Raw genomic sequence first — 72,089 nt, 5'->3', positions numbered from 1 at the left:
GCCTTGTACACACGGTCGGATTTTCCAACAGGAAAAATCCGATCAGATTATGTTGTTGGAAAATCCGAGCGTGTGTGGGCTCTAGCGGGATCTTTCTGTCAGAATTTCTGACGGAAAAAAATTTGAGAGCAGAACCTAAAATTCTCCGACAACAAAATCCGATTGGAATTTTCCTGATCGTGTCTTTAGAATTCCGATGTACAAAGTGCCACGCATGCTCAGAATAAATTTGGGGATGAAAGCTATTGGCTACTGGCCTCTACGTAGTCCTGTCGTACGTATGTACATCACCTCGTCGGATTTTCAACTTTGTCCAACCGTGTGTATGCAAGACAAGTTTGGCACAAAATGCGTCTGAAAAAAATCAGATGGATTTTGTTGTCAGAATGTCCGACCATGTGTACAAGGCATTAGTCCGTAGGGTTGAATATTGAGTTGGCCCACCCTTTGCAGCTATAAGAGCTTCAACTCTTCTGGGAAGGCTGTCCACAAGGTTTAGGAGTGTGTCTATGGGAATGTTTGACCATTCTTCCAGAAGCCCATTTGTGAGGTCAAGCACTGATGTTGGATGAGAAGGCCTGTCTCCACTCTAATGTGAAGGCCAGTCAAGTTCCTCTCCCTCAAATTCGCTCATCCATCTCTTTATGGACCTTGCCTTGTGCACTGGTCCAAATCATTTGGTGGAAGGGGGGATTATGATGTGGGGCAGTGTTAATTTTGTTGACTAAAATGACTAAAACATTTTAGTCGACAAAATGAATACTATTTTAGTTGACTAAAATACGACTAAAACGAGAACAACTGAGATGACTAAAATACGGCTAATGCCGGGTACACATGATCAGACTTTCTAGCAGACTTAGTCCGGTGGACAATCCGCCAGACTTTGCAGTGGAAATCCACCAAACTATCCGAACGAGCAGACTTGCACACACACGAACAGACTTTCCGGTGGACTTTTGGCGGAGGTCCGACGGACTTTCCAAATGAATGGACTTGCCCACACACGGACTAAAATCCGTTCATTTTGAACGTGACTTCAGGTACGACGGGACTAGAGAAGGAAGTCAATCTCGCCGCTTTCATCTGCGAGATTGACACCTTGTGAGCACCGTTGCCTGGTGTGGATTTTAAGGGTAACTCCCTACGCCGAAAAAACGGCGTGGGGGTCCCCCCAAAGTCCATACCATACCCTTATCCGAGCACGCAGCCCGGACAGTGAGGAAAGGGGGTGGGGACGAGAGAGTGCCCCCCTTCCTGAACCGTACCAGGCTGCATGCCCTCAACATGGGGGGGTGGGTGCTTTGGGGAAGGGGGGCACCCTGCGGCCCTCCACCCCAAAGCACCTTGTCCCCATGTTGATGAGGACAAGGGCCTCTTCCCAACAACCCTGGCCATTGGTTGTCAGGGTCTGCGGGCAGGGGGCTTATCTGAATCCGAGAGCCCCCTTTAATAAGGGGGCTCCCAGATCCTGGCCCCCCACCCTATGTGAATGAGTACATCGTACCCCTACCCATTCACCTGGGGGAAGAAGTGTCAATAAAAAAAAACACACTACACAGGTTTTTAAAGTAGTTTATTAGGCAGCTCCAGGGGTCTTTTTCCGACTTCGGGGGTTTGCCGGAAAGTCAGATCGCGTGTACGTGGCATAAAACTAAAATGCCATTTTAGTCAAAAGACTAATGCCCCATACACACGGTCGGACATTCCGACCACAAGTCCATCTGATTTTTTCTGATGGATTTTGGCTGAAACTTGTGTTGCATACACACGCTCGCACAAAGTTGTCAGAAAATCCAATCGTTCAGAACGAGGTGACGTCAAACACATATGTGGGGACTATAAATGGGCCAGTAGCCACTAGCTTTCGTAGTTTATTTTGAGTATGCGTGTCACTTGGTCCGTCGGAATTGTCTACACACGATCGGAATTTATGCGATCACATTTTGTTGGCGGAAAATTTTATATCCTGCTCTCAAACTTTGTGCGTCAGAAAATCCGACGGAAAAAGTCTGATGGAGCCACCACGCGGTCAAATTTTTTTGTTTTTGCAGAGACAAGCTGTCAAAACTTAGCGCTGATGTCAGGGTGGGTGGGACCGAACAGCTAGCCTATGAAACACTAGCCAACGGGATAGGGGCTGGGCGGGCTGCTCTGTGTATGTGGCTCCCCCCTTTCTTAAGCAGCCCAATCATTGTCTGATGTTTGATAGCTGATAGAAAGGGTGTGGATCCACATACATGGAGTGGCCCACTCAGCCAATATCCCATTGGCTTGTGATTTACTTTTGTACAACCACTGTCCCCATACATCAATCAAAATTCGGCCATTCCAGCAGGGAATTTAGATCTAAGTATTTTTTTATTCCTACTCCTACTACCAGGGATGGGACAAGGGGTGGGCAGGAGGGACAGATGCCCTGGGCACCATAGGCATCGCCAGGGGATGACTTTCGAGGCTGTAGCCCGGAATCTGGAGCCCATAGCCCTGAGTCTCTTACCGCAAGGTCACGGCTGCAGCGGGCGGGCTACATTAAAGGTGGAGGAGAGAGACGAGCAGGGCGGACAAGCAGAGATGACATCACCGCTCCACGTCACCACTCTTCCGCCCTCACAGCCGAGCCACTTCAATGTGAGAGCGACGTGCGACAGGGAGCAGAGAAATTACATCATCTCTCACTGCTGCCACACATCATCGCTCTTCCACCCTCACAGTGCGGGCCTCTTCAATGTCGGAGGTGCAGCAATGAGTGGAGAGATTATATCATCTCTCACCGCCCGCCACACATCATCGCTCTTCCACCCTCACAGCGCAGACCTCTTCAGTGTCAGAGGTGCGACGGGGAGCGGAGAGATTACATCATCTGTCACTGCCTGCCCAGCATCTCCACTCTCTTGCCCTCACTAAAAGGACCAGTGCGGCCAGCCTGCCACCAGTGCAGCGACAATACACATTTGGTGGCACTGGCTGGCATGGCAAGTGACAAGCCACATCAGTTGGCAAGTGACAACCCACATCTAGTGGCAGGTGACGTGGTAAGTGACAATCTGCTAATGGTGGCAGGCAGGGCCGGGACAAGGGGTAAGGGGCACCCTGACCCTAACCCTAAGGGAAAGGGGGGCGTCTTTGCCCTGGGCGCTGGATGACCTTGTCCCAGCACTGGTGGCAGGTGATGTGGCAAGTGACAGTCTGCAAATGGTGGCAGGTGACGTGGCAAGTGACAATCTACGAATGGTGGCAGTTGACGTGGCAATCTGCAAATGGTGGCAGGTGATGTGGCAAGTGACAATCCACATCTGGTGGCAAGTTAAAAAGCTGCATCTGGTGACGGTGGCAAGTGACATGCTGCATCTGGTGGCAGGAGACATGCCCAGGGCTCCCACTGATTCTGCATTATGGTAAGTTGAACCACCTCATTATATATTAGAATGTAACAATAGAAATAATAGACATTGATCACCCTGACACCATATCAACCATGGTGCCATAATAATTGAAACGCCAACACCAGAAAAAATTGCTTACCACTGGTGTCCCCCTCCCCTCGGCCTGCAAAAAGGTTGGCGACCCCTGCTGTGGGCTCTAGCCCCAGATCTTTTGCAGACCTAGCAACGCCCCTGCTGGGCGCAATGTGTTTTTGCAGGGATGGGGGCATCCTGTGCCAGCTGCTTCTGTTACAAGGTAGTAGTGACAGCGACATCACTGCTAGCCCTAAGGGAGGGGGGCGCAGTTTGGCATCTTTGCCCTGGGCGCTGGATGACCTTGTCCCGGCACTGCACCCCTACTACTATTAAATGATTAATAGTCATATTAATGACACACATTTTCATTGAAGCTGGATTATCACTGAAGACTCTACTTTGCTTAGGAGAGAAAAAAGAAAAATGAAATTTACAAATTGACGGAAGAAAGACGTTGGAAAATGAACTGGAGGAGATATATAACATAAACAGTACCCTCTTCAGCTGGGCAGCCTAATAAAAATGTGTGAAGGTGGGGCATGGAACCATAAATTACCCCTTTCTCTGCAACAATACGCTGCTTTTCAATCAGCTATGTGAAGTTTTGCACAAATGCTAGAGAAGTGTCACAGTGTGGTTACTAATGATGAAGGAAAGACCGCGCTCATAATAAAGGCTCATTTGCTATGCCTGGCACGTACTAAAAGATCCAAAAAAAAAAAAAAAGATATATTTTCTGAAAGCAGGGCCTGTTGATAAAATTGATGGTAGTTGCGGGTTTTTATGTTTTAACCACTTCAGCCCCTCTGAAGATTTTCCCCCTTAATAACTAGGGCCATTTTTTGCGATACGGCACTACGTAGCTTTAACAAAAAATTGCGCGGTCGTGCAACGCTGTACCCAAACAAACATTTTTTCCCCACAAATAGAGCTTTCATTTGGTGGTATTTGATCACCTCTGCGGTTTTTATTTTTTGTGGTATAAACAAAAAACCTGCCAATTTTGAAAAAAAAAAACACAATATTTTTTACTTTTTGCTATAATAAATATCCCCCAAAAAAGTAAAAAAAAAAATGAATTTCTTCATCAGTCTAGGCCAATATGTATTCTGCTACATATTTTTGGTAAAAAATAAAAATAAAAATCGCAATAATCGTATATTGATTGGTATGCGCAAAAGTGTTATAGCGTCTACAAAATAGGGAATAGTTTTTTGGCATTTTTATTTAAAAAAAAAATTTGAGACCAGTGCTATAAAAATGCGCTGATTACTGTATAAATTAGACTAGCAGGGAAGAGGTTAACACTAGGGGGCGATCAAGAGATTAAGTGTGTTCCCTGGGATGTGTTTCTAACTGTGGGGGGAGGAGACTGACTGGGAGTACAGAGAGATCGCTGTTCCTGATCACTAGGAACAGACGATCACTTTGTACTTCCCTGTCAGAACGGGGATTTGTCTGTTTACATTGACAGATCCCCGTTCTGGCTCTCTGTGGAGCGACTGCGGGTGGCCGGCAGACAATGCGGCTGCCGACCACACGCATCAGCTCCCCCCACAGTGCAGCGCATGCCTGCTATAGCTGTCAAGGGGACTGACGTACAACTATAGCAATTTGCGAGAACAAGTTCATCTGCCGCAGTATAATGACGGCGGCTGGTCAGCAAGTGGTTAATCTATGACATTTGTGCAACTGCTTATCAAACCTATATTTTTTGTAAAAAAAATAATTTTAGTGCACACAGACACAATTTAATTGCCAGTTTTTGGACAAAATAAAAATGAGGCTATGTCAAGTAAATAGATACCAAATACACTATATTGTTAAAAGTATTGGGATGCCTGCCTTTACACACACATGAAATTTAATGGCATCCCAGTCTTAGTCCGTAGAGTTCAATATTGAGTTGGCTCACCCTTTGCAGCTAGAACAGCTTCAACTCTTCTGGGAAGGCTGTCCACAAGGTTTAGGAGTGTGTCTATGGGAGTGTTTGTGTCAGGAACCATGAAACAGACAGAGACAGAAGTACAATCAAATCACACTTGTTTATTAATAAAAATAAAAAGTTAAATAGGAAAAAGCGTAGTCAAGCAAGCCAGAGTCCAGTAGCCAGATCGGGTAGTCATAGGGTTGCCACCTTTTCTTCAAGCCAAACCCGAACACTTTCACGGCGCACTGCAATTTTTTTGTAGTACACACTATAGGATTGTAAAATACCTGGGACACCTTTTGGGTTACCCAAAGAGAGTAGTAATGAAGTGTGCTACAGTGAACAGTGGTTGTGGCCAAATTGCATTAACAGTGGTGGGGGACTTAAGGCCTCTTTCACACTAACGTCCCGTTCAGGCCCGCCTGTCAGTTTTTCAGGCGGACCTGAACGGGTGCTCCATAGAGCTCTATGGAGCGTCGGATGTCAGCGGTGACATGTCCGCTGACATCCGACCTGCTCCGATCCGAAAAAGTGTAACGGAGGAAAAAGCTATTTTTTCATCCGTCTGCGGATCGGATCGGGTGACGACGGGCACTGCGGTCCGTCGTCATCCGATCTCCCATAGGGGAGAGCGGCGCTGTGACAGGTCCGTCCCTGCGCAGTGTGCAGAGACGGAGCTGTCATCTCCCTGCTCAGCGGGGATCGGCGGAGTGATCCCCGCTGAGCAAACGGACATCCACGGGGCGGATCAGAACTGATCCGCCGCGTGTGAAAGGACCCTAAAGGGTCATGGTTAAATAAAACAAAAGCATTTGTGTACCCATAAAATATGATTTGATTAATAAAAGAAATGTCAGTTAAAATATGAATAGTGGACAGTGTAAGTAGAACAGTGGAAGTCTCAGCAGAGCAAAGGATGCTGTGAGTAGGGCAGAGATTGTTGTCAGTAGAGCAGTTGACGGTGTGAGTAGGGAAGAGATTGGTGTCAGTAGGGCAGTGGATGGTGTCAGTAGGGCAGTGGACAGTGTCAGTAGGGCAGAGGACGGTGTCAGTAGGGCAGAGGACGGTGTCAGTAGGGCAGAGGACGGTGTCAGTAGGGCAGAGGACGGTGTCAGTAGGGCAGTGGACGGTGTCAGTAGGGCAGTGGACGGTGTCAGTAGGGCAGTGGACGGTGTCAGTAGAGCAGTGGGTGGTGTCAGTAGAGCAGTAACTGCTGCAATTGGTGCTGGCGGCTGGGTGGGAGAGAGAGAGAGTGCAGTGTGACCCGGCTGCAGGACATTAGCCCCACTAGAGTGGGGGAAGAAAGGGGGGGTTTGAATGCTGTCTGGGGGTAGCTGACAGAGGAGAGGGTGGCTTAAAGAGAAGGGGAGGTTGCTGACAGAAAGAGGGTCTGACAGAAGGGGAGGGTTGCTGACAGAGGAGGGGGGCTGACAGAGGAGGGGGGTTGCTGACAGAGAGGGGGGCTGACAAGGGGGTTGCTGAAAGAGAGGGGGCCTGATAGAGGGGGGGTTGCTGACAGAGGGAGGTGGATTACAGAGAAGGGTGGGCTGACAGAGGGGGGTGGCTTATAGATAGAGTTGCCACATTTTCTTCAAGCCAAACCCAAACAGTTTAGCGGTGCAACGCATGGCACCCCAACCTCGGTGTGCGATTTTGCAGAGATGGTCACCCGACACATCATAGTAAAATCACGTAAATAGAATTGTGGGATGCCTGTCACCCAAAAGAAGTTTTGCTTTGTGATTGGGGTGCCATTATGCCCATTCCCTTCGATTACAAATGTAGCGCCGGGCTCCTGAAGAGCACGCGCTATGTTTTTGTAAATTTAAAATGTTCCTAAGACCATAGTTGGGTTTTAGGGTTAATTGCAGTAAATTGTGGTCTCAGTATCAGTTTGGCTGGACTGTACTATGTTCTGCCTGGCCATGGGTGTGGGTGTCACCTTTGGCAGGCATTGGAACGCAGTCTGGTTGGACTCATTGGGTACCAATCTCTCTCTCTCGGAGCCAATCAGTGGGTGCGTTGTCTCACTGTGTATTCCAGGAGAGGGTACTTAAGGTGCTGAGGTCACGTGATTCTGGGTTCCGGTCCATAAGTCTGTTCTGACTCCCTGGTCCTGGTCCTCCTGACCAGCCCCCAGAGGCCCTCATGGCCTGGAGTGTGGATCCATCCGTTTCCGAGTCTCGGGCTCGGGAGTCACAGTAACTGGAAGGAGGGTTCCAAGGTGGTCCGGTGCCGTCTTGGGTTTGGAGAGGCCCAGCAACTGAAAACGCAACCAGGGGAGGACTCTTCAGAAGAGGGCCATGCACAAGGCTGGCTGCTCGGTAACAGCCTGGAAGCTAAGCTGGAAAGGACACCAAGTGAATCCACATTCTTACGGTATCGCCAGACCGGCTACAAGATACTGGTACCGTATGAGAGTTCCTAATTTCATCCTTCAGTTACAACTAAGTTTGTGAGACTCTCTCTCATTCTAACGTTCTACAACCAAGTCTGTGGCAGAGACTTTGCTTCACCCGAATCATCTGTCGGTTGCTAAATTCACAAAAAAAGGATTTATCCGATTGCTGTAATATCCATTTGCGAATGGCTATTCCCTGGATTATCTAGAGAGTCATTTCAAGTGTCAGCAGTTCCAAGAGTACCTGAGCTTTATTATCCATCCCCTCTATTCCCTACTGTTAGAGACTGTGTTCTGTTAAACATTTTGCAAATAAAAATTCCTAAAGGGATTCAAGTGTTGGTCTCTACAGTTTATGGGCCATCTACCTTGGGAAACACCTAGACGTATACGAGGTGGAGAAGGTAACGGTAAGCCCAGAAAATCCAGCCGCTTGTTCGGGGGTCAGTGCTACACAAATCTTCTTCCCCTACCAGCACACATCCTCCTTCCTCCAATACCCCCATGGCAGCCGACAGGGGGTATCCCGGGGCCCCAGCACACAGAGAGACCCAGACAGCAGGCGGTTCGGAGCGGCGGGCGTGGGGAGCAATTACAGAGCAATCAAAACATATGGGAGAGAGCGGGCGACAGACAGCTGCTGGTGCGGAAGGTTTTAATAAAATAAATGCTTAAAAACAAACAATCCACTCACTCTCCATGTCAGAGCTGTATATGTCAGTCTGGGAAGTTGGATGTCCCATTCTCCCCTCCGATCCACGCTGCTCTTATCACTGAATCGCTGGAGGAAGCCAAGGATACAGAGCTGCGGGGAGACTGCAGTGAGCTGTCAGCCTGGGATGCTGTGACCAATCAGAGCATTCCAGAGGCTTAACCACGCCTCCATCATCAGAGGCTGACAGTTCACATGAGTTTCCCGTGGCTCTCTGTTTCCTCCAGCGATTCAGTGATAAGAGCAGCGTGGATCGGAGGGGAAAATGGGACATCCAACTTCACAGACTGACATATACAGCTCTGACATGGAGAGTGAGTGGATTGCTTTTAAGCATTTATTTTATTAAAAACGTCTGCACCAGCAGCTGCCTGTCGTCTCTCTCTCCCTTATGTTTTGACCCTTCTGTGTTTGCCACCCCCTCCTGTGTATTTGCACCCCCCTCCTCTGTAATTGCCCCCTCTCTGTAATTTCCCCTCCCCTCTCCTCTGTATTTGCACCCCCTTCCTCTGTAATTGTCCCTCCCTTCTCTGTAATTGTCCCCCCCCCTTCTCTGTAATTGCCCCCCTCCTCTGTATTTGCACCCCTCCTCTGTATTTGCCCCCTTCCTCTTTATTTGCCCCCCTCCTCTGTATTTGCACCCCCTCCTCTGTAATTTCCCCCCTTGAAGGTCCTCCACCCCTAACTCGCTCATCCATGTCTTTATGGATCTTGCTTTGTGCACTGGTGCACAGTCATGTGGGAACAGCAAGGGGCCATCCCCAAACTGTTCCCACAAAGTTGGGAGCATGAAAGTGTCCAAAATGTTTTGGTATGCTGATGCCTTGAGATTTCCCTTCATTGGAACTAACAAACCAAGCCCAACCCCTAAAAACAACCCCACATCATAATCCCCCCTCCACCAAATGATTTGCACCATAGTGATTTACTATCTGCTGCTAGAGAAACTGAAACTTTAGGACTTGACCTTACAGCCATATAGTTGTGGTATTGCAGCCTGCAGGGTCAACTGGAACTGTTCTCATGTGCATTGTACAACTGGGCCCCAATGCTAGCCGGCTAAAGAATTAGGACTAAAGTCGGTCCCTTTACAGCTGCTACAAAGAGACCTTCACCTATTGCTTATGTCAAGAGGTAGTTCTCAGGAGACATTGCACCATATCCTAGCCATTCTCCTAACGGACTAGTTATAGTATTATTTTTCACATTGTAGTTAATGTTTATAGGCACAGTTTTTGGCTGACTTTGCCGATTCATTAGTTAATCCCAGTCCAGTAAAGTTTCCACTTATTGTCACTGTGTCACCTGTATAAGAAATGGAGGAAGTGGTTATGACCATAACTGGAGAGCATTTACAGTAATAAAAGCATTATCCCAAGGCCTAAACCTTCCCCACATCACTAAAACTGTGTCTTTGTTTTTCTCTGTCTGTCTGGATAAGAAGTTTGGAGAAACATGTGTCCCTCTTTCCAAAATGGTTTATTTTGTAACAGAAGGGACCAAATTGGTATCCTCTGTCATAAAGCTTCTTCCTGCCTGTCAGCGTTAATGTACACTGAGCCACGCATGCGCAGCTCAGTGCAGTGTACAATTACAGCCCAACTCTGTGCTGTGATCACTTGACTCCTGTGCTTGTGGTTGGAGGGGATGGCAGGGTGCTATTGCACCCAGACCTGGGACATGGGGTGGGCAGGAGGGACAGCTGTCCTGGGCACTGTGGTATCTTATCAGTTGGGGGGTGCCACAAGGAGATTGAGGGGGAGGCAATTTGTGTTGAGAAGGGGAGTTTGGGGGGGGATAGCAGGGCGTAAGAGTAGTTCTAGAAATTTGGAGGGTGTGTTAGGAGTGGTGTTTTAGGGGGATTTGTGTTGGGAGGGGAATGAGGAAGAGGATTTGTGTTAGGAGGGGGGTTGTACTAGAAGAGGTGGTGGTAGAGGGGAAAGGAGAATTGTTCTAGGAGGGGACATTATTTTGGGGGATTTGTGATAATAGGGATGCATGGGGGGTATTTATGCTAGGGGAAATTTGGGGGGTGAGACTTGTACTAGTAGGAGGATGGGGGGGGGGGGGTTGTGCTGGAAGTGGGGGGGATTTGTACTAGGAGGAGGTTGGGGGGAGGGGGGGTTGTGCTGGAAGTGGGGGGGGTGTACTAGGAGAGGAAATTTAGCAATTTGAAGAGCAGAGGGTATATGCTAGGAGGGGTGATTTATTTAGGGGGACATTTGTGTGAATGAAAGAGCCCCTGTTCCCGAGTATTCAAGCGCAATAGTGAACGCATCGCTCCTGTGCGCAAGATCATGTACCAGATGGCAGATCACTGTTCTGTGAGAAGAGGAGGTAGTGATCCTGTGTTTCTGCTAAGCAGGAACACGGATCTCTGCCTTCCCACAGTAAATACAACCCCCCCCCCCCCCACAGGAACACAGGAAGCACTCTCTAGGCACACAGTTAACTTTGATCACCCCTGCCAGTGTCATTAGTACAGTAACAGTGCATATTTTAAGCACTGATCACTGTATTAGTGTCACTGGTCCCTCAAAAATGCTTTTTGTCCGCCGCAATGTTGCAGTCCCGCTGGGCCCTGGTGTTCCACCATCGGGCTCGGAGAAAAGAGCCATGTCCGGAGGTCGGGGGGTGGGGCCCTCCAAGGTTTCCTGCATCGGGGCCCTGAAGGTTCTAGTTATGCCACTGTTCCCAAGCTTTAAACATCCCAAGGAGCACTGTGCAAGCGATCATTTTGAAATGGAAGGAGTATCAGACCACTGCAAATCTACCAAGACCTGGCCGTCCCTCTAAACTTTCAGCTCAGACAAGGAGAAGACTGATCAGAGATGCAGCCAAGAGGCCCATGATCACTCTGGATGAACTGCAGAGAACTACAGCTGAGGTGGGAGAGTCTGTCCATAGGACAACAATCATTCGTACACTGCACAAATTTGGCCTTTGTGGAAGAGTGGCAAGAAGAAAGCCATTTCTCAAAGATATCCATAAAAAGTCTCGTCTAAAGTTTGCCACAAGCCACCTGGGAGACACACCAAACATGTGGAAGAAGGTGCTCTGGTCAGATGAAACCAAAATCCAACTTTTTGCCCACAATGCAAAACGATATGTTTGGCGTAAAAGCCACACAGCTCATCACCCTCAACACACCATCCCCACTGTCAAACATGGTGGTGGCAGCATCATGGTTTGGGCCTGCTTTTCTTCAGCAGGGACAGGGAAGATGGTTAAAATTGAGGGGAAGATGGATGCAATTGTGTCCCACTTGTTGGTGATTCTTCACAAAAAATAAAAATTTTATATCTTTATGTTTGAAGCCTGAAATGTGGCAAAATGTTGAAAAGTTCAAGGGGGCCGAATACTTTCGCAAGGCACTGTATGTGTGTGTGTATATATATATATATATATATATATATATATATATATATATATATATATATAATTTATTTATTTCTTTTGCTAGAAAATTATTCCCCAAACATTATATATTTACCAGATGAAAATGACATATATTGCAAGATTACCCCCGAACAATTATATATATATATATATATATATATATATATATATATATATATATATATATATATATATAAAATTGTTCGGGGGTAATCTTGCAATATATGTCATTTTCATCTGGTAAATATATAATGTTTGGGGAATAATTTTCTAGTAAAAAAAATACAGATTTCTTACTTGTAAATAACAAATGTCAGAAAAAGGCTGTGGATGAAATGACATTGGCCAGGGAAAGCCTGACATTACCCATAGACAATACAGTCCTTCTATTAAATCAACATCATTGTTTAAGGATCATCCAGTGTCTGGACGACTTTGAAGTCTAGAGGACTCCTTATCTTGAAATGTGATCATGGATGCAAACCAGTGTCAGTATGAACTGCTCTTATATACAAAACGTAAATTGCTATATAAAAGAAAGTGTGTTTATTAGTTAACAATAGTACAGATAACCTACAATGCAATCACAGAGCTGATAAAGCATTTGCCTATCACTTTCTTCTATCAGCTATTGAAGGTCTGTTTACAGCTCATATCAAAGTGCAATATACTCTATAATCAGGCTTTATATGATTTGGTCATGCACATTTAAAGCGGAACTTGGACATAAAATAATAAAATAAAAATATGGCTTGGATTAGACTATTAATTATAAATACTTTATTTGCCAAATTAGATTAAAAAAAACGAATTTAGCTATGGTTTCCCACACATTGCTTGCTATCTTTTAAACTGATATTGGTCATCTTGCAATACATGTCTATACCTCCCAACTTTTTGAGATGGGAATGAGGGACACCTATCAGCAAAAGTATTCAGGCACAGGACACACCCCTGGCCATGCCCCCTTAAAGGAGAATTCCATAAAAAACAAGATTAGTTAAATCCACAATTGCTTTTTTTTTTTTTACTACTACTATTCCTTTATATTGGCTCTTGGAATTGAACAATGCAGCAATTTAGAAATCAGATGAAAGGTTTAGCACTGGAAAACACTTTTTCATAGATAAAAAGTGCATTTTATACCTAGATATATCTATCTATATGGATCAGACCAAAATGAGGGACAAATGTGGTGGAATGAAGAACAGAGGGACATTGCTCCAAATCAGGGACAGTTCCTCGAAATCAGGGACAGTCCCTTGAAACCAGGGACAGTTGGGAGCTATGCATGTCCACAGCTGTCCCTGATTAGGAGCAATGTCCCTCTGTCCCTCTTTCCCCCTCATTTGTCCCTCATTTTTGTCTGATCTCTACAGTTGTATATAAAGTTCACTTTTTATCTTTCAAAAAGTGTTTTCCAGTGCTAAACTTTTCATGCAATTTCTAAATTGCTGCAATTGTAGATTTTAAAAGCCAATATAAAGGAATATTAGTGGTTAAAAAAAAGCATTTGTTGGTTTAATTAACCTTTTTTTGGGTTAATTCTCCTTTAATGGGGTGTGGCGGGGGGTGTGTCCTATGCCTGCATACGTTTGCTAGTAGGTGTCCCTCAAAATGTTGGGAGGTATGCATCTCATATTCATCTACCATTTTCTTTCCCGAATGTAGAGATGGCCCATAGATGACACAATCTAGTGTATATTATTTCGATTTAGTTGTCCATTTATTACTTAGTTGTGCTATGCTAGCTATGCTATCATCATCAACAGCTTTTCATTATATCCTATAACTACTTCAGCTGGCTTTCTCTTCTAATTCTGGCAATACAAATAGTAGTAAATGAACAATTAGCTTGCTTACACCTGCATTAGCCCTCCGAAGAGCGATCCATGGTGGATCTCTTTTCAGAAGGCGTTTGATGGGCATTGAGGAGTTGTTTTAACAACTAAAAGCTCTGTGCACCATGCCCCAGCCATTGCACGGTACAAAATGTCTATGCTACCTGGCTGCAGTGCATTTCTAAAATTGGCGCATGCGCGACTTTGGTGTGATTTGAGCCCATTCACAATGAATGGCATAGCTCCCAACTGTCCCTGATTTGGAGCAATGTCTCTCTGTCCTTCATTCCTCCTCATTTGTCCCTCATTTTGGTCTGATCTATATAGATGTATATAAAATGCACTGTTTATCTATTAATAAGTGTTTCCCAGTGCTAAACCTTTCATCTGATTTCTAAATTGCTGTATTTGTAAATGCCAAAAGCCCATATAAAGAAATAGTAGTGGTAAAAAAAAGCATTTTGTGGGTTTACCCAATCTTGTTTTTTTGTACAATTCTCCTTTAAGGGGGCGTGGCAGGGGGTGTGTCCTATGCCTGCATATTTTTGCTGATAGGTGTCCCTCCCTTCCCATCTCAAAAATGTGAGAGGTATGTGAATGAGCTCAAATCACACTGCACTGGTTAGGGTTGCCACCTGTGTGGGATTCACCCGAGCAGTCCGGGTTTTGAATCATGTGTCCAGGTTTCAGACACATTATTCAGACAAGAAAATAGCTAAGGACAGGGCTTGACAGGAGGGTGAGGGGGCACTATGTGCACCACATTACAGACATACCCCACTTTTAAATACACAATGGGGTTTATTTACTAAAGATGGAAAGTGCAAAATCAGGCTCACTTCTGCATAGAAGCCAATGAGCTTGCAGGTTTTATTACCAAAGCTTAATTGAACAAGCCAAGGTTAGAAGCTCAGTGGTTTCTATGCAGAAGTGAACCTGATTTTGCACTTTCCAGCTTTAGTACATAAACCCCATTGTGTACTTAAAAGTGGTGTATGCCTGTACTATTCTGTTAGGAGTGCCGAAAGGTGTTTTAGGTCAGTTCCAATCTGCGCCGCTAAAATGTTCGGGTTTGGCTTGAAGAAAAAGTGGCAACCCTAAATATGGTGTGCATTTCTGTGCTATTCATATGCGATTCATAGGGATTGATTTACTAAAGGCAAATAGGCGGTGCACTATGCAAGTGCAGTTGCACTCTGCAAGGGAATTTGCACCAGAGTTTAGTAAATGAGATGAAGATTCACTTTGCAAAGAATACCCAATCACATGCAAGGGGAAAAAAAAACAACAACAAAGAAAACAGCATTTTTGCTTGCACATGATTGGATGATGGAGACCAGAGCTTCCCCTCATTTACTAAGCTCTGGAGGAAATGCCCTTGTAGAGTTCGGCTGCACTTGAAAAGAGTATAGTCTATTTGCCTTAAGTAAATCAACCCCATAGTGTGAGCCAGGGCTAAACGTTCTTAACTGCCCTGTGCGTAGTGACCTGCGTTTTTCCGCACTGCACTTCAACCACATCACAACTCTATGCGGTTGTCCCCATTTTTGCACACTACACTGGATGGCACCGTATGCCACTGCACAGTGGTGGTGACATAAATGAAGTGTCACTTCACTATGCGACACTTCAAATAAAGTTGGAGAAAAAAAAACAAGTTGTGCAATGCACTGAAACACGCATTCCATGGCCGCCTCCCTTTGCCAGAGCCAACACAACACTAGCCTGCATGGTAGCGTGCTGCGATTTACCATGCAGGCTAGAGTGTTCCTAGCCTGGATCTCCCTAGACAGAGTTAGAGACAGCAAACTGACAGAAGTTTTAACCCCTGGCCACTCTATCCAAAACGAGGGGCAGTTTGTGTGCGGGTTACCTGTACTTTCCAATAGGCTTCTATTACATTGGGCGCTTTGGTGCGTTTTCTGAGAGCGCACCAAAGATGCAGCATGCAGGACTTAAAGTGTACCAAAAATGCTCTAATAGATGTCTATGTGAAGCCACAGCTAACCTGTGCGAGGTCAGCACTGATGTGGATGAGAAGGCTTGGCTCACAGTCTCCATTCTAATTCATCCCAAAGGTGTTCTATCGGGTTGTGCAGGCCAGTCAAGTTCCTTCACCCCAAACTCGCGCATCCATGTCTTTATGGACCTTGCTTTGTGCACTGGTCCAAATCATTTAGTGTAGGGGGGATTATGGTGTGGGGTTTGCTTTACAGGGGTTGGGCTTGGCCCCTTAGTTCCACTGAAGGGAACTCTTTGCTCCCAACTTTGTGGGAATGTCTTTGGAGATGACCCCTTCCTGTTCTAACATGACTGCACACCAGTGCACAAAGCAAAGTCCATAAAGATATGGATGAGAAAGTTTGGGGTGGAGGAAATTGACTGGCCTGCGCAGAGTCCTGACCTCAACCAGATAGAACACCTTTGGGAGGAATTAGAGTGGAGACTGCGAGCCAGACCTTCTCGTCCAACATCAGTGCCCGACAAATGCACTTCCGGTAGAATGGTCAAACATTCCCATAGACACACTCCTAAACCTTGTGGACCGCCTTCCCAAAAGAGTTGAAGCTGTTATAGCTGCAAAGGGTGGGCCAACTCAATATTGAACCCTACAGACTAAGACTGGGATGCCATTAAAGTGATTGTAAACCCTTTTTTGTTGACTTCTACCTATAGGTAAGCTTAGAATAAGGCTTACCTATAGGTGCGGAAATATCTCCTAAACGTGCGCCGTTTAGGAGATATTTAAGAGCTATTTCACTTGTAGTGCGCCAATGTCATCCCCGACGCATGTTCTGTGAAGAAATCAACCACCGTGCCATTTCTCCACCCCAGCGCGTGTCGTCAGACAGACCAAGAATGGGATGCCATTAAAATTCATGTGCGTGTAAAGGCAGGTGTCCCAATACTTTTGGTAATATAGTGTATGTGCGCTTTATCTGCTTTGGATCACTTCTCAGAGGGCATTTGGCAGATGTTGAAGAGGCTATGTGAACCAAGCTTCATTTTACGACAGTTTTATTTCTAGCTGGTAAATGTATAATTGCCACATTACTCCTACCCCCCCACACACAAAATTGTTATTTGTTCATAAAATATCATTTTCTATGCAAGACCAGCATTAGTTACTGTAAAAGGATTTTTTATTTGTCACATTTCCAAATGCACTTTAAAAAAAAAAAAGAAAAAAAGTTTTATAAAGTTCTTTTCTTTTCTAACACGCCTAATTAAATTACATTTATCTTCATCTTCTGAATAGAGTTTGGATAATCCCTAGACCGGAGGGTTAACTGCAAACAGAGCGACTTATCTTAACATAACATAATCAGGGGAAGTTTCTCCTATAGTTCAGCGGGTTTCCCCCCTCCCTCTCCACCTGAGATTCAATCGACTCTTTTGTCTAAACGTTAGCAGGAAAAGAAAAATGCTGTGTTTGTTTAGTGTAAAAAGTAATTTCGAGGGCAGCTAAAAGAAAAAAAAGGGGGGATCTTTCCAGCAGACCAATGAGAAATGTCTCTCGTTGCTTGGCATGAGTAGAAGAAGCCGGTGAAATTCCATCAGGCTTTCTGGCACCACCCAGTTAGTGAAGAATAAAAGGAGGCTGGAAGATAGAGAACAGTTACACTCCTGTGATCTGCATCTCTCAGTTCTGCTCCAGCCACAGCTATTGCTACCATGTCCCAGAGCATTCGCCAGACCACCTACAGCAGCTCCTACCGGGGTGTGGGTAGTGGCCTCGGTGGTGGGAGGGTGTCCTTCAAGTCTCCAAGTGTCCACGGTGGCTATGGGGGGCAAGGTGTTTCCGTGTCTTCTGCCCGCTTGGTCTCCTCTGGATACGGTGGTGGTCTAGGCAGTGGTTTTGGTGGTAGCTATGGCTCTGGTGGTGGGTATGGAGGCAGCTACAGTGTCAGCGTGTCCGGGGATGGCTTGCTGTCTGGCAGTGAGAAGGAGACCATGCAGAACCTGAACGACCGCCTGGCCTCTTACCTGGACAAGGTGCGTTCTTTGGAAACGGCCAACTCAGAACTAGAGGTGAAGATCCGGGAGTGGTACGAGAAGCAAGGACCCAGCCCAACCAGAGACTACAGCCACTACTTCAAGGTCATCGAGGACCTCAGAGATAAGGTGAGCTGATGCCTGTCTTTTCCTTTTTATCATGACATATGGGGGTCGAATTGCTAAAATTGGGGAGTGCAAAATCTGGAGCAGCTCTGCATAGAAACCCATCAGCTTCCAGGTTTTCCTTTGTCAAAGCTTAACTGAATAAGCTGAACTTAGAAGCTGATTGGCTACCATGAACAGCTGCACCAAATCGTCGGCTCGGTTTTAGTACCTCCATGGCGGTTGATTTACTAAAACCGGAAAGTGCAAAATCTGGTGCAGCTCTGTATAGAAACCAATCAGCTTCCAGATTTTTTTTTTTGTCAAAGCTTAATTAAACAAGCTGATGTTAGAAGCTACAATGCAGAGTTGCACCAGATTCTGAATACTCCAGCTGTAGTAAATGTACCCCTTGGGGTTGGATTTACTAAAACTGGAGAGTGCAAAATCTGGTGCAGCTCTGCATAGAAACCAATCAGCTTGCAGTTATCTTTGTCAAAGCTTAATGGAACAAACTGAAGGTAGAAGCTGATTGGCTCCCATGCATCAGATTTTACACCCTCCAGTTTTAGTAAATCAACTCCCATTGTATACATTAAGCATAAAAATGATCTAATGAGCTTATTTTTTACGTGAGAGGTTAAACACTCGCCTAGTGACAAAAGTAATTTTGCAAACAGCCTTTTCTACATATGTGATGGTTTTTAGGTATAGTAAAGAACAGCTCACTTACTAATGGTTGTTAATTCACCTAATCCTAACTTTCTACATCTCTACTGGGACTTCTGTTCTTGCATCTACTACTCTCCCACATTCACTATGTTCCATCTATTGTATAATTGCTCTTGTAGCTAACCTATTCCATAAAGTTAATTATTACCATGAACAGATGTGCCTAGGAGCTTAATATGTAAACGGATGTAATATGCTGAATTATACATTATTAAACATATGATAACAGTCCAATAAAAAATAGATAAGTTAAGTGAGTAACAGAAGGCGTTGGGGAACTACGTGCGCCAGAATTTACTACCAGTTGCAGGTTGCATACTGACACTTAACTTTTTTCAGAACTGATGGCACGGTTCTAAATATCTGTAGGGACGCTTAATTAAGTTGACTCAGGCTGGCCATACATTATACAATCTTCTTATTCTATTTCCGTAGAGTAGGGACTGCCTGATTACATACAAATTAAATGTGTTTAGGTTTTCTTTTGTTGAATCGAATGGAAATTGTACAAGAAATTTATATAACGAATGGCTAGCCTAAGGACTACGCAGTCTTTATTAAATTATAAACGGATATAGTAAAAAAAAAAAAAAAAGGCTAAGAATAAAACAAATGCTTCTTTCCATAGTAGAGTCTTACATGCAGCTTATAACTGCTCAGTACCAGAAAGGTTAAGGAAGGGACAAGCAAACTAGAAAAACAGGTTTATAAGCCAACAAAGAAGCAGCAGGTCATATTTTTCTACGATGATCTTCCTGAACCGTATAGAACCATCAGGGATAGCGCCCAACTTTCTCGTTATGGGAAAGAGGGATACATTTTTATACAAAAGCTTACAGACAAAAGGGCACATCCCCACCACCACGCCTTTAGTTCCACGGACCAGGAAGACTTTACACACAAGGATGATTGTCTAAAACCAGAGTTTTTTTTTTTTTTTAACCACTTCTTTTCATTTACACTAGTGGTTAAAAATCAAGCAATCTAATAATTTTGAGGTTAAATGAAAATGTTTAGTGCAATTATAAGATAACTAAAGAAGGACAGAAGAAGAGGAAAGAGGGGTGTGGTTTCAAAAGAGCTATGCCAAAAACAGTATTGACTTATATTAGGTTGAGGTTGTATTACCTTTGCTGGGAGTCTTTCCAATTTACCAATATTTTTCCAAAATTTTTGAAATTAGACTCTCTTGGGGATTATGCATTGTAAAAAAAATGACTCTTGATGGGTTTTAAAAAGTGCCTCCCGGAATTGAAATTTTTGAAAGTGGTCAACAGGGGCTTTATTGCCCACATTGTTGGGTGTTGTGGTTTTTAGACTGTTTAAGCCAGGATATTAAGCCTCGTTGAGTGCCTATCTACATTTACCCATATTTGTATGCACTGAGACCTATTTGTCTAGAAATTGTATGGGTTTCCAATGACTTTCACAGCCGGTTTAAATATTGAACAATAACTATTAATGTATATGGTGCATTTATGGTGTCTTTACTTCTACTGTTGTTTTCGTATCTATCTACTTATCTATCTATCTACCCATCTATCTATCTACCCATCTATCTACCCATCTAGATAGATAGATAGATAGATAGATAGATAGATAGATAGATAGATAGATAGATAGATAGATAGATAGATAGATAGATATGCTTGAAATCACCATCATTTCTTATAGTATATAAGTACATACTGTAGACCAGAACAAGTAGGCTAATATGCCTAATGACTTAGTATGGTCACCCTCAGAGCTTTTTTTTTTTTCTCAGAGATTAGGTGCAGGTACTCTTCTCACCCTGACCTACCTCTCAGCACCATCCCTTGTTTTTGCCTCCTATCCACCTCCTAGTACCACTCCTTTTAATTAGTGGAGTTGTTTTTTGTATGGAATTGGTTAATGAAAATAAACACCCCACTCCAGGAACAACTAATTTCCCCCCCAGCAACAACAAATCCTTCCAAGCAACAACAGACCCTACCCCAGGAACAAAATACACCCCCAGCAACAATAGATCTGCCCCAGCAACAAAAGACCCCTGGTGGCAACAACAGAACCCCCAGCAGCCAGCATCCATTGACCCCTCCTCACAAAAGTGGATCCCTCCCAGAGCAAAATAGATCCCTCTGCAACGGTGGATCCCTCCAGCAACACTATAACCCCCATCTACAATAGATCCCCAGCAGTCTGCATCAATAGACCCTCCAAAATGCCCCATCCCCCTTTACCAGTATATACATTCTGTGCTGGAGGTGACGCAACTGCATTCCTTCACGTTCCCACTGAAAAAAAGCCCCGGTCACCCTAACAGATTTCATCGTTATCAACAGTTGGACCTATTAAAAACAAAGTACCTGCTGATGTAATTGAACAGGGTATGGGGGCAGATAACAAATGAAAGGATTATTTTGCCTAATATTTCAGATACATATGGAGTCTGGTGGCCCGAGTCCTCTTTGACCTCTTTTAAGACTTGGAGACTCCAGCATTGAAATAATTCCATACTTCGTTTCGTCCTACCATGCACTCCCACACCTGGTAGAAGAAGACTGTTCACCTCTCTTTCCACCTCTCCCATTCTCCATAACTTAAATTAAACAGTCTCAAAGGAGAAATTGGATCCTATTCATAGCTGACACAGCAGGTGACCCGAGCTAGGCACTCAAGCGCAACGATCTTGCCAGTAAAGTCACTGAGACCTGGCAGACTAATTCCTATTATTCGTAATTAGGAAAGCTAGTATCGTAGATGTCTCTAACAATCTTTACTGACAACCACTTACTTGTTATATAAACACAGTTCGTTTTTTCTTCCTGCTATGCTCCTTGACTGTTGGGTGTGTCATAGCCTGAAACTACCACAATTTGTTACTGTGTCATTTATTATGTTCCGTCATATGTCAAGGTCTTTTTTTACTGTTAAATTGTACTGAGGACAGGTGAGGTAGGGTTTTTATCAGCAGAAAAATTAAATGCTAAATGTAATCCTACAGGCTTCTCTAAATGTGACCTTTTATTGCATTTCAGATCCTTGCTGCTACCATTGACAACTCCAGGGTTGTCCTGCAGGTGGACAATGCCAGGCTGGCAGCTGATGACTTCAGAACTAAGTAAGTAGGGCAGACTTTAGTGCTCTAGCACTTTGATATTTGATGAATCTTTACGTTTTCTTGGCAGCTCATGGATTTATGCTGTTTTAGGTTTAAAAAGGCTTAAAGTATGTTATTGTTTGGTTAAAAGAATGTAGGACAGCGCCAACCGGAATGGAAGAGGCTTTCTTCTCGCCTATTCCACCACCCATTCCTCCAATCTTTTCTCTCCTGCAAAGCAATGGCCACTATACTTTCAGGTGTGTTTTAATGGCCAGCCCTCCCACTGCAGGCTATGGTTTCTTCCACCACCTGTTACATCATTACAGGACATAGTAGTGACGTAGGGTTCAGAAGAACAGACCACAGCGCATGTCAGGGGATTCAGGAATCTGGCACTCCTAGAAGTGTTGAATGCAAAGTTTCTTCATTTGGCATTGAAAAAGTGTTTCTTTTAGACCAAATTAAAATGGCAGGTGAAGCCATCCCTGAAGGGAGAAGACAGTGATTATCGCAAGTGAATCCGACAGGCTGGCTGTACCTAAGTTGATCAAACAATCAACTTGGTATATGCAGCCTTCCCACACATGGTTCGAATCTCAGCCGGGTCCTGCTGAATCAGCCGAGATTCAAACTGTCTATGGCCAGCCTTGGCTACACAAGCTGAAGAAAAAATTGATTGGTTAAACCCACAAGTGCTTTTTTTATCACCACTGCTTTTAAGTTATACTAGTTGTACTGGCTTATTAGAGGTTCTTCTGTGTTTTTTTGTAAATACTGTAACATTTACCAGTCCAGGGATCCAACGCTGGCCTCACCGGGGCTGGTTCCTTGCAGGTCTTTGGGGATCTGGCAGGACTATGTTAATTGTGATAAGCCTGCTGTGACTCTTTAGAGCTTCTCAGCCGGCTCCGCACTGTGCTGCACCCTGTGAATGGTTCCAAAGCCTCCTGGGACCTGTAATTACCAGGAGGTTGGAGAACTTCCAATGGGATCACCTAGGCAATTCCAATGAAGGTTTCAAAGAAAGTCCAAAAAGTCCAAAAAGTGTTAGAGGAGGGGGAGGAGAAGCATAAGTGGAACTTTCTTTTAGGGTGAAGTTGTACTTTAAAATAACAAGTGCAACAAAATAGATGTTAGATAAAAAGTCTATTGAAATATAACACTTTTTGGTAAATAATAAATAAAAAGTTGTCTATAAATCAGACAAAAAAAAAAACTATTTTTTTGAGGAGCAATGAGGAAGGAAAGTATTCTTTATTTCCAAAGAGGGATCCCTTCAAATTAGGGATTCTTGGAAGCTATATCAGTACCACTGAATTATAGTGGGCATTTAAGAAAACTAAATTTGGCCATACACTGAGCAAATTTTGGCCGGCCTCTAGTGAACTGGCCACAATTTGATGCGCAGTGGGCTTATCGTCACCACTCTGTCCAACAACATGCTTTAGTTGAAAATCAAAGAAGTGGCAAATTGACAGCTGGACAACGACTGCATCGGACCACGGGAGATTTGGCCATGTGCACAGTTAAGCATGCATAGAGGAACCTGTTTGATTTCTTTAATTCAGCCTGCATGCTGAACTAAAGAAATCTATGGGTGAATCGTCAGCTTAAAGAGGGAATAGGAGATAAGTACAGACCCACCAGTTGTAAGCTTAGTGTTTTCGGGGGGTAAGGAGGGAGGTTGAGCGGATTTTGCATGTATGTAAATATGCAATTTAAAGTGGAACCTTGGTCACAGGGGAGGACTGAGCTGGGGGGCAAAAGAAATTAGATATGTTGGTTTGGAAGTCTTGATAATTCATCATTCAGATATTGATAACAGAGGGAGCTGCAGTCAGTGACATATGCAAAATATTATACAGCTAGCTACTCCCCCTTCAGACCTGCAGCCACAGCATCCTTCAGCACCAATTATTTTTATTTCTCTGAGATGTCCTTAAGGCCCTGTTCACACCTAATCATAGTGAAATCTGAGCAGAATCCTGTGATTGTGCCCACAATTCCAGAGTCCCAGGAAAACGCTGGATGCGTCTGTGATGCCATTATTTCTTAATGGAACCCCAAATTTTGCAGCTATTTATTGCATAAAAACGCCACGCTAAATGTGCCTGGCTCTGTGCCAAAATTTGGTACATGAGCTTCTTTGGCGCGTTTTTGAAGTGGAGGGGCGGCCCATTGAAATGAATTATGCCGGTACAAAAATAAGCCACAAAAATATGCAAAAAAAGCTAAAACAAAACACGTGGCACATCAGGTGTCGCTGCAGTACACTTAGGTGTGAACGGAGCCTAAAGCCCCATACACACTATCAGTTTTTCTGCTGAGTTTTTCCTTCAGATTTACCAAAACCATATAATATGAGGTCAAACCTTAGGGGATTCCATTTGTATGCAATCAGGCAAACCCTTGTACTACATGGTTTTGGTAAACCTGATGGAAAAACTCAGCAGAAAAACTGATAGTGTGTATGGGGCATAAGGAACACTTACTTTGGACAATGACCATCAATGGACACTTTGCATGGTACACATTCTTTAGCCCACAGAAACTTGTCCCTACTATGAACTGGTTGTTTGTATTTGCCTCCCAGGCCAAAGATTCCATGTTCAGCCATGCTAGTCAAATTTGAAAAATCTTGCACTATGTAGGATGCACAAAAGGTCAGCAACATGTGGGGTTAGCCTATCAGACATGGAAAAAAAATCACCAGGAAATTAGAAGGCTTGAGATAACAGATTTGAGTGGACTGACTCATATCACTGGACAATACTGGAATCAAACAACCTCAATAAAGTTAATGAGTAAGCAGTTACATAGCAACTAGACACAATAATGATAAAACATGTCCTTTGGCTTTAGGTGACCTTAACGTACCTACATTGCTGTTGCACAGGCTCCTGGGCTTAGGTGCCTAACCATATAGTTATATCTCTGAATGAAACTGTGCAGTTCCTGAGTATATTATATCCCAAAGACAACATGGCCAGTTCTACTTAATTCATGTCTGATCTCTTAAAGGGTGTATGAACAATAATCACGTCCTAGCTGGCCAACCAAGCAGCAGGCATTGTGTGCTCCAGAGATTTTGGCTGATGTCCTGGTGAGCTGATATGTTCCCTCCGGCCACACCTGAGTACAAGCAAATGAATCAGCAAATAATGTTTCCTGTGTCAATATGGGACTGCATGTACAGTACAATCTGTGGAAGGACACTGTTATTATTATATTTTGACCAACATGTTAACTGTTGAGAGACTTTATAAAATGTACACTCATAGGTTATAGCAACCTATAAAAGCGATAAAAGTTTTTTTAAGTTTATAAAGTTCTGGTAAGCACAACGTAAAATTGGTCAATCCTAGAATAAAGGCTTGTACACACGATTGGATTTTCCGCAGACAAAGCATCAGACTTTTGTGCCTGGATTTTGTCTTGCATGCAAATGGTACACAATTGTCAGCCAACAAACATGAACGTAGTGACGTATTAGACGTACTACAAGCCGATAAAGAAGAAGTTCAATTGTCAGGCGCCACTCTTTGTGCTCTTTCTGCTAATTTTGTGTTAGTAGAAGTTTGGTCAGTGTTGATTCCTGCTTTTTATTTCACGCTTTTCATTTCACGTTTTTCATTTAGTGCTTTTTATTTTGCACTTTTTATTTTGCATATTTCTGAACAGCCAATCGTCAACTAGCCATTTTGCGGAATCCCGGGAGATAACGTGTTATTATTGGCCTTAGAGTTATTGCTTTGACTCAAGTCCAGTACAGGAACAGGAGGAGGAGGATTTCTTGGACCAAAAATTGGTTGCTTTATTAATCATGACTAATTATGTCATATGACTTTGCTGCGGGAGCTCCAGGAGAATGATACAGATGATTTTTGGAATTATCTCCAGATGACAGACCCCTGCTTTCACCAACTTTTGGCATTGTTGACCCCCTATATTAAGAAGTAGGACACATGCATGAGGCTTTTATTTAATTTTTTTGGTTGAATAATGATTTGATTTGTTATATTTTTGGATACTTAGAATGCACTTTTTGGTTAAGTTCTATTGGTAGATAGCATGTCTAATTTTATATGTACAGTATTGTATCAGTACATTTTCAAAAATACAATGTAAAATTAAAAAGGGACACCAACATAGTTGTATCTTTGAGATTAAAAACTACAGGATAAAAAAAAAAAAAGCATAATAATATTACTCTTTATCACTAGAAATATAAAGCCTTTGAAAATACATTTGGCAGAACTCCATCAGTATCACCAGCAAAGCAGCTTCATTATTATCCCATTAAAGAAGAAGAGAATGTGTGCTGCATTTAGAGATCTTATAATTTTCCACGTCACGCATGTTAATTCTCCATTACAAGCGCTAGTTTACAAGACCTGCCACTTCCGGCTCGTCCTTGCTTCTGAGCATGCGTGTTTGTACTTTGAACTTTTGTGTGACAGACTTGTGTACACGTGCTCAGAAAATCTGACAACAGACCGTTGTCTGCTGAAAATTTACTAGCCTGCCATTCAACATTTGTTGGTGGAAGTTGGCCAACAGTTGTCTGATGGAGCGTACTAATGGTCATATTTTAGGCAATCACACAATTCTCGGAAATCTGATTGTGTGTACGAGGCTTAAGATTCACATTAGTCTGATTATTGCTCTTTGTATTACTGTACCAAATAAGCCTGAAGTTCACAAGACACCATATTCCATAAGCCACCTTGTTCTGGTGCAGCCGATAGCGGGAGGGAACAAATATCAGAAGACTGAGGTTTGCGAGTGCCATTTTGTGAAATGTTCCTACAAAATAATAACAGTAGACATTTTAGAATACCTCATGCCTTACATCTCAGTCAGACAATGGAGGGAAGTTGGTATACAATGGTTGGAGTACCTATATCAAAATGGCACTCCTCGGGCTATGGATCACCTAATTAAGGACTATGGGAGACCAACAACCTCCAGCTTTACCTGTACAAGAATCAAGAGTTTCCTCTATAAGCATCCCCCTCCAAGCATAACGATTTCAGAAGAGGCATGGCAATATCTTACCTTTCCCTATACCTCACACAAGGGAATCTCTTTTTTTTTTTTTACAATACTCTTGAACAGAAAATTAAATTCACCATACCTCCCCCTATGCTAAAAAGACCTCCAAAAAGAGTACTCCACTAAACAATGGATTGTGGCTATCAACTGTAATTACACCACATCACATTGAGGTTGATTTACTAAAGGCAAATCCACTCTGCACTACAAGTGCAGGACACTTATATGTGCAGTCACTGTAGATCTGAGGGGAAGCTCTGCAAATTTTATCATCCAATCATGTGCAAGCAAAAATGCTGTTTTTTATTTTCCTTGCATGCCACCCCTCAGATCTTCAGTGACTTCACTTCCAAGTGCACTTGCAGTGCAAAGTGGTTTTGCCTTTAGTAAATAACCCCCATTGAGCCACACATTGGGAGTTAATGCAAAAACCACTCACGCGCTGGTACTTGACCCCATATCATTTGTCTAAATTATCAGCTACTAACTCCTTCCTGTGTTGGAGAGCTTATGGTCAAGTCGGGACTTTAATACATATTTTTTGAACGTGCAAGATTATTACTAGCTTCTACAGAAAAATCTTCATGATACTTTCAGATTTAACAGGTAGATCCAGATCCAAGTTTAGCAATCCTGCACTTGGGTATGGACTTCTTTCCCCATAATTTCAGGGCTGTTGTAATTCATGTGTTACTAGCAGCTAAAACTACCCTTGCAAGGCGCTGGAAACAGGATCTGGCACCGAACCCTTCCAAAGTCATTAATTTAGTGAATGTTCACTACTTTTTTGATAAAATGTATTCACACAAAGCAGCTACTAGGTCTATCTTTGATGTTAAATGGAAACCTCGAGTAGAAAGCAGTTTTTGCGCTGACACCACGCCTTATTTAATTGTTACTTAATTGGCAAGAATATGCATGATTTTTGCCTTACCATATTCATGGTGTCATATACAGTATGCTGTATTTTGAAAATTAAGCAAACCTATGTTACTTTTTATTGTCTAAAAACTATTTTTACAAAATAATAACTATAAAACATTATGACACCAGAAGTCCGATCGCAGTGGTTTAACAGCAACCCTTAAAATGTTGACTGTTTGCCAACTATTTTCATTGAAACTTATTCCACTTCCAAATATAATCTAACCATTTAATTTCCATCTAGCCTTTAGTTGTACAACACATGACTACAAATAGTCAGGACTAATCATAATAGAAATTTAACAGGATAAAATACATTTATGAAAGTGGAACTGAAATTCAAATGTTGGTGAAGATGTTACTTAATCCCTATCAACTTGTCTTCTTTCAGGTTTGAGAATGAGCTTGCTCTTCGCCAGAGTGTGGAAGCCGACATCAATGGACTACGTAGAGTGCTGGATGAGCTAACCCTGGCCAGAACTGACCTGGAGCTCCAGATTGAAAACCTGAAGGAGGAACTGGCCTACCTAAAGAAGAACCATGAGGAGGTAAGACTGACCCTGTGTTTTATGCAGGGCTTTTTCTCTCAGGGAATAGGTGCAGGAAATTCCCCCTTCTGAGTAATTTCTTGTCTCTGCCCCCCTACCCACCTCTGAGCAACATCCCTTGGTTCCACCCCGTACCAACCTCCCAGTACTGCCTATTTTAGTGACTACAGAACCAAGTATCATTTTGTGGTAATAAGTAATTTGTATGGAATTTGTTAATAACAACAAGAAAAGCAGTATAGTATATCCCCAGCAGCAATAGACCCTTCCCGGCGACAATAGATTCTCCCAGCAACAATTGACCCCCAGCAACAATGGACCCCAACAACAATAGAAGACCTCAGTAGCAACAACAGATTTGTCAACATCAGCCAAGCATCAATAGACTCTCCAATAGCCAGCAACAGTAGAACACTACCTCAACAGTAGATCCTTTCAAGCAACAATTGACCCCCCAGCAACATAAACCCAACCAACACCAGTAGTTACCCCCACCAGCAACAATAGACTGCCATGTAAAATAGATGCACTCCAGCAACAATAGAACCCTCAACAGCCAGCAACAATAGATCCCTTCCTCAACAGTAGTTTCCTTTCAGCAAAAACTGACCACATCAGCAACATAAGCCCCCCCCTCAGCAACAATAATAGACCTTCACAATGTAAAATAGATCCCCTCCAATAACAATAGATCCTCCAGCAGCTAGCATCAATAGACTCTCCAGCTCCCCTTACCATTACATAAATTCAGTGGTGGAGGTGGTGGAACTGTGTTCCCCCCATGTTCCCACTGAAAAAAAGCCCTGTTTTTATGTAATGTGTTTTACAATCAGATCTGTAAATCACATCTCATACTATATTAACCAAGAATGAAAAATAAAATAAAAAAGGAAAACAATCTGTGTGATATGTGACATATTCTTCAACAAAATAATTCTTATGGCTCAAAATTTATCCAAGCAATAGGAAAGGAAAGTTCCGCTCCAGGGGAGTGATGGAACCAGGTAGGCTGGGGAATGAACTCCTCTCAGGGGTGCAAGCCTCGGCTTGCCGGCCATGCAATATGGATAAAAGGAATGGATGGCTGCACACCGAGGTAGTGATCAATCTCTTTTTTGTAAAATCCGTAACATGGAAGACACCATAGGACAGGGGAATAAGCGCAGCGTCGCTGTGTGAAAAACATCTACCTTTGCCTGTCCCGTGGTGTTATTCATATTACGGATTTTACAATAAAGAGATTTTTATTGTGCAGCCACCCATTCCTTTTATCAAAATGTATGCAGCCATGTCAAGATCATTCAAATATTCATCAAATAAAAATCACTATTTTCTGTAGATGATGCAGAATGATCTACATTGTGAGATTAAAGCCGACAGAGCAATATTTAGTCAGTTGATATATAGATCCAAAATTAATTTTATGTTACATTTGTGTGTACTATAGGCACAATCTGTCACTCAAAGGTGTTGAAATGGTTTAAATCGAATAGGAAGTCATCTCATGCGTGTCTATACTGAACTGCATAGAGAAATGTGAAATGTATCATGGCAGAAAGATTGCTAATGGATTTGTTGCTTGATGCATTCATGTTATGACACATGGTTTAAACGAGTTTATTTACTTATGTAGGAAATGAACTCATTCATTGGACAAACTGGTGGACAACTCAGTGTTGAAGTGGACTCGGCACCAGGTATAGATCTGACAAAGATTTTGAATGACATGAGGGAACAGTATGAACATATGGCTGATAAGAATCGCAAGGATGCTGAAGCCTGGTTCTTCAGCAAGGTAAGGAGATCCATTTGACCCTTGTTAAGGAGGAAAAGCAAATTCTATCAGTGTAATGCTTATTTTACAAATGTCTTATTTGCTGTTGTAGACTGAGGAATTAAACAAGCAAGTCGTCGTACACACAGAACAGCTACAGACCACCAAGACAGAAATCACAGATCTCAGACGCACACTTCAAGGCTTGGAGATAGAGCTACAGTCCCAACTTAGTATGGTAAGTGAATGTTGCTTTTTGTTTTGGGCCATTGACAACATATGGAAGTGGACCATTAGCAAATGATGTGTCTATCAAAATATCTTGTTAAGTTCCAGCATGCTCCGGCACGCCTGTACCCTATCGGTATGGTTTTCTGGCTTGTAGGCATCTGAAGGCTAGGAGATATCTAGCCTACCCAACAACCTATTCTCATCAAAGTGATGGTCATAGGATGTCTTCAGGATCTTGGGTGCCTATATACAATACACTTCTCTTACAGTCCTACTGCTTTAAAAATCATTCAATGTCTATTATCACTTGGCTACAAAATGTAAAGTCCACCTCTAGTGAAACTTTTTTATTTTTGATATATGAGGGGCCGGTAAGGTGGAAAGCCCATGTCAGGATCACTTTATCTTATGGATTAGGCAATGTTGACAGCCCTTTTGGGAAGATTTCCCTTCACTTCATGTTAGGATCAATTTATCTTATGGGTCAGGTAAGGTTGAGAGCCCTTTTAGGAAGATTTCTCCTCACTTTATGAAGAGAGGGGAAATCTCTTCAAGGAAAGTTGCAAATATGATGCTGTGGCAGCAGTGTTTCTACAAAGGTCAAGTTTTTTTAATCTAAAACTTTGTAGATTAAGTAGCCTTATTAGTTGCCCCACTGACTGCATTTATGATTTCTTGGAAATTAACTGTCATAAAACAAAAACTTGCAGGTTCCTCAGGTATAGTGAATACTTCTGTATGGCAGCATTGTGCTTGAATACTTTGGCATCAATGCCACCATTACTCGGGTGATCTCAAATTGTTTTTTGATTCACAGTAGAGACCAAATTGATAGGTTTATGGTAGCTAAGAGTTTATAGTTTACATGTTGGTTTATAATGAATTGTGTTCTGTCTGTCCATAGAAATCATCCCTAGAAGGAACCCTCGCAGATACAGAACAGCGGTATGGTGTACAACTGGCACAAATACAGGCACACATTGGCAATTTAGAGGCACAACTCGGTAATCTGCGATCAGACATGGAACGTCAGAACTTCGAGTACAAACAGCTCCTAGACATAAAAATACGTCTTGAACAGGAGATTGCCACATATCGCCAACTCCTGGAAGGACACGATACACAGTAAGTACTGGATGACATTATTCTTATCCTATGCTGACTATCTAGACTAGCTATTCTTTACCTTATTCTTATACAGGATTTGTAGCCATTTATGCTGTTTTCAGTTATGGCTCTGATTTTTAGCATATGGCTATATCCTCCCACAAAATGACTACAGTTTCTCAGGTTTATGTCCAGATCCAAATGTGATTATATTAATATGAAAACTGACCTTATAAGCGACATTAGGGGTCCCTAATGTTGTTGCCCTTGCAACTTTACATAATAGAGATTATATTGCAATATAAGTTCTGTAAAGTTGTAAACTTCATACAGTTGGAATCATTTCTTAATGGAAATTGTGATCTATAACAACCAATCAGGATTAATATATTAGTATTTGGCATTATTAAACTGAAGTTTGATAAATTTTTGGTGCTTGCCTTATGTCATTTCTGATATTATCTTCGGGAAGCTTCATAAATTGTATTGCTTCTTTGTTCTGTACACCCCAATGTAATAGCTCCTTCCTATGAAGATTCTGCTGATGATGTCAAAGGCTTATTCATACTTCTGGTTATCAAAGCTTAAAGTCAACCCATGCTTTGCCTATAGTTTTAATACCAGCACCTGCAACAGCTTATATTGACTTTACTTTCACACCTACTCTGCCAGGTAAAAAAATACCTGGCACTATTTTTTTTGTATCTGGCTGCTGAGACACCCCGTGCTGTCATATGTGGGTTTAGAAAAAGCCCTACGACTATATGTAAGTGCCAACTGAGACTGATTTGGAGCTTACACACCTTGTTCCCATGGCCAAAATAGAAAAATGCAAGGAAGCAAAAGGAAGGTAATTATAATCTGCCTTGGAAGGCAACTTTAAAGTAAACCCGATGCTTTGTCCAGAATGTGCAAAGCACAGATCTATTTTACGAGTATTCAGTAAAGAATTTCAAAATGCAATGATGTGCCTACCACAACCACCCATAGCAACTATGACTATGATTAAGGCCCTGGTGGACTAAAATTCATCAATGGTTCCCCATATGTTCTATATGCTCACCTAAAAAAAAAGATTTGTGGGTGACCTTCTTGTGTTGGATGCCTTTTTTTATCTCGCTCCTGTCAACCAAACTCCGTATTCTGATTATTATATTGGTGCTATGATACTGTACTTCGTACTTCCTCATTTCTCTTGCATTGCTGTTTCACTAAGCTGTTTGATTCCTCTAATTTGCTCCGTTCTTATAAATGTTTTTTTTGTCCCCACAGATTGGTGGTGGGCACAACAAAAGACGGTAAGTAAACATCATCATCATCCATCAAACTTCTTACGGGGCTTTGGGGTTGACTTCAGTTTCATGTCAAATGAATCTCTGCTGTATAACCTTGCGGGGTTCAGTATGCTTTGATGAGGTTGCGGTAATTTCAAAGAGAGGGTGGAGCCTGATTTATAGAACACATGTCTGTGTTTTCATTGGGTTAGGTTGAAGAAGGTTAATGGTAGCCAAAGGATTTAATTAGATATAAGTAAATCAACTGCATATTTACCATGCTTTTCATAGTACATCTGCATGTATTATACCAATTCCTTCTCAAAAGCAAAGAATGCAATGGTCTGTATGATTAATTATTTAAGGCCATTGCAAAGGCTAGACTACCTGCTGGCTTTAGAGTAAAGGGTATCCAACCATGTAAAATGAGTTGGGCAGATGATATGTTGTAACTCGTGAGTTGAATTTTGGTGCACCTTGAAACAAAATCAATGGTTGCTTTGAAGGTCTGGATGATAGCTAGGCATTAACCTCACCACGTAGGGAACGTTTTATACTTCAGTCATGGATTGCTTTCACAAATGTTTGACTAAGTATACTTTTTTTTTCCCTTCTAGTTAAAATTGAAAGAAAATGAGAATGCCCTGTTAGGAGTTAAGACAGCTGCCACACGAGAAGACCCTCCTTTCTTTCCGCACTGAAAATGGCGTAAGCCGCAGCTACTAGACAAGGATCTGTTGACTGGGCCTGCAGATCGTGATGAATGGTCAACATCTCTGCAATGTGAATGAACCAAAAGCTTGCTTTTCTAGTCTGTCTTGCTTTAGCTAATAAATAGAATCTTCTGGGTCAAGCATTACATGAGTGCTGAAGTGTTTTTATTGACTTGCAATTTTATGAGGTTTACATAAGTTATACCAATAAGTTTTGCATTATGTTCAAATTACTAAAAAAAAAAAAAAAAAAAAAAAACAGTTGGCATCCTTCCTGTTCTTGTGGTATTAAGCACTGGATACACACACACAACCACAAATTAAAACACATGGTGAACAGATTGAATTTAAAGGATATGTCCACCCAAAACTGAGCTCTTCAGTCTGCATTATTGCTGTTATGAGGGGTCACTCTCCCTGTTGCGTACCATAATTTTTATACCATGGAGAATGCAGCAGGAAGAACTGAAACACACAAAGGTTGGTGGGACAACACAAAACCCTTAGGTGTTATGTTGGAAGAGATTTTTAAAGAGAGTAATCAAATTATGCAGAAGATTTTAAATCCAGAAATGGAAACTTCAGTAGCATCTACTTCCATTAATTAACCTCTTCCCGACCGCTGCGCGATGATATACATCGGCAGAATGGCACGGGTGGGCAAAAGGGCATACGTCCCTTTTAAGAAGCGGTGTTGCGGGCATGCAACCGCCACATTCCACGTGGACTCGATGTCCGCCGGGTGCCCGCGATCGTGTGACATGGAGAGGTAGAACAGGGAGATGCCTTTGTAAAGAAGGCATTTCCCCATTCAGTCTTGTGACATGACAGAGATCACTGTTCTCTGTCATCGGGAGCAGTGATCGCTGTCATGTGTGTTGAAGCCCATCCCCCCACAGTTAGAATGACTCCCTAGCACACACATTAACCCCTTCATCGCCCCCCTAGTGGCTAACTCCTTCACTGCCAGTGTCATTTACTCAATAATCAGTGCATTTTTATAGCACTGATCGCTGTATAAATGACAACGGTCCCAAAATAGCGTCAAAAGTGTCCGATGTGTCCGCCATAATGTCGCAGTCACAATAAAAATCACAAATTGCTGCCATTACTAATAAAAAAAAAGAAAATAATAAAAATGCCATAAAACTATCCCCTATTTTGTAGACCCTATACATTTTGTGCAAACCAATCAGTATACGCTTATTTCGTTTTTTGTTTTTTTTAACCAAAAATATGTAGAAGAATACATATCGGCCTAAACTGAGGGAAATTTTTTATATATATATATATATATATATATATATATATATATATATATATATATATATATATATATATATATATAATTTTTTATATATATATATACATATATATATATATATATATATATTTTATATATATATATATATATATATATATATATATATATATATATTTCTGGGGGATATTTATTATAGCAAAAAGTAAAAAATATTGCTTTTTTTTCCCAAAATTGTCTTTTTTTTTTTTGGTTTATAGAGCAAAAAATAAAAACTGCAGAGGTGATCAAATACCACCAGAAGAAATCTCTATTTTTAAGAAAAAAAGGACTTAAATTTTGTTTGGGTGCAATGTCGCATGACCGCGCAATTTTCAGTTAAAGCGACGCAGTGCTGAATTGCAAAAAGTGCCCTGCTCAGGAAGGGGGAAAATCCTTCCGGGGCTGAAGTGGTTATTTTTATTGAAGAAAACACAGTGTAGGATATTGTATGACACTTTGATATGTTGGGTGCTAAATACACTAAAGCTGGCCATACAGTGGTTAATCTTTTTTAGTTCAACCAGCGTCTTGAACAAAAAAAATGGACCAGATTCTCCTATCAACACATTCGCTGTATTGACAAGGGGGAGACTTCCATGCCTTCAGAATACACAGATCAGCACTGCAGTCTATTGCCTGTGGAGCTGGTTTAGCAGAAATATACTGACAAATATCAATTGGTCAATCGACTTCTGTTCAACCATAGTGGCCACACATGGATCGAAATTCAGACCAGTCCCTGTTGAACCAGTCAATGTTTGATCCATGTATGGCCAGCTTTTGCTATAGAGTATGGAGTACCATTTCAGTTTACATGTCTGAATACATGACCAGGGTAGTCTAAAGGCCCCCACTATTACCTGTTGCCCATATACTCCAACCTCCACCCCCCATGTTATTCCATAAGTAAGAGACCACACCTTGCTTTGGAGTAAAATGGCCACAACAGCCTTTATTACAAACCTCAAAATACTCCAACCAAAAATATATAAATATATATCTCCATAAATATATATATATAACCGAAAGAATGTACAATATAAAATATACTTGTAAACATAAACATATAACCAATAACACACATCTGGTAACGAAATAGCATCTAGCTAACATGCCCGGTCTGGTGATCTCTGACGGTGACCCATAACTTTACCAACCCAACAAGTCACTGCGGTACCCACTTCCCACTTCTCCAGGCCTCGAGCTGTGACCGCTCGGAGACAACCTCCGCAGTGACAACCTCCGCAGTGACAACCATACCGGTATTCCCTCCAACGTTCAGGAATACACCGGAGGGACCCATCTTAGCAATGGGCCCCCCACCCCATATCAGATGACTTCTGATTTTTACCGCCAACCGTCAAAGACCACCAGACACACACCGCCAGCATCCAATTCCGACTCCACAGCTGTCATGACATGCGATCCACGGCACCTGCAAGACAAAAAAAAAAAACACAACAACCAAAAACACCCAACTGAAAAAGTAGGGAGGGAGGGTGGGACAACTGCCTCCTCTCTTGTTCCCCTCCGACGGACTGACTCAAAGCTCCGCCCCCTCCACCTTTTATGCCGCTCCGCCCCCCTCCAGCAACGGACTCTCCCAGCTCCTCCTCCCAGCTTCTCTTCCAAATTAACCCACTGCTGCCCTATCCATCCCTGTCATGCCCGGTCCTCCGTTATCTTCCTTCCAGTCATTGCACTCCGGGCCTCACTTTTCAGCTGGGAATAGGCTACCTACAGTACTTCATTGTGCAGCTGGACATTGATATGCCAATCCATGTAGTGTAGGGGCCTGCATAATCACTCTATTCAATTTACACCATGGAGAAATTTTAACGACATAGTTTGTTGGTGATTCCAAAAGGTTTCTACAATCAGATCTAAATGTTTATGGCCAGCTTAAAACCAAATTTCAGACATTTTTTTGAACTGAAATGTCTCCCTGGACAGTGTACAAAAAGAAGCAGTTTGGACTTTACTCACCTTCGGTCTAGAACTGTCCTTTGCAGTTATTTCCTTTTTGCCCAGCATAATTCAGCCCAGAAGTTATCATATCATTTACACTCTCGGCATCAGCAGAGGACTTAGTTGAAAAAGAAACAGTGTGGCACATCACCAAATTGAAGACATATGACAAAAGAAAATACATATGCATTAACCACTTGCTTACTGGGCACTTAAACCTCCCTCAGTCCCAGACCAATTTTCAGCTTTCAGCGCTGATGCACTTTGAATGACAATTGCGCGGGCATACAACACTGTACCCAAATGAAATTTTTATTATTTTTTTCCCACAAATAGAGATTTCTTTTGGTGGTATTTAATTACAGCTGGGAGTTTTATTTTTTGCTAAACAAACAAAAAAAGATGCAAAAAAAAAAATCATGTTTAATAGTTTGTTATAAAATTTTGCAAACAGGTCATTTTTCTCCTTCATTGAAGTGCGCTGATGAGGCGGCACTGATAGACTGCACTGGTGGGCACAGATAGGCTGCATTGGTGGGCACTGATAGGCTGCATTGGTGGGCACTGATAGGCATAGTTAAGGCGGCACTAATAGGCACAGATAAGGCGGCACCGATGGGCACAGATAAGGCAGCACTGATGGGCAAAGATGGGCACAGATAAGATGGCACGGATGGGTGGCACAGATGGGTGGCACGGATGGGTGGCACTAAGGTGCACTGATAGGTACCACTGATAGATGGGACTGATGGGCACTGATAGGTGGCTCTGATAGGTGGCACTGCTGGGCACTGATGGGCGGCACTGCTGGGCACTGATGGGCACTGGTAGATGACACTGATGGGCACGGATATGTGGCACTGGGGTGCAGTACCTTTGTTGAGGCAGATTGTGGGCACTGCTGGGTGGCACTGTGGGCACTGCTGGGTGGCACTGCTGGGTGGCACTGTGGGCAATGCTGGGTGGCACTGTGGGCACTGCTGGGTGGCACTATGGGCACTGCTGGGTGGCACTGATGGGGGGCACTTATTTTTTAATTATGTTTAGTGATGAGGGGGCAGGTGGGCACTGGCAGGGCCGACATCAGTCCCGATCATGGCCGCCGGTGATCGGCTCTTTTTTTTTCTCCTCGCGCTGACAGCGCGAGGAGGAATAATAGCCGATTACCGGCTCCGTTATATCACATGATCAGCTGTCACTGGCTGACAGCTGATCACGTGATAAGGGGTCGGGATCGACCCCTTGCTCGGATCGGTGATCAGGCGAGTCTCATAGACCCTCAGGGGGCACGCAGGCCGCTCGTGCACGGGATGACGTCAATAGACGTAGTCCCGGAAAAGGAGATCCGTGCTGTAGCCGTCATTCGGCCATAGCGCGGGTCTCAAGTGGTTAAGAAAAAAATTGTGTGGGTGACCTCCAGAAGGGTAAAAGAGGACAAAAGGGGGGAGATGGGTTTTAGGTCAGGTCTAAAATCAGTGACCATTGGTCTTGTCCACCCTGCTCCTGGGAGTTGAGTGAAAGAGAGGCCCAGGAGGAGAATTCACAGCACACAGGTAGTATCAGCAGCTCTACGTAAGGAAGCTGAGGAACTCTAAACTTTCCTGGCTACACCCCACCGAATTGTGTGGTAGAGAATATTGGAAGCTGGCAGGTAAGCTCTGACCATCTAGAGCAGTGGTCTCCAAACTATGGCCCTCCAATTGTTCAGGAACTACAATTCCCATCATGCCTAGTCATGTCACAGTTTTACAATGCCTCATGAGACATGTAGTTCCGCAACAGCTGGAGGGCCATAGTTTGGAAATCCCTGATCTAGAGTTTAGGGCCAGTAGGCCACCACTGACAACGATGCAAGGGGGGATATTATATGGAGCACTGTTAGCTGCAGGTAGTGAAAATGCTTAACAAATCACACTGACCATCGGTGTAAGATGGCATGAAAGCATGAACGAAATTGCCATACAAAGTTGCCAATGAGCCCCAATGCAAAATTTTACGTCCATCAGAAAATTTTAACTGGAGTCATTCATTTAAGGAGACACATAATTAGTAGCTACACCCCTGATGGGAGAGGCACCCAGCTTCTACCACAAATCACCGGGTTCCTGATTATGTTATATCTCAAGGTCATTTATCTACTGTTACATTTTTTAGTACATATAACTAACATCAAATTAATATTTTCCCCTTACCGATTTTAGAAGCTTACAAACCAAACGTGCCATGAACATAACAATTTTGCTATTCATGTTTATGTACATATCTATTTTAATAAATTCTTACCAAGCTTCAGACTACATTGCGGAAACATGATTCATGGAAATAAAGGGTTAGCCCCTCTCGACAAGTTAAAGAGTTACCAGAGTAATTTTCTACTACCTAAATATCATTAGCGAATAGCATGAGAATTATCACTGCCCGCTAGCATTGGCTCTGTTCAACATCTCTAGCCTACCACTTTAAGCAACATTCCTCTGCAGCAGACTTTATCAGTATGTCCATCTGGCTGTTGTACTTGGCACTACCATTCTTTGTTTTATAGGAATGGTTAGAAGACATTCCACTTCCATGCATTCCGGACATGACAGGTGAAATTCTGGCAGACACCATTCTATATATTTTCTCTGTACTCAGATCTTTAATGCTTGTAAGGCAGTCTGAAAAACCTAACTTGCCGAAAAATATCAACCGATCCTCATTTTCAGAATGGGAACTAAAGGGCCACCATGCAAAAGACAATATTATATGGGATATTGTGAGCTACAGGTACTGAAAAATCTTAATCAATCACTCTGACCACCAGTGTAGGATGGCATGAAAGGTGGTACCCCACATAGTACCACTGGTATCCAACATAGTGCAGTATTTTAAGACCAACCCCCAAAAAATTGCAAGCAGTGTGACATATTAAAGCTTCACTTATGACAAACTGGCAGTCTGTGTATACCAATGCAAATGATACCCTCCCCCCAGACTGACAAAGCTGCTGTCAAAAGATGTCTGCTTTACTACTTCATCCAGAATGCAGGCACCTTAGGATGGAAAGTGACAGGATCACCAGGTGAAATACAGGAAAACAAAAAGCTAAAAAAGGAAACAAATGCAGACGTTGCACCCTTCTCTAGTTCAGCTGCTAGGCTAAATCAATTTTTTGGCTTAAAATGCAGTCAGTAGAGCAGCAATTGATTCTTTTTGTCTGGTCAGGGTTTCCAGGTTGGTTGTTTGATTTCCCCCACCTGCTTCCAGAATATAGGGCATGGAGAGTACCAGTAGGAATATTTATCATGATCCAGCCAATCCCCTGGAAGGAGGTATCCAGAAGGTGGGGATGATAATTGTTTTGGGGCTTTTTTGGCTTTCCAGAGTAATCTTTTCTCTCCAGGGAAGGTTCCAGTTCTCCTGGGGCTGTCGACCCTGGGAGATAACTAGTGAGACAAAAAATTGCAGTTTGGACCTCAGCAGGTGTTGTCTCCCTCACTGAGGAATTACCTGTTGATACTGGGTGGCAGCTCCTGGGACATTGTGAGCACAGACCTTGCTCTGGACTCACGAGTGTGTAAGTCCTAGAAGGGAACAGAGCACGCTATATGGACTGGGGCTGCTCTTATAGAGTCCTAGATGTACTTTTTACTTACTTAGATGTACTTTGGTCCTAGCCAGCCCAACTGTGCTATAAAAAGGGGGATGGCTGAGGCCCAAGGGTTCCAGTAAGTCTGGTGGGTTACAGCATTACCTGTGAGATGAATTGTTTGGGCTGCTTAACCACTTACCTGTACGCCAATTAGCCTGCCCGTGTCATTCTGTCGATGTACATCGCCATGCGCTGGTCGGGAACTGTTTTTTTTTGGAAGAGATCCATCCATGGACAATGTCACAATGGACTCTTGCCATTACCGAGGTATACATTCATATAGTTAGGGTTAGAGGGAAACTGTTCTGCCACATTTCTTCAGTAAAAGTCACATTAACCATTGTGAGCCTGCTCTGAAGTTATTTAAAGGGGTGCATGTGGATACTGGGGTATCAAAAGAGCCAGGGTCTGTAAAGCACAAAGGGATATGAAGCACCATCACTACAAAAGGGCAACTGGGCAAGTTAAGGAGAAGAAATTTAGTTGCTAAGAGAAACCAATTACACGTTCAGAACATCAAGCAACCAGCTGTTAGGCATGGTACCTGGTATAGGTGACAGGTCCTTTGGTAGTGAAGGGGTCTTTTTCTGGTTCTGTCCCTACCTGTCGGTATCCAATAGCAACCATATATGAAACCATGTTATGGAAGTCCGCAGCCTGGTCATGAGATATGGGAAGTGAAGGAGATATTCAAGCATGTATAAATTCTGCGCTATTTGTTTGGTGGGACCCCATTATATTACTGTGATTGAGGTATCACAGGTACCCTGGGCTGGTGGAGTGGACGCAGGCTCAGCCCATTCCTCCTAATTCAACATACAAGTTACAGTGTGTAATGATAAGGGACAAGTCACTTTCCAGAGGAGCTCTGTATTTTATTACTGCACATGGTGTAAGGCTCATCTCTAATGCCTAATACACATGGGATGAATGTCAGGTGTCATCGGCCGGTTCAATTCAAAACGGCCCACATTCGGCCCGTGTGTATGTCAGCCGGTCCGACAGAAGCCGGACGTTTGGTTGGCTTCTGTCATAGTGGTATGCTGGAAAACCGGCAGCCGACTGACTACCAATCAGCGTTCTCAGCCAATGGCAGAGTGTTCTGAACACAACAGCTCAGCGGGGTGGGAGATCGCTGTACTAATTTTGAATCGTTAACACAGCAGTGTGTGTCCCTGGCTTAAGTCGGGAACTGCCTTAATGTTAGATTCTTCACATGGTCACAGTCTCCACCTGGTCCCAGGCATTGATAAGCACGCTCCGCGTGAAAAACGTACCCCCACGTGCACGGGCGCAGATGACTCCGCCCACATGTTTATCTCTTGAACTTAGATGATGCTTTATAATTGCATATCTTATCTTATCAAACATACAGTTAAGGATTTTTTTTTTCCTCCTTCTTTACCTGCAATAAAATCTACACCCTTGAATGACCCGAGGATATGACATTTGTTTTTGGTAAAGAGAAATGTTTAAGGCCGTTAGGTTTCATACATACAATTAGAGATTCTCAGCTTGTAGCCAGACCAATAAAGATAAAAAGGCCTGACTTTTATGGATTTCTTGCATCAGTTTAAATGCATTTATATCAGTTAATGTGTGTGTGTGTGTGTGTGTGTTTTTTTTTTTTTATAGTTAAAGAGAAGCTTGAAGTAGAAAAAAAAAAAGAAGGCAAAGGAGCAGACATGACTGGGCTAGCAGGGTAGAGCAGTCAGTGGGTTAATGGTAACATGGTCAGGAGTTGGTATAAGGGGCTGATGCATTGATTTGTGGAGGTAATGTTAGGGAGGTCCAATGACTGTGGGGAGGTGGGGTTGTGAAGTCTGAGGGGCACTTTTAGGCAAATGAATGATGAAGAAGCTTGAGGACCCATCTATGGTATGGTGTCCTATGGTTAATCCCAGTTAAAGTTGGTTTAAAAGGGTAAAGGTTTGTACCTGGCAATGACGGCCCACCCAGCCCCCCCGTCTACTTACCTGAGCCCGTTCACCTAATGTGCGAATCCCCTGGTGTCCATTTCTCCATGGATTCTGGCTGTTGATTGGATAGATAAGATAGATTGATAGCAGCACAGCCATTGGCTCGCACTGCTGTCAATCAGATCCAATGATGAGGCCACCGGGGGCAGGGAGGGAGTCATACATTCTGTGTCTACTATGGACGCAGAGTGTATGACAGGGAGCGCGCTCGCAAGCTAACCCCCTCGGGATAGAGCTTCCCAGAGGGGGAGTTAGCTATTGCAGGGAGGAGCCGAGACAGCCGAGGGACCCCAGAACAGGAGGATCGGGGGCCACTCTGTGCAAAACGAACTGCACACTGAAGTTAAGTATAACATGTTTGTTATTAAAAAAAAAAAATGGAGGTGTCAGCGGGAAATTTGGTATTGTCCTCGAGCCGGTATTCTGTAGTTGAGGTCCTTCAAGTGGTTCCACAGATACAAATTAGTTTTTGTTTTATATCTCTATTCTAAGGAATGCTGATATGTTGTTTATTGTTAATAAATGGTCACTATGGCCCATTTCACTTCAAAAGTGTGTCGATCTTATAATTTAATGATAAGTGGGAAGTGGGGTTCACTGGGATGTAGAGGTCTACAGAAGCACATTTATCACCACCTCTGGTATACCATGTGTTTTCTTAACTAAAAAGGACCAAAATACATACACATTTATCTTTGTAAATGTATTGCACATAGAGGAGTAGAACCATTCAAGCCCATCTCCAGGCATAGGACTTGGATGATAGATCTAGATGAGGCTATTTTTGTTCACAATTTATGGAAAACAAAAGTGAAGTAAAGGTGGAAGGCAGGTTAATATTTACCAGAAGATGGGATTTACCCATGTGAACTGAAACATTCCTTAACATCAAATGATCTGTGTACTCTGCACATTCAGAAAGGTATTTTTACTGCTAGTGTTAATTAGGCCTTAAAAGAGAAGTATGGGCATTTTCCCGTCATAATCATACATACCTAGGTGGATGCAGCATCGGTTCGATGGCTCGGTTCTCTCAGCCCCCCGAGCGGAGAGCTGCTGACTGTCAATCAGCGTCTCTCCTCTCTGCTCCTCCACGCTCACTGGAGTGCTGAGTTGTGGCGGGGCAGGAAGCGGCTGCCTCAGAGGCTAATACGGCCATCTGTCCAGGCACCTGGCGGATCCTGACTCTTGAAGTCGGGAATGGCGCGGTGCCTGGACTGATCTGTGTGATGGACTTCAGACCACTCTCTGCTGAAAATGGGTCACAGGAGTGCAAAACAAATTGCACTCTTGTGACCTGTAGGAGAAGCCCAGCCAAAGGAGCTCAGGCTGGACTTCTCCTTTAAAGTGTACCCAAAACCATGAATAATAGGCTCCATGCACACTGGCTTAAGGAGTTTTCTGTTTTTCCTGTAGAAGCAGCTCAATGTTATCCTATGTGTCCATGCACATTAGAGGCATATTATAAGCTCAATGTTTAGAGGCAGGAAAAAAATGTTCTTGATTAGAGCTTTCTGGCAGAAAAAAATGCTAAACTCTCCTAAACTCTGTACAAAAACGCTCTATATGAGCATTTTTTTTCTGCCCAGGGACCTGGTGTGTTTTTTTAAGCCCAGTCCTTAGATGTGGTAGCTGCATTTGCTTTTCCTGTTTAAGCTAAGAACATTTTCAGCAAGTATGAAATTTACCGCTTGGTTTTGCCAGAAATGCAAAAACATCATTGTCACCTCCTGTGAGCTTAAAGCAGAGTTCCGCCTAAAAAAAAAAAAAAAAAGTCAGCAGCTACAAATACTGCAGCTGCTTACTTTTAAAATAAGGTCACTTACTTGTCCAGGGTGCCCGCAATGTCCTCACCTGAAGCTGACCTGAAGCCGACCCGTCCCCTGGCTCTGGGTGTCTACCTGATTCCCTGTATGGAAATCAGGAAGCCTGGTTCCCTACTGTGCATGAGTGATTTGCTCTGCACGAGTGGTCCCTGCTGTCTTCTGGGACCTGTGTGTCTTCCAGAAGACAGTGGGGGGGGGGGGGGGGGGGAAGGAGGAGGGGTCGGACATGGCGTAGGTCACCACAGATACTGCGGTGATCTTTCACTGGAAGTGGGAGTAAATACCTGTATTAGACAGGTATCTGCTCCCCCCTTACCCCTGAAAGGTGCCAAATGTGACACCGGAGGGGAAGAGGAATCCGGACAGTGGAAGTTCCATTTTTGGGTGGAACTCACCCACTTTTTTAAGTTTCCCCACCCGTGTTGGAGATCACAATTTCGTTACTCATCAGAAGTTTTTTTTTCAAAGCCGTTTACCTTATTAGTCCATTAGAACGATCCTCTTCCGCTGTACCTCGCCGCAGTGGGGTACGTCATATCCGACCACCCACTGGCTCCTAGGATATGAGTGTCATCAATCCCAAGAGGCTATGGTCAGCCTCCGCTTCTGTTTCCATAGCTGTGCTTTGTACCCAATGTACATGCATGAGATCAGGAGGTGCATGCTGGGTTGCCAACAGCGCCGTATCCTGGAAGGAGCAATGAGTGTGCCAATTCGTCTGATTGGCTGAAGGCACAGGCACCCCGATTGGGCACACAGGCTGCATATGATGGGTCACAGAGACTACATATGATGGGCACACAGGCTGAATATGATGGACAGACAGGCTGCATATGATGGGCACACAGGCTGCATATGATGGGCACACAGGCTACATATGATGGGCACACAGGCTACATATGATGGACAGACAGGCTACATATGATGGACAGACGGGCTACATATGATGGGTACAGAGGCTGCATATGATGGACACAGAGGATGCATATAATGGGCACAGGCTGCACATGATGGGCACAGAGGCTGCATATGATGGGCTCAGAGGTTGCATATGATGGGCTCAGAGGCTGCATATGATGGGCTCAGAGGCTGCATATGATGAGCACAGTGGCTGCATTTTATGGGGCACAGTGGCTGCATTTTATGGGCACGGTGGCTGCAATTGATGGCTGCGTTTGATGGCACAGTGGCTGCAATAGATGGCACTGCGTTATATCAAACAATTTCAAGTGACGCTAAAATTCAAAGCCTTAATTGTACTTATCTAACCTTCTGAGGTCACACATGACAAAACGTATCCTTCATATTAGCTGACTTATGTGTTTAATACACTGGAGGTTGGGCAAACAGGCTTTATCATATACTGTATGTTTCAGAACTGTACGGATCCTGAGTACAGTATATCCCAATGTCAACAAAACCAGTTCAAGTCCAATTCATTTAAGTGTGCACGAACACTAAACAATCTCTTTAATTGTCTCTGCACAGTACTGTACATTTTGGCTGCCTATCCAGCTAGTAGCCATTGTGTGCATTGGAGATTTTGGCTGAGGTCCATGTGAGCTGCTATGTTCCCTTAATTCCGAGATGACCACACCTGTCTGTGAGTGAATGAATCAGCACACAAATGTTTTCTGTGTCAATATGGCATTGTGGTTTTTTATTATGTGTAAGGAAGGACACCATTTGGCGGTTCAACTTTAACTGTTGAGAGGCATCGAGAAGGTACACATATGCGTTACAAAAAAAATGTCATCAGTTAAAGAATAATCAAATAATTTCTTTGTATATAAAGCTTTGGGATACATTCCAACAGCAAATAAGGCCAACCTATACAAATATCCATATTTCTTTGCTTATTATAGATGGATGAGTTACAGCAATGTTAACAAAAGTGACTCTAAACCATATCCTTATTCTTCAAATATAATCAATCCATTACTTAAAGGCCCTGTATTCTACTTTTCATTAAATTGTTTCTTTGTGTCTCCTTGGTGACGTCCTCCATTAGCATTCAAACCTTCAATTTCCCCTATACATACATACAGTGCCTGGACAAGGTCATCCAGTGCCCAGGGCAAAGAAGCCAAATTGCGACCCCCCCCCCCCACTTCCTTCATTATGTGAAAACTTAGGGGATGTTACTCCCAGCAGTTATCTGCTTGTCAAAATGCCTTGTATCAGAATAAGCTCACTGGCACCCCCATCCATACAGTAAACCGCTTCCCCCAGGGCAGCCATCCCTCCTGCCCACCCCTTGTCCCAGCCATGCATACATACAAGTCCCCTAGTCCATACTCCATTTTGGGCGCGAACAAGAGAGGGTGGCTACATTCCTACATACAGTGGGACCATGGAGAATGTAGCTACCCTCTAATAGGTAGTTGGATCACAGCACAGCAAGAATTTGGAGATTTGGTGGAGGGTGAAAGCAATAGAAAGTACTTTATTTACTTTACAAAACACCCCCCCCCATGGCAACTCAAAACACCCCACCCCCCGCTGTTACTCCATCTAGGCAGCGAGCATCGGTGGGCATCCAAGCATCGGCGGACAGGAGGCATCGGAGGAGCGGCGGGGACCGGGCATCCAGGCATCAGCCAGTGGCTTTTCTCCTCCTGGCTTCCGCTGTGCGTGTCCTCCCCTCCTCCTAGGCGTACAATAAGAATGGCTGTCCTTTCAGCCAATCGGGTGACAGGTATCAGACCCGCTTCCCGATTGGTTGAGAGGAAGATCAGTGTTGCAACAGTGAATATCCATTCGCTGTTGCAACACACCGCATCCTCACACCTAAGCCCATCCTATTTTGAAGCCTATTAGAGCCTCTGGCTCTAATCAGGTGCTTCTAAAAAAAAAAACTGCCCGCTGCAATTCATGCTCCCAATGCCCTGAAAGGGGCCGAACGCATGAATAGGGGGTGACTGCGGCAGCCACACATGAATCTATACATTGCATATGGGGGGTGGCCTGGAGAGAGGGGGCGGGGCCCGGGCACCCCTAATGGACAACCGTCCCTGATTTTATTGAATTAGGAACAAATACTTAACCACTTCAATACCGGGCCTATTCTGGCACTTCTCTCCTATGTGTAAAAATCATCATTTTTTTGCTAGAAAATTACTCAGAACCCCCAAACATGATATTTTTTTTTAGCAGACACCCTAGTGAATAAAATGGCGGTCATTGCAACTTTTTATCTCGCATGGTATTTGCGCAATAAGACCAGAGGAAAGGGCCACAGGACCAATGGTTTCTTGCACCAGGGTTCTGGGGGTTCTAGTTACACCTCTGATACCACCCATTTGATGGTTTGGCAGTTCAGTGAGAGCACAAGCGTCTGTGACAGTTATCATTCATATCATGCCGTGAATGTAACTGTTTTTTGAAATAGTTAATTCAATGGGTTTAAAAGCTGCTAAAATATTGATTCCAATGAACTAGCTTAATAAGGCAATAAATAAATAAAAAGAAGTAATCCAGGACAATCAATCAGGTTCTTCTACTGATCTGCGCACAATGAACACATTTTTTTATTGATTGATATTATTTACTGCACTCTGTATACTGTAAGGCCTGGTTCACACCTTTGTGATTTTAGGTGCATAAAAAATGTCATAAAAATGCATTGAATCCAATGAGCCTATTCACATCTTTGCAGTGCATTGATACAAGCATTCAAGAGGTGATACTGCTACCTCCTAAATTTATAAAAAAAAAAATTTTAATCCCAAGGGGGTTTTGTATAAAAAAAATTGGCCCGCCGTTGCAGAATGCTCCCGTTGACATCAAAGGGTTAGTTTGACAGGCGGTGCCACCTGTCAAACTCTGCAGCCTGAGATCAAATTGCCAAGACATGTGTACAGCTCAGTCTAGCTATAATGCTAGAATTTAGGTGGAAGGCCGGAGGCTGGTAAAACCACGGCGTAGCCTATTCTTTTCACCTCCTCCTGGGCGCCCATGTAAAAGAGCTCTTATGCCACGTTAACACGACCAGACTTTCATGCAGAACAGGTCAGACGGAATCATTCTGTCGGATAGTCTGATCGTGTGTGGGATAGTCTGATAGTTTTCTTTAAGAAATTCTAGAAATAGACCTAGAAATAGAACATGTTTCAAATCTGTCCGATGGATTCAATGCCTATCGGGAAAACCGTTCGTCTGTATGCTGGTCTTATGGACCAAATAGGACGCAAGGGCAGATATTGAACTGGCTATTGAACTTCCTGTTCTAGTCCCAACGTACGTCATCACGTTCGAAACAAACGGACTTTCGAACGGACTTTAGTTCGTTCGTGTGTGGACAAGTCCGTTTGTTCGGAAGTCCATCGTAACTCTGTCGAAAGTCCGGCAGGGGGAGACCGTCGGACCTTTTCTGCCGGAAAGTCCGGTCATGTGTAGGCGGCATTAGTCCTTTCCATTACTTTTCTGAATAACTTGTATTAAAGATATTACTAACACAGGGGAACACACAACCCATAGTGTACCTTGTTCTGCACTCCTCAAGCTAACCATGCACAGTTAGATTTTCAATTGAACGTTAGTACAGAAATTTACAACATTTTTTCTTGCCATTACTGAGTCAACTTATTTTATTCGAAAGCCCTTTAAAATTTTGTGCAAATCTCCTACTTGAATGGAATCCGACATATTGAACTGGTTTCTCCTGTGCCTAGAACATATGCACCACAATATGTAATATAATAGAATGTCGCTTGTATGACAAAAAAATTCCCTTTGAATTTTCTTGTCCCTATGGTTGAAAACAAGCATTGATTTGACCCCAGTAACCATTAAAAAATCTAAAATCTCTCTCCCCTCAAAGGCTCCCACTGCTGTCTCAACCAATGAGGAGGGAGAGTCCCCAGGGAGAGCCGAGGCTCTCTGCACATCGCTGGAATGAAATGGGGCTCAGGTAAGTATTGGGTGGGGGGGGGGGGGGGGGCTGCTGCAAACAGAAGGTTTTTTACCTTCATGCATAGAATGCATGAGGGTAAAAAAAAAACTTGAGCCCTTAAAACCATTTTAATCAAAGGCCCTTTGAGTGTAATGCATTGGAGAGTGAGTTACGCTGGTGGCGCCATGCACTTCCATGTCTCTTACGTTCTGAAAGTTGGCATGCAGTTGCATTCTCTTTTTTGTAATGTATGGTAGGGTTTGGAGTGAGCCCCTTGGTGGTATACAATAGCACCTGACAGGCACAGGCAAGCATAGGATTAGTCTGGAGTGGTGTTCACAAGTATGCTTGGCTTATTTCTTAGCATCTCAATTGGCATCAGACTTACTTTCCACAAGGATATTGGCTTTGAGAATGGGTAAACTTCTGAACTTGGGATAAAACTGAAAAAAAAAAAAACATTTGCACATTATTATTATTATTGATTTAGATAGCGCCAACAGTTTACGCAGCGCTTTACAATGTATAGGGGAGACAACACAATTACAGTACAATACAAAAGGTACAGGATGGACATACGATATATGGACAGAATAAAGAAAATCTATTGAGAAAATGTTGAATTTATGCTACTAGCAAGCTGGCACACTTGAATGTATTCCAAACCCCACCTTCTCATGGCGTAACTCGGACTGCCACTTCAAGGAGAACACAATAGACTTTCAGCAGTTCTTAAAGACTTGAGTGACTATTTTATGGCTCAGATATATTAGAGTGATCTTCAGAAGTGCATTCAGGATCTGTATTAAAATCCCAGTGTTGACTCCGGGAGTCCAGGACCAAGCCTTTAAAAGAATAACAAAGAAAAAAAAAAATGACAGTGAAATATTTATGTTCTATCAACATTTTTTGTTTCCCTTTCCGTCACACCAAAGATGACCTAAGTGAGAATGGAATGCTACCCTTATTCTTGTTTTGACAGTCTGGTATTATCCATCAAACAACACGGTTTATTTAAAATTCTCGACAGCTTTACGTTTTGTAAAAATAATGATGTGATGGCTTTCACATGTCAATGAGGCCTTTTACTACTGTCACCCTCAAATATGGTGGCCTTAGGGCTGAATCATAAAAAACTAGAGAAAACAACATCAGAGAGTCAAGAGGAAATCAAGGTGTGTGTGACAATTTTCTTGTACAATTTTCCTTTAGATTTACCAAAACAATATAATATAAAGGTCAAACCTTAACACTTTCAATTTGTATTCAATCAGGCAGGCAGATAAATCTAAAGGAAATGAAATAAGAAAATTGTATAATGTATGGCCAGCCTTAGTTTAAGGCTGGGTTCACACCTGAGCATGCATCAGCTCACAGCAGGAGTCTGATGTGTCTACTTTCACTGTTCCGGGTCCGATTTCAGCATGAATTTTGGGCTGAATTCAAACCTGAAATGGACCAAAAGACGCACAGGGCTCCTGTGCAATTAGCTGAGATTTGTGAAACGGCTCCATAGAGAACCGGTCACAATCTCCTGCTATGCAAATTGGATGAGAGACGAAAGCCACATCCAATTTGCATAGATGTGAACCCAGCCTCAATGGCCTTTGAGTACCAGTGGGGCCTTGTTCAGATTCACAGTTTGCACAAATGATTTCCACATAATACAAGATGAACTAAAAAAATAAAAATAAAAAAGAACCCTTTTTTATTAAAAGTGCACTTTTTATGAGGTCTCCATGTTTCTTATGCCGCGTACACACGAGCGAATTTTCAGGCATACTTAGTCCGGCAAACAATCCGGCGGATAGTCTGGCGGACTTTCTACCGAACGGACTTGGCCACACACGGACACACAGAAAGTCCGGCGTTTGCTAGCGCGATGACGTACAGCGCGTACGACAGGACTAGAAAAAGGAAGTTCAATAGCCAGTAGCCAATAGCTTCCTTTTTCGTACTTGCTTCTGAGCATGTGTCATTCTTAGTCTGCCGGACTAGCATACTGACGAACGTATTGTCCGCTGAAACCCAAGTCCGACGGGAAGATTGGAGTGCAAAAGTACTTTCTAAGTCCGCCAGACTTTACGCTGGAAAAGTCCGCAGAAGCCCACACACGATTGAATTGTCCGGTGTAATGCGTTTCGGCGGACTAAGTACGCCGGACAATTTGATTGTGTGTACGCGGCATAAGGCCTCATTCACTCTGGACATTTTTAATGTGGCTATTAGGGGCATCTGACATTTTTATACTATCTCTAATTGCCCCTTATATGTTAGCCTATGTATCCATTCAGGAGTTTAATGCAAGGGCGTTTAGAAGCAGAAAAGACCCCCACCGCTAGCGCACGTGTAAATGCGCCTAAACGCACATTAATGTTAGGCACGTCTAGCGCTTGAGCGTCAATTTGTTTTAATGTCCAGAAAAAAATAATTATTCTTGCCAATAGAGTGAATTAACGCTTGACGCGCCTAAACGCGATGGAATGTGTTGCCCTTGTTTACAGGCATCAAGCGTTTTTTCTAGCAAAACGCGGCTGCCACAAGGAAAGGTGTCTAGGAGAGATGGCCAAGTGTCCAGTGTGCATGAGGCCTATTGGTTAAGTACCAGAGGGTAAATTCTAACAGAATTGGTTAGAGTTCCCTTGTGGCACAACCTCTCTGGCACAGGAGCAACACCAAGCAGAGGTCATAGGTGCCAGCCACCTTAGGCCCCTTACACATGGGCCCATTAAGCAGCAGAACCCTTGTGGTTTAGCTCTCCTGGGAGGAAAAGGTGCAGTGTCCAGTCCATCTGAAGGCAGCCTCTCAAAGTCTATGTCAGGTTGTGGCTGGATGGGACTGAATGCTGTATCAAGTGGTGCCAGTGTTTAGGGTTCTGCGTTTTTAGAGAAGAAGGTCTAAAATGCAGGTCTCCTGCCTTCTGGAACTTCATCCCTGAATGCAGAGCCCTAAATGCCAGTACCATTCGGTACAGTGTTCAGCCCTATCAAGCCACAACCTGCCATAGACTTTGATGGCTGTCTGCAGCAGGGCTGGATGGTGCACCTGGTCCTCCCAAAAGGCAAGCCAATTGAGCTTGCGGCTATGTACCCAGTCAAGGCCTTTATCCAGGGGATTCAGGGGCAGCAACTATAATGGCGTCAGCACAATAGAGGAGAGATGAGCAGCCGATGGCTCGATCGAACGAGGTTCACGGATTGATACCAAATGTCACCCAAAAAATAGTAGTGTAAATCAGATAATACCATTTAATTAAATAAGGAAAAGGATAACCGGCTCAGAAACACAAACGCGGTGACGTCAGCACATCTAGTCCACCGGACGTGCGTTTTGTCATATAATAACATCGTTTTGGGGCACCACTTGCCTACTGGGCAGTTCCACCCCCCCCCCCCCCCCCCCCCTCCTGCCCAGCCCAATGTTCAGCTTTCAGTGCTGTCGCACTTTGAATGACAATTGCACGGTCATACAGCACTATGCTCATATGAAATTTGTATATATTTTTTTCACACAAATGGAGATTTATTTTGGTCGTATTTAATCACCATTGTGTTTTTACATTTTTTACTAAACAAATGAAAAAAGACCAAACATTTTTGAAAAACAAAACATTTTTCTTAGTTTCTGCTATAACATTTTGCAAACAGATAATTTCTCGCTGATGTGTGCTGATAAGGCTGCACTGATAGGCTGTGCTGATGAGGTGGCACTGATAGGCAGCACTGATGGGCACTGGTGAGGTGGCACTGGTGAGGTAGCACTGATGAGCCGGCACTGATGAAGCTGCACTATTATGCGGCACTGATGGGAACTGATAGGCAGCACTAATATACACTAATAAGTGGCACTGAAGGGCACTGATAGGTGGCACTGATGGGCACTAATAGGCAGCACTGATGAGGAGGCACTGACTGGCAGCACTGAGGGGCACTGATTGGCAGCATTGATGGGCACTCTGATAGGCACTGATGAGGCTGCACTGATATGCAGCACTGATGGGCACTAATAGCTAGCACTGAAATGCAACACTGATGGGCACTTATAGGCAGTACTAATGGGCACTATTAGGCAGCACTGATGAGGAGGTACTGACTGGCAGCATTGAGGGGTGATGATTGGCAGTACTGATGGGCACTGATAGACAGCAATGATGGGCACTGTTGGGGCTGCACTGATAATCAATGCCCTGATTATCAGTGTAGATGTTCCCTTTCACACTTGCTGATTACCGGCTCTCCTCTCCTCACGCTCTGACAGCGTGAGTAAAGCAATGCTGATAACCAGCAACTGTGATTGTATACAGCTGATCATGTGGTAAAGAGCAGCTGTGATTGGCCCTTTACCACAGCTGTGTCGCAAGGCAAGACCTGCCCTACCAGAACTAGATGGCCAAGCTGTAGCTGTAATTTGGTTGGCAAGTGGTTAAGCTGGCTGTACATCCAACTAATTTTGTCCAGTCCTACTGAATTGGCCGACATTTGCACCATAGATGGCCCTGTCAGCACCATTTTGATCGACAAAAGTAGATTTTTCAGGATAAATATAATTGAAACAACATTCACAATAAACATGTGAGCAAATGACAGGACTACACATCAAACATGGGGTGTCCAATGGCCAAATTTTCCTACGTGTTTTGCAGATAATTACCTGCTTCTTCAGGACAGAACTGGAGACACTCACTGCAACTAAAGATGGAACTCTGCAGACATATAGAAGCCCGGATCAATGAATCTCCCAAAGGGGAGCAGAGGGGTATACTGAAGATGCAAGAGCACTTCCTAAATGCTGAGATTGCAACATATGAAAGAGACAGTGGCAATTGTTAGATAGGTGACCCCAAAAGAAATGGGTAAGGGGATATATCTGATAGTTCTTCTATGAAGGTGGTAAAAGTATTTTATTTGAGGTGACAGGGGAATGCCCAGGAAGCTTTAAACCAATATCTTCAAACTTCCTCCAATGCGTAGGGGAGCCCAACTACAGTGGACGTCAGATCCATGCATCCTAAAGATGCCTTCTGTAGCATGTAATTCTACTAAGCAATTGTGAGACCTGAATGATTGGTAAAATAGCGTTGACTGTTACTTTTTTATTTGAGTGGTAGACAGCAACAATGAGACAGGCACCAGAGTCTATCATATTCTATCATTATGAAACTTGTTTGCTGTGATCTGTGTGTAGAAGATCCCCCTGTGAATTGCATAGTTCTTGCCATTATTCCTGTTAGGAAGCAGAACTTCCTGACGAAAAAACATGTCTGAGTCATTACAAGAGATCAAAGGGATACAGATCAGAGGCATCTTTGTGGGCTAACTGGCACAACTAACTGAGTAAACTTGTTCAAGTCAGACCCCCAAAACATAGAACTTTTGGTAAAAAAAAAAAAATAGAGTTTAAAAAGTATTTGCTAAAAAAAATAAATAGAAAAAAATAAAAAAAAAATAAAAAAAATAAAAATAAAAAAAAATAAAGGAAAAGTATTTGTTCAAAAATTGCTGCAGGTTTTAAATTCAAACATCAAGAGATCCTGCCGAACATTAATAGCAAATTCACCAGTTATTCTGTCAGACAGGGCATTTCTGTATAACAAAGCTTGCCTGTTGCTTGCACATTCTTATTGGCCAGAGCTGCATCATAGCGATGAGCCAATAGGAATGTATATGAAGGTGGGGGGGGGGGGCAGCTCCAAGTTCTGACATTCCAAGAAAGTAGCAGGAGTAGTAGTGTTTTGCCTTGTTAGTAGAGTCTAGAATTCACATTACATAGTTAGTCAGGTTGAAACATGACACAAGTCCATCTGGTTTAACCAATAGAAAAAATGAATAAATAGGAAAACCGCCATATACAGAACCCTATGTCCACAGAGGAAGGCAAAAAACAAAAACAAAAACCCTATGAAGCATGATCCAATTTTCTCTAGTGGAGAAAAAGAATCCTTCCTGATTCTGTGTAGGAAATTAGATTTTCCCTGGAGGAGGTATTAGAAGCTCCTGCAGGTATATGGGAAGTGCTCATAAATTATCCAATAGACTGCTCACTATTGGACAATAATTCCTTATCCCCTTTACAACCCTCCAACACATTTGTGTGGTGGCAAAAGGGTGGGCTTTAAAGCTCACATGCTGCACATATGCGTTACTGGGAATTCAATGTTTACGTACTGAGATCATGCTTACTGCTTGCTCCCAGCACAAAAAGACCAAGCAGTTAGAGAAAGCTCTCAGTCTGGAACAGGGATCTCCAAACTTTTCAAGCAAAAAGGCTAATTAAGACATTATGGGGGCCAGTGGGGGGTAGAAAATGTCCCAGGCCCAACATAAGTGAGAATAAACATGGCTTCAGGGTTGGTGGCCAGTTGGAGGGATAGTACCCCATCACTGGTATCAGTGGGAGGAATAGTACCCCATTGTTGGTGTCAGTGAAGAAATAGTGCCTCATGTCTGGGAGGAAAAGTGCCCCAAGGGCAAGATAAAGGCTAGCAAGGGGCCAGATCTGGCCTCCGGACCACAGTTTGGAGACCACTGCTCTAAGCCCACGTACACACGGTTGGAGATTTTGCCAACCAAATCCGTCGGATTTTGCCCGTCGGATTTAGTCCGACGGATTGTGTCCGAAACTGTTGCATACACACGGTCGGGCTAAGTTGGCGAAAAATCCGATCTTTCAGAACGTGATGACGTAATTTCGTTACGATGGGACTACATTCAGGCTAGTAGCCAATAGCTTTGATGTAGGAATTTGATCTGAGCATGCGTGGCACTTAGTCCGATGAAAAAGCTCTACACATGATCGGATTAGGTCCGTCCGGCCCAGTTGGTCGGGAAATATTTCCAACATGTTGGAAAATTGGGTCGGACGGAGATTCGGACGGAATCAGTCCGATACATATCACACACAGTCGGATTATCTGACGACACGGTCCGATAAGACTCATTCCGACAGATTCTCCGACCGTGTGTACAAGGGCTAAGGTGTCTTCTTTCATATATACAGTATCTCACAAAAGTTAGTACGCCCCTCACTTTTTTGTAAATATTTTATTATACCTTTTCATGTGACAGCACTGAAGAAATTACACTTTTCTACAATGTAAAGTAGTGAGTGTACAGCTTGTATAACAATGTAAATTTGCTGTCCCCTCAAAATAACTCAACACACAGCCATTAAAATGTCTAAACCGCTGGCAACAAAAGTGAGTACACCCCTAAGTGAAAAATGTCCAACTTGGGCCCAAAGTGTCAATATTTTGTGTGGCCACCATTATTTTCCAGCACTGCCTTAACGCTGTTAGGCATAGTTTCACAGGTTGCCACTGGAGTCCTCTTCCACTCCTCCATGGCGACATCACAGAGCTGGTGGATGTTAGAGACCTTGTGCTCCTCCACCTTCAATTTGAGGATGCCCCACAGATGCTCACTAGGGTTTAGGTCTGAAGACATGCTTGGCCAGTCCATCACCTTTACCCTCATCTTCTTTAGCAAGGCAGTGGTCGTCTTAGCCCTTGTAGACAAAAAATAAAAATGTCCGATCGGACCGTGTTGTCGGATAATCTGACCGTGTGTGGGCTCCATCGGACTGTTTCCGTAGGAATATCCGACGGACCAAGTTTTCCAGCTTGGCTATAAAATTTTCCAACAACATGATCCGATCGGACCTTGTCCAATCATGTGTAGAGAATTCTTATCAGACAAAGTGCCACGCATGCTCAGATCAAATTCCTACACCAAAGCTATTGGCTACTAGCCTGAACGTAGTCCCGTCGTAACAAAATAACGTCATCACGTTCTGATCGATCGGATTTTTTCCGACAACTTTGTCCGACAGTGTGTATGCAATTTCGGACAAAATCCGTCTGACAAAATCTGACGGATTTGGTTGTAGGAATGTCCGACCGTGTGTACAAGGGCTTAGAGGTGTGTTTGGGGTCGTTATCATGTTTGAATACTGCCCTGCGGCCCAGTCTCTGAAGGGAGGGGATCATGCTCTGCTTCAGTATGTCACAGTACATGTTGGCATTCATGGTTCCCTCAATGAACTGTAGCTCCCCAGTGCCAGCAGCACTCATACAGCCCCAGACCATGACACTCCCACTACCATGCTTGACTGTAGGCAAGACACACTCTGTACTCATCATCTGGTTGCCGTCACACGCTTGACACCATCTGAATCAAATACGTTTATCTTGGTCTCAACAGACCACAGGACATGGTTCCAGTAATCCATATACTTAGTCTCCTTGTCTTCAGCAAACTGTTTGCAGCCTTTCTTGTGATTCATCTTTAGAAGAGGGTTCCTTCTGGGACGACAGCCATACAGACAAATTTGATGCAGTGTGCAGAATATAATCTGATCACTGACAGGCTGACCTCCCCACTAGTGATGGACGAACTTCCGACGGGACGTTTCGCGAACGCGGACCGCGAACGCGGCCGATAGTTAGCGAACCGGAATGTTCGTGGCGGGCCCCATTGACTTCAATTGCAAACCTACAGGTCAAATTTGCAGCCACAAAATAATTAATAGCTGTGCAAACATAGTCCCACCACATGGCCAATGACATAACACATGTATGAGGTGAATCTGGGATTGACAACTACAAGCATTCTTTTTTTATATGGGAAATTGTTGTGACGATTCAGGACTGTGGAGCGCATGAAGGCAATCGAGGAGAGGGAAGGTCAGGGACCAGGGTAGGCAAAGAAGAGGGTGCAGGAGATGATCACCAGCAGCGTGACATACAGCAATGACACCTGCACCGTGATAGAGTCATCTGACACCAGCACCGTGATAGAGAGCACTGACATCAGCAGCGTGACATACAGCAATGACACCTGCACCATGATAGAGTGATCTGACAACAGCACCGTGATAGAGAGCACTGACATGAGCAGCGTGACATACAGCAATGACACCTGCACCGTGATAGAGTGATCTGACACCAGCACCGTGACATAAAGCACTAACACCAGTACCGTGATATACAGCACTGACAGCAGCACCGTGATAGAGAGCACTGACATCAGCAGCGTGACATACAGCAATGACACCTGCACTGTGATAGAGTCATCTGACACCAGCACCGTGATAGAGAGCACCGACATCAGCAGCGTGACATAAAGCACTAACACCAGCACCATGATATACAGCACTGACAGCAGCACCGTGATAGAGAGTACTGACATCAGCACCGTGATATACAGCACTGACACCTGCACCGTAAGCAGCCCCAGGAGGAAGTCAGCATAGCACAGGGATGGTGGGAGCCCCTCATAATGAGCATAGCACAGGGATGGTGGGAGCCCCTCATAATGAGCATAGCACAGGGATGGTGGGAGCCCCTTATAATGAGCATAGCACAGGGATGGTGGGAGCCCCTCATAATATGCACAGCAGAGGTACAGCCCCAGGAGGAAGTCAGCACAGCACAGGGATGGTGGGAGCCCCTCATAATAAGCAGCCCCAGTAGAAATATGACACAGCTCAACCTCTTCAAACAGGAGGGTACGGGCATATAGTACGGTGTGCTTTTTTTGGACAAGGAAGTGAGCCAAATGAAGAAAGAAGGTCTGTGTGCTCGATTTAAAAAATTGTTTATAGACACATACATGGTCTACTGGTCACATGTGTTGAATTCCTCCGAGATCCATGCCTCATTCATTTTTAGAAATGTGAGGTAGTTAACACTGTCGTGAGCTAGGCGAGTACGCTTATCGGTCACGATCCCCCCTGCTGCTCTGAACGTCCTTTTGGACAGGACACTGGATGAGGGGCAAGCCAACAGTTCGATTGCAAATTGGGCAAGCTCTGGCCAGAGGTCAAGCCTGCCCACCCAGTAGTCCAGGGGTTCATCACTCCTCAGAGCGTCCACTTCGGCCGTTAACCCGATGTAGTCGGACACCTGACGGTCTAGGCGTTCCCTGATGCTGGATCCGGATGACACCTGTCGATGGGTCGGCTGAAAGAATGACCTCATATCCGAAGTCACCAACACATCTTCAAACCGGCCTCTTCTTGCAGGCGCTGTTGGATTGGTACCCACAACTCCTTCTCTGGGAGTGGGAATTGCTCCTCTGCCAGCGCACGCAAAAGCAGAATGCAGCATTTCTCGAAGCAAGGCCTGCAAGTGCTGCATTCTGACAGCCCTCTGTAACGGCGGTAGCATTTCCGCCATTTTGTGTTTGTACTGGGGGTCTAAGTACGTTGCCACCCAGTACTGGTCCTTGACCCTTATGCTTTTTATACGGGGGTCCCTATTAAAACACTGGAGCATGAAGGCCCCCATTTGCACTAAACTGGAAGCGGTGTGGTGGCCTGGCTCCTGCTCATCATCCAGGATAATGTCGTCCTCTTCATTCTCCTCTCCCCATCCATGCACAACAACAGGGGTCCCAGAAAGGTTTAAAGCATGCTCTTCTTGCTCCTCCTCATCCACCCCGGCACCATCCTCCTCTGACTCCTCTTCAGACTCCTGTTGTTGACTTGTCTCAGATAGAGTAGTCCCCCCTGGGAATTCATCCAGCTTTGCGACTTCCTCATCTTCCCGCTCCTGCTCCTCCACAGCTTGATCAATGACACGACGCAATGCACGCTCCATAAAGAAGGCATAAGGTACCATGTCACTGATGGCGCCATGGCTGCGACTGACCAGTTTGGTGATCTCCTCAAATGGCTGCATGCGTCGCGCATGAGCAGCCACTGGCGCGGTGGAAAAAACCCCAGCTCCCCAGAACCTGTTCTGCCGCAGAGTTCATACAGGTAGACGTTAACTGCATGTTTCTGCTGGAGCAGCCTATCAAGCATATAGAAGGTTAAGTTCCATCACGTCGGGCAATCGCAAATAAGACGTCTGACCGGCAGATTGTGTCGCCGCTGAATGTCAGCAAGGCGAGCGATGGCCGTGTAAGATCTTCTGAAATGGGCCGAGATTTTCCTTGACTGCCGCAAGATGTCCTGGACCCCAGGGTATTTGACAACGAATCGCTGCACGACCAAGTTTAAGACGTGTGCCATGCATGGCACGTGCGTGATTTTGCCCTGTTTCAATGCGCTAAGCAGATTGGCACTGTTGTCACACACCACTTTACCAACTGTCAAATTGAGCGGTGTTAGCCACTGATCTGCCTGTGAACGCAAAGCTGAAAGGAGTGCCGGGCCAGTGTGGCTCTTGGCTTCCAGGCACAACAGACGCAGCACGGCATGGCAACGTCTCACCTGGCATGTCGAATAGGTTCTGGGGAGCTTGGGCGGCGCAGCGGAAGAGACGCTAGCAGCGGAAAAGGAGGAGTCAGCCGAGGAGGAGAGGGAGGAGAATGGAGTAGGAGGAGGAGGAGGAAAAGAAGAGCCAGGCCTGCATGCAATCCGTGGCGGTAAAACCAAATCTACACGGGTGCCATGGGTTACATGCTTGACGGCTGTCAGAAGGTTCACCCAGCGGGCAGTAAAAGTGATATACCTTCCCTGCCCGTGTTTGCTAGACCACGTGTCTGTGGTCAGATGTATCTTGGCACCGACACTGTGTGCCAGAGATACATTCACTTGCCGCTGAACATGGCCATATAGCTCTGGGATGCCCTTCTGTATGAAATACTTCCTTCCTGGGACCTTCCATCGTGGTGTTCCAATGGCCACAAATTTTCAAAAGGCCTCTGAGTCCACCAGTTTATATGGCAGTAGTTGGCGGGCTATCAGTTCTGACAAGCCAGCCGTCAACCGTTGGGCAAGAGGGTTATCCGGCGTCATCATTTTTTTACGCTCGAACATTAGGCCCACGGAAGCCTGCCTTTTTGCAGAAAAACGTGAGCTTGGCGTGATGGAAGGTGGAGTGGAGGACAATTGTGAGGAGAGAGGAGAAGGAGAAGTAGAAGACGAGGCTGGACGGTGAGAGCCTGGAGTGTGGCTTTGTGTGTTCCGTTGCTCCCACTGGGCTCGGTGATGGCTGCTCATGTGCCTTCTTAAGGCGGTCGTCCCTAGGTGAGTGTTGGGCTTACCGCGACTAATGCGTTGACTGCAAAGATTGCAGATGGCAACGCTATTGTCAGCAGCGGACACGTTAAAAAAAAGCCCACACTGCGGAGCCATGTGCCGGTGTCCTGGGAGCGCCAAATGTGACCGTACATGGTCGATGACTCGCTCCTGATACATTTGCAGTCTGCTTTGTCCCTCCTGTGCAATGTAAGTTATTCCCGCTTCTCCTCCCTATCTGCTGGTCCATATCTCCCTCTGAACTCCCCTCCTCTTCCTCTCTTGTGGGCACCCATGTGACATCACTAGACACGTCATCATCGACGTCACCTTCCCCACCGCTATAAGTAGAGATCTCGGAGTAGGCAGCAACACCGGGGACCAACCTCCTCCTTGGGCTGATCTGGGTACTGTCGTCAGACTGCTGAGTGGCGGTTGTTGCTACCTCCTCTTCCTGATCCAATACCAAGAGTGGCTGTGCATCAGAAATGTCTTGATATGGATCGGAAAATAATTCCTGTGACTCGAGCGGAAGGTATGTGGTGGTGGTGGTGTTGTTGGTGGTAGTGTCTTTGGGGGTTTACATAGCAGAGAGTGAAGAAGAGGGTGCAGATCGAGAGGATGAGGAGGGTGCAGAAGAGTAAGGCCGCGTACACACGGGCGGACTGTTCGCCCAACTTAGTCCGCTGAACAGTGTTTCAGCGGACAATCCGCTCATGTGTGGGCTTCAGCGGACTGTTTCAGCGGACAGTCTGACGAACAAAGTCTTACGGAATTTCCGTAAGACAGTCAGTCCAAACTTGGTTTCAGCGGACAGTCCGCTCGTGTGTAGGCTAGTTCGACAGACTAAGTTTGGCGCATGCTCAGAAAGGATTTACACGGCCGAAGGTTGCATTGCAGTGTATTGGACGTCGAATTTCTCGTCCCGTCGTATGTGCCGTTCACGTCATCGCGCACGCTTTCAGCGGACTGTCTGCTCATCGTGTGTGGTCAAGTCCGTTCATGCAAATTTTGAACGGACTGTCTGTCGGATTGTCTGACGAACTAAGTTGGGCGAACAGTCCGCCCGTGTGTACGCGGCCTAAGGCTGAGTGAGCCACTCAACCAAGTCTGGTGTGTCCTTTAAAGTAATTGAACGCACCTTCTGCAACTTCGCATTTTGGCTCAAGCCTGTTGCTCCTGCCCTACCTCTACCACCCCTGTGGAAGGGCCTGCCTCTTCCTCTGCCTGTCATTTTTTAAATGACCCTGTGACAAAACTCTCAGTCCCTATACTGATGAAGGACTGCTGCAGTATAGGGCAGCGGTCAGCAGTAGTGCACCTCAACCCTATGTATTGTGGACCTATACCAGTCCTTACAGAATAGCAGAATGTACCTCACTCAACCCTTTGTACTGTAGTACCCTATACCTTACCAGTCCTTATAAGGACCTTTGTGGAACAAGTAGGTTGTGTGTGACTGATTAGCAGACTGTACGTCAGTCCCTATACTGATAAAGGACTGCTGCAGTATAGGGCAGTGGTCAGCAGTAGTGCACCTCAACCCTATGTATTGTGGACCTATACCAGTCCTTACAGAATAGCAGACTGTACCTTACCAGTCCTTATAAGGACCTTTGTGGAACAAGTAGGTTGTGACTGATTAGCAGACTGCAGCAGAAGGGCAGCAGTCAAGTATAATATTCTTTCTATATTTGGAAGAAAGAATATTATATGTGTTCAAACCTATTACCATACCACTGATACCAGTCCTGAAAAGAACCTTTGTGGACCTAATATAGTAACAGCTACTGATTAAACTGACCCTCACTGCCTTACACACAGCTCCCTGCCTGTCCCTATATAAACTGACAAAACAGAGGCTGCTGGAACAATAACTGGAATAGCACTTTGTGGACCTGATAGTAACAGCTAATGACTAAACTGACTGTCCCTGCAGCACACACCATCCTGTCCCTTTCTCTAAACTGACAAAAGACACTCAGGCTGCTGCAACAGGCTGCTGCAACAATCACTCACTAGCACAGCACTGCCTCAAACCTATATCAGGAACTACACCTAACACCTATACCAGTCCTGAAAATAACTTTTGTGTACCAAATAGCTAGCGATTTGGGTCACTGCAATCTCTCCCTATAGTGACAGAAGAAAGAATGTAAAATGGCCGCCGGATCGGGTGTATTTATAAGTTAGGGGAATGTACAAGTGTCCATGTGCTGTAATGTCTCAATTGGCTGTCCTGTACCCCATGATGGATGTGTCATCATAGGTCAAAGTTCTTTTACACAGAGAACACGGAAGTCCGCCGGGCGAACGGCGGCAATGGTCTGCTGATCGGGCGAATGGCGAACAGCCTAAATTTGCCGCGAAACGACCGCCGGGCGAACCGTTCGGCCATCACTACTCCCCACCTCTTCAACCTCTGAAACAATGCTAGCAGCACTCTTATGTCTATTTCCCAAAGACAACCTCTGCATATGACACTGAGCACATTCACCCAACTTCTTTGGTCAAATGGCGAAGTTTATTCTGAGTGGAACCTGTCCTGTTAAACCGCTGTATGGTCTTATCCACCGTGCTGCAGCTCAGTTTCAGGGTCTTGGCAATCTTCTTATAGCCTAGGCCACCTTTATGTAGAAAGTTATTTGCCATGAGGTGCCATGTTCAACTTCCAGTGACCAGTATGAGAGATTGATTGTGATAATGGGTTTACTTCCTCTTTCATTCCCTGCAAAGGCAAAGCATAATGGACTACTATGCATCGCATAGTAGCCCATTATGTGTCACTTACCTGACACAGGAGCCAGCGAAGTCGCCGCTGTCCCCTGTAGTCCGCCGCATCCATCTTGCTGGTGGCGTCTCGCAGCTCCGCCGCTGTCATTCGGCGAAGCCGCGATGAGGTCACTCCCGCGCATGCGCACGGGAGTCGACACGCGCGGCAGCTCCATTCTTGGAAATGCCGCGCTCAGTGCGCCTGCGCGCCGCTGTCTACGGCGCATTCGCGGTAGACAGCGGTGCCCGTTTTCGGGCAAATATCTCCTAAACCATATAGGTTTAGGAGATATTGCTTGGACCTACAGGTAAGCCTTAATCTAGGCTTAACTGTAGGTCAAAGTGGTTTGTAAGGGTTTACAACCACTTTAACACACCTGCTACCCATTCACAGCTGAGACCTTGTAACACTAACGTGTCACATGACACCAGGAAGGGAAAATGGCTAATTGGGCCCAATTTGGACATTTTCACTTAGGGGTGTACACTCTTTTGTTGCCAGCGGTTTAGACATTAATGGCTGTGTGTTGAGTTATTTTGAGGGGACAGCAAATTTACACTGTTATACAAGCTGTACACTCACTACATTACATTGGAGCAAAATGTAATTTCTTCTTCAGTGTTGTCTCATGAAAAGATATAATAAAATATTTACTAAAATGTGAGGGGTGCACTCACTTTTGTTATATACTGTATATGACACTTTGGGGGTTTTATGCAATCTTCAGGGCAATTTTTTTTTTTAACAAAGATGCATTCAAAAACCTCAAAATGGCTCTGGCAGTGAAGAAGATAAAGAAGCTGTGTACTCAGTAAGAACTAAAAGCGGAAGCTCCGCTTATTTGTCCACCCCCCCCCCTCCACTGCCACAATTGGCACTTTTGGGGGGGGGTAGGGAGCAGGTACCTTGTTTTGACCTAGTTTGGCCGCAAAATTTCGGCCCCCCTCTTTACCTCCCGCAGCCTTCTGGGACACAGACTACGGGACCGTTAACATATCGCTGTGTGGCTCGCGCATGCACAAAACAGCTGTGAAGCTGCAATCTGTCAAAGCCGGGTGCCCACAGTTGAGATGCTGGTGCCTCCGATTGAAGAATTTGTATTTGGGTGAGAACATCACTGGATCCCTGGACAGGTAAGTGCCCTTATGTTAAAAGTCAGCAGCTACAGTATTTGTATTATTTTTTTGGAGGAGTTTGGAGCTCCACTTTAAATCAGCTGCTTAAAGTGCTTAAAAACTTGAGGGTTTAATATCACTTTAATAAGGTAGTGTGCAAAGGGAAGAAGAAATGCAAATAAAAAAAATACAGCTATCTACAAGTGTTTACCTTCTATCCATGGAAACAGTTCTATTCTTTGGAAATGTCGTTTATAACCCTGCGAAAAATGGCTGTAAATTAAACATACTTGAGCAAACACGCTTGATTAGGCCTGATTAGATGTTTGTCCCTCTGTATTGTTTAACAGGAAGCCTATCACTTCTTTAAACAGGCCAAGCACGATATTCTACTACTGCTCTGTACTTGTCTGTTTTGTATTTGAGAAGCATGAGCAGTATAGCCCAGATGTCCCCAACCGTCTTTTTGCTGCCCAACCAGTCTGTACACCTGCTGTGCCCATTATGAGGGGCTCCCACCATCCCTGTGCCGAGTTCCCAGGTCTGTACACCTGCTGTGCCCATTATGAGGGGTTCCCACCATCCCTGTGCCGAGTTCCCAGGTCTAAGTGTACACCCGCTGTGCCGATTGTGCTGTGCTGACTTCCTGGGGTTTTAACTTTTAGGTTCATTAGCTTTTTGTAACAATTACAAATGTTCGTTATGAATTTAGATCCACAATTCCTAAACAAAAGTTCGTATTTCGTATGGAATTCATATGCATAAAAATGTGTATTTCTGATTTGTACGAATGTACGATTTTCCAGAAGTTAGTACATATTTTTGATTCGTACGTAACGAATCGCACATGTCTACTATCAATCACTCAGTCTGTTGGTCTTTGACGGCACCCCAAACTTAACACATATTTCACCACTACACTGTGGGACCTTTCTCCATGATGGGCCTTCAACCGTACCACACCAGCTCGGAGACAACCCCCTTCCCGCAGTGCAACCATTAACTGTTCATACTGGAATAGACCAGAAGGACACATACTACTGATAAGTCCCCAACACTGTCATCACGTGCGTTTTCTGACACCATCAAAGACAAAAATACCGCCACCGCTTAGCTACTATGACGAAACCTGCTCACACTGCACCTGAAAATAAAGAAAACAGGCAAAAACCAAAACACAGGGAGCGTGGGTGAGAAACTACTTCCTCCTTTCTGCCCCAGCCTCTGCTGCTGGTAAGTCCTGCCTCCCCCTTAAATAAACAACGCCCCTCCCACTCTGCTCATTTACCAATCCGTACCATCCTCTTCCTTGCAAAGTTCCCTGCTTTAACCCATTGTTGTCTCCCCTCTGCACACTGTCATGCCCGGCCCTGCACTACTTTCTCTTTTTTCCCTTTCACTCTGGGCCTCAATTTTCTCTTACCAGTCCTTATATGTGGTGTCTGCATTCGTTTCCCTTTTTCCATTTTTTTTCCTAGTAGTTTTGCCAGAGATACTTCCTGTACTAAGGTGACAACGCGCACTCACTGGATCCCACTGGAGGAGCGGTGTTGTCACCACGGGATGGTCCCCTGATTTGGATTGCAGACACCTCCCCTCTCCATTACATGCAGTTCACAGAAGATAGATAAGAAGGCTGATAACATTGTTTAAAATGTCACATTTCCTGGCAGGATCAAAAGAAATATTTCTGTACTTGCAGAAGTTGCATTTAGCTTGAAAAAAATAAAAAAATACAGGCGCTGTGTCTAAGGACTGGTAAGAAGCAAAATTTTAAATTTTTGTTCTTGAATCCATATATACTTTACAGTGGTCCTAAAGACAGAATGCATTAGGATAAGAAACCTTCTGTGTGCAGCAGCCCCCCTCAGCCCCTCTAATACTTACCTGAGCCCCATCATGATCTAGAGATGTTGCATGAGAGCCTTGGCTGTCTGGAACTTTCCCTTCTGGTTGGCTCCTGCTGCTGTCAATCAAGGTCAGTGAGCCAATGAGGAGAGAGAGGGGCAGGGTCGAGCCATGGCTCCATGTCTGAATGGACATACAGAGCAGCGGCTCGGATCAGGTGTCCCCATAGCACTTAAATCTGCAAATGATGTCTAAGCCCTTGTACACACGGTCAGACATTCCGACGGAAAATGTCCGATCGGACCGTGTTGTCAGATAATCCGACCGTATGTGGGCTACGGACTGTTTCCGTCAGAATATCCAACTGACAAAGTTTTAGAGCTGTGCTATAAAATTTTCCGACAACATGATCCGATCGGACTTTGTCTGATCATTTGTAGAGAATTCCGATCGGTCAAAGTGCCACGCATGCTCAGGTCAAATTCCTAGACCAAAGCTATTGGCTACTAGCCTGAACGTAGTCCCGTCGTAACGAAATAACGTCATAACGTTACGAACGATCGGATTTTCCGACAACTTTGTCCGACTGTGTGTATGCAACACCAGTTTCGGACAAAATCCGTCGGACAAAATCTGACACCACTACCTAAATCAGGGGTCTTCAAACTATGGCGCCCAAGTTGTTCAAGAACTACAATTCCCATCATGCCTAGTCATGTCTGTGAATGACAGAGTTTTACAATGCCTCCTGGAATGTGTAGTTTCGCAACAGCTGGAGGGCCGTAGTTTGAGGATCCCTGGCCTAAATGGACCACAATTAGGTTAACAATGGCGTGTCTTCTATGTCCTTCCTTCTCTGTGTCTTGTGCTTCCCAGCTGCAAAGTGTTCTGCTTCTAGGAGAAGGGCGACATTTGTCACCGGCTGTCACACACTGCTATGATAGTGAATGGGACGGAGTGCGTTAGACAGGGAAGAGATTACAGTCACAACATGAAGTGGGCGGGACTTAGCATTCTCCTGCATTGGAGATAGTGCGACACGCTAGTGCAGGGATCAAGGGGTTAAATCAGGCAGTGAAATGGTGATACAATGCCTCCTCATTGCTCTCTGAAGAGTATTTTAAGCACAGATCACTCTTTAGAGAGTATTGCACATGTGAATGAGCCGTTCAAAAATAAATAAAGCTAAAAACAGCTAGATCAGGTCTAGATTACTGTCATAATTAGACTAAAGGTCAAAGGTCAGGGGCAGTGAAAACAAAACAGAAAAAAAAAAAAAAAAACTTTTTGGTAATTTAGGCCCCTTTCACACATGCGGGCGGTATGTCCGTATTTCGTCCATCCGTTTTCGGATGAAATACGGGCATACATTCATCCCTATGGGATAGCGGGTGTCTGCGGATGAACAGCCACAGACACCCGATATCGTCCGTCTCCGCTATTGTCCGATTCTGCAGACGGAGGAAAATCCTATTTTTCTATCCGTCTGCAGAGCGGATCAGATGAACACGGACAGACGGTCTGTGCTCATCCGATCCCCATAGAGGAGAATGGAGAGCTGATAGGGCGGTCCCTGCACAGTGTGCGGAGACCGCCCTGTCCACCGCCGGCTCAGCGAGGACAACGGAGCGATCCCCGCTGAGCAAGCGGATTATCACGGGGCAGATCTTTACTGATCATTACTGATCCGCCCCGTGTGAAAGGGGCCTTAGTATCAGACCCATTTCACACTGAGGTGCTTTTCAGGCACTTTTGCACTAAAAATAGCGCCTCAAAACTGCTTCCCATTCATTTCGATGGATGCTTTCACACTGGGGTGATGCGCTGGTGGGACGGTGCAAAAAGTCCTGCAAGCAGCATGTTTGGAGCGCTTGCTTCCCGCCCATCGTCAAATGACGGCGGGGCGGTGCAGCTCTTGTTCTGGGCCGCTGTCATATGACGGCGGCACCGAATGGGTGCCCCCGTGCGCCTGTGGGGGCGCGTGGCGATCGTGGCTGCACCGTGTTGCTAGGACATGATGCGACCCCGATCTGTGTAAAAACCCACGTCCGTGGCTCTTTAACCATGTGATCGGCTGTGTCCAATCACAGCCAGTCACATGTAAACACGGAGATACCGGTAATCGGCGCTCCTAGTCTCACACTGAAAGTGAGGAGAGAAGAGCCGATCAGTGACATCTCCTCACAGGGGACAGCTAGGGATGTAATCAGGGCACTGATCATCAGTGCCCTGATTACATCATATAAATAAAATGTAAAAATGCAGTGCCCACCAATGCCGGTGATCAGAGCCCACCAGTGGCAGCAATCAGTGCCCACCACTGTCCACAAGTGCCACAAATCAGTGCCCATTAGTCATCCCAGTAAGTGCTGCCAATTAGTGCCGCCTATCAGTGCTGCCCATCAATGCCCATCACTGCCCATCAGTGACCATCTGTACCGCCTATCTATGCCGCCTCCCATGCCCACCAGTGCCGCCTATCATTGCCCGCCACTGCCGCCTATCAGTGCTCATCAGTGCCACATATCAGTGCCCATACGTGCGGCATATTAGTGCCTTCTCATCAGTGCCACCTCATCAATGCCCACAATTTCAGCCTATCAGTGCCCATTGGTGCCGCCTCATCAGCGCACATCAGTGAAGGCGAATAATTACTTAGTTACAAAATTTACTAACAGAAAAAAAGTCAAAAAAACTTTTTTTCCCCAAAATGTTTGGTCTTTGTAAAAAATAAAAAAACCCGGCAGTGATTAAATACCACCAACAGAAAGCTCTATTTGTGTGAAGAAAATGATAAAAAATGTGTTTGGGTACAGTGTAGCACGACCGTGCAATTGTCATTCACAGTGCGACAGCGCTGAAAGCTGAAAAATGGCCTGGGCAGGAAGGGGGTGTTCGTGCCTTGTAGGCAAGTGGTGAAAAAGCACCTCAAAAACGCCCCTGTCCATTGAAATGAATGGGAAGTGCGTCCAAAAGTGCTGCAAAATTGCTTTTTTTTTAAGCTCATCAGGGAAACAGCCGGAGGTCTGGAACTCAGGAGGATGATGTCACACACTGCAGGAAATTGAGGGGGTCTGGTAATGCATTTCAGGGTGGGACTTTGTGCACTGGTATGCAGCCCTGTTGGAACAGGAAGGGGCCATCCCCAAAGTGTCCCCACAAAGTTGGGAGCATGAAATTGTCCAAAATGTCTTGGTATGCTGACGTCTTAAGAGTTCCCTTCACTGGAACTAAGGGGCCAAGCCCAACCCCTGAAAAACAACCCCCCACACCATAATCCCCCCTCCACCAAATTATTTGGACCAGTGCACAAATCAATAGCAGCCCCCCGATCCTACTCCACAATAGCAATGTGTTTTCCAGAGTTTGACAATCAGCAGATAAAGATACTCCAAATACCTGGTGTTGGAGCTTCAATCATCCCGGCGCCATGATTGTTATGGTGTCAGGATGATTGAAGCGCATTATTTCTATTATTACATTGTAATATGAAATTAAATCATTCAACTCACCATAATGCAGAATCAGTGGGAGCCATGAGCGCGTCACTAGCCACGTTGCCTGCCACCAGATGCCATCAGGTGCCCCCAGCAGAGTCCCTCCTTACATCAGGTGCCCCATCAGAGGTACCTTCCTCACATCTGTGTCCATCAGCGGAACCCCTCCTTACATCTGTGTCCCCATCAGTCCTCCTAACATCTGGTGCCCCTCTGACATCCATACTAGCCCCCCCCCATCCAGACTCTGACCGCCCCCCCCACGACATCCGCAGACTGGCCCCCCACGACATCCGCAGACTGGCCCCCCCACGACATCCGCAGACTGGCCCCCCACGACATCCGCAGACTGGCCCCCCCACGACATCCGCAGACTGGCCCCCCCACATCCACAGACTGGCCCCGACATCCACAGACTGGCCCCACATCTCCTCCAGACGCGGTACGTCGTTGCCGCGCGGAATGACTTTGAACTGCGGCAGCATCTCTATTGAAAACCAGCTTCTGGTCTCCTTTAAAATGGCGGACCTCTAGCGGCCAGGGGCGAAAAACGGGACAAACCGAACTTCCTGGGACATTTCCCGGGACAAAATTTAATCGGGACACATTTCCCAATCCCGGGAAATTCGTGACAGTTGGCAACTATGCAAAACGTGGTTCAGTTACATTTTGTATTGCATTTTAATGATTTGCAAGACCATTTAACTAAATAGGCTGCCCTAATGTGATGCCCACTAAACATACAGTATCACACATGTTAATACAATACACCACACTGCAATGGCATAAATGGTCCCTAAATACCATCAGAACACAGTGATCTTCATATTTATACTGTTTTCAAATAAAATGAACATAGTCACATACTTATAAGAGCACAAATAGCCAAAAATGTAAACATGTATAAAAATCCCAAATATGACACAAATATAATGCGCAATGCGTACCAGCAAAATCTGGCCTCTACTGTGCATGCGTCAGATTCCCGCCCGACGCATGCGCAGTTCGATCTGACAAAATCCGGCCTCTACTGCGCATTCGTCTGATTCTCGCCCCACGCATGCGCAGTGCTATCTGACAAAAAATGCGGCCTCTACTGTGCATACGTCGGATTCCCGCCCGATGCATGTGCAGTGCGTACCAGCAAAATCCGGCCTCTACTGCGCATGCGTCGGATTGCCGCCCGACGCATGCGCAGTGCGATCTGACAAAATCCAGCCTCTACTGCGCATGCGTCCGATTCCCGTCCGACGCATGCGCAGTGCGATCTGACAAAATCCGGCCTCTACTGCACATGCGTCGGATTGCCGCCCGACGCATGCGCAGTGCGATCTGACAAAATCCGGCCCCTACTGCGCATGCGTCCGATTCCCGTCCGACGCATGCTCAGTGCGATCTGACAAAATCCGGCCTCTACTGCGCATGCGTCCGATTCCCGTCCGACGCATGCGCAGTGCGATCTGACAAAATCCGGCCTCTACTGCGCATGCGTCCGATTCCCGTCCGACGCATGCGCAGTGCGATCTGACAAAATTCGGCCTCTACTGCGCATGCGTCGGATTTCCGCCCGACGCATGCACAGTGCGAACTGACAAAATCCGGCCCCTACTGCACATGCGTCCGATTCCCGTCCGATGCATGTGCAGTGTGATCCGACAAAATCCAGCCTCTACTGTGCATGCGTCCGATTCCCGTCCGATGCATGTGCAGTGCGATCTGACAAAATCCGGCCCCTACTGCACATGCGTCCGGTTCCCGTCCGACGCATGTGCAGTGCGTACCAGAAAAATCCACCCTCTACTGGGCATGCGTCGGATTTCCGCCCGGCACATGCGCAGTGCGATCCGACAAAATCCAGCCTCTACTGTGCATGCGTCCAATTCCCGTCCGACGCATGCTCAGTGCGTACCAGAAAAATCCGCCATCTACTGCGCATGTGTCGGATTTCCGCCTGACGCATGCGCAGTGTGAACTGTCAAAATCTGGCCTCTACTGTGCATGCG

The 72,089-nt window shown here is 44.6% G+C and overlaps 1 protein-coding gene across 1 annotated transcript; it reads left to right on the top strand.

The window, feature by feature from the left end:
- Positions 1 to 17,351: 17,351 nt before the first annotated feature.
- On the top strand, positions 17,352 to 33,434 carry LOC143935811 (keratin, type I cytoskeletal 19-like). Its single transcript, XM_077459920.1, has 8 exons — positions 17,352 to 17,869; positions 21,598 to 21,680; positions 28,033 to 28,189; positions 29,823 to 29,984; positions 30,076 to 30,201; positions 31,099 to 31,319; positions 32,574 to 32,599; positions 33,193 to 33,434. Exons 1-8 carry the CDS (start codon positions 17,420 to 17,422, stop codon positions 33,210 to 33,212), a joined length of 1,245 nt encoding a protein of 414 aa, XP_077316046.1. The 5' UTR covers positions 17,352 to 17,419; the 3' UTR covers positions 33,213 to 33,434.
- The last annotated feature ends 38,655 nt before the right edge of the window (positions 33,435 to 72,089 follow it).

Source organism: Lithobates pipiens, unplaced genomic scaffold (genome assembly GCF_037356315.1).
Source record: "Lithobates pipiens isolate NorthernLeopardFrog02 unplaced genomic scaffold, aLitPip1_a1.2 Scaffold_28, whole genome shotgun sequence".
In the NCBI taxonomy this organism is placed as follows: Eukaryota; Metazoa; Chordata; class Amphibia; order Anura; family Ranidae; genus Lithobates; species Lithobates pipiens.
Note: the sequence above shows the minus strand (reverse complement) of the source record. Positions and strands in the feature narration are given on the sequence as shown.

Excerpts from the sequence above, each read along its gene's own strand:
- LOC143935811 (XM_077459920.1), top strand. The coding sequence starts at position 17,420 with ATGTCCCAGAGCATTCGCCAGACCACCTACAGCAGCTCCTACCGGGGT. Across the intron at positions 17,870-21,597 it reads TCGAGGACCTCAGAGATAAG|ATCCTTGCTGCTACCATTGA; the intron begins GTGAGCTGATGC and ends ATTGCATTTCAG. Across the intron at positions 28,190-29,822 it reads TAAAGAAGAACCATGAGGAG|GAAATGAACTCATTCATTGG; the intron begins GTAAGACTGACC and ends TTACTTATGTAG.